The sequence below is a fragment of the Amborella trichopoda genome, chromosome 3, assembly GCF_054954075.1.
Source record: "Amborella trichopoda isolate Santa Cruz 75 chromosome 3, AtrichopodaSantaCruz75HAP2 v2.0, whole genome shotgun sequence".
Classification (NCBI taxonomy): domain Eukaryota; kingdom Viridiplantae; phylum Streptophyta; class Magnoliopsida; order Amborellales; family Amborellaceae; genus Amborella; species Amborella trichopoda.
The window spans coordinates 12,740,997-12,813,085 of NC_142338.1; the positions used below are offsets into that span (position 1 = coordinate 12,740,997).

Genomic DNA, 72,089 nt, shown 5'->3' on the forward strand with positions numbered 1-72,089 from the left:
TATAGATATATAACAATCTTGAAAATAGACGGTCCAAATAAAATGTTGCAAGATACACTATTTTTCGGACTCAAAATCTTTTATTCTTTTCATATTCATACATCTCGATATTGACATGATCAATCAGAGGGTTTTTCAACATCAAAACAACCTTTTAGGATGGATTTTTTGAGCTCCATCCGGTAGGGTAATTTTAAACGAAGTATTGAGGCGAGGCTGTACTAGTTTCTATGAGGCTCAGGCCTCACATAACCCACATCGTTTTCCAAATTCTCTGTCGAGATATTCGACCGATGGTCCAAAATCCATTTGTGGGATGGATTTTAAAGGACTTTGACAGTGTTGGCTTCGTATCCGTTCTCCCACATCCACAACACACTCAGCAAGCAGCAAGTTCAACTCATGGCTGGTGCTTCATTTTGCCTTGGCTTCTTTCCTTCGCCAACTTCTCACTTTTCTAATCCCACTGCTGCTGCTCCTCTTCCTGCCTTTATCTCCAAACCCATTCCAAAGGCGCTTCAGCGCACCACACTCTGCAACATTAGCACAGAAATGCATGAACGGGGATTGCCCCTGTAATTTGCTCCTTCTCTTTCTCTATCTCGTACTCATGTCTTTTCTTCCTTTCTCTCCGAATTTCTGATCTTTTCTCCCTCTACTGCTTATTTGGACGACAGTATTTGCTCAAAGGAAGGATTGCAGTATCCAAGGAGGCATGCTATGCTCGGCGCCCTCCACTTTTTTTCTGCCCCTTCTTTCTTTCCTTTGGTTGCAGCTGCGGAGGACACTGGTACTCTCTCTCTCCTTCTTGCTGTTGCTTGTTCTGTGTGCTAAAGTTTATGGTTGCAAAAAGTTTGTATTACTTGGATGCTTTTAGGATGATTATATTATAGCAGGGGATTTGGAAGGTTGAACTGGATGGTTGAAGAATTTGAAGTATAGACATCCTGTAGGGTAATTGAAATGTACTACTGATATTGATCCCAAGTGTTTTTCTTGTAAAAAGGAGAGAAAAACAGACTCATCTAAATCTTTTGAGAGTAATTTAATTTTTTAGTGCGAATGGTTCCGCTTAATAATACGAAACTAAACACACATGGACACCTTTCTTCATCGAAGAACATTCCTATAAGAAATTTGCCCCAAAGAAATTCTTCGGCTAACTCTGAATTCAAGTCGATCGTCAACATTTCGGACAAGTGGAAGACTTATTTCTAAGTTATATAGGAACGGCAGAAGCATATCGGCATTCTGTTCAGGTCTAGGGCCATTCTGTTACTTTCTGAATTCATTGTTACTTTTACCCATATTGTTACCCTAAAAACGTTTCTGTCATTTGTGAACATTCCCAGAAGCGTAGTCTAGTTTGTCATCAAGTACTTGTATGTGAGGAGGGCTGTACTTCCTAATTAAATTTAAAAGGACTTCACTTTCTTCAACGATTTCTACGTGTATTAAATGGGATATTAGGTGTGAATGATAGATCTGGATGTTCATGATGTTTCTCCAGAATATGCAATGCTATATCTAACTTCTTTCTTCTTTTTTTCTCAATACATTTCTGCTTTTGTAGTTCTCCCAGTATATTACAGAAATTACACTGACGAGGAAAATAAGTTCAAGTTATCGGTTCCTCAGGGTGAGTTCATTTTGTTGTGGTAAATTAAGTGTCAAATAAGAAACTTTGCATGCTAGGTTGCTAATTTGCTTCCCTTCTCATTCTGATCTTTATTTAATAGCTATTGCCATTCATTGGCCAAGGTTTGTTTTAATGATAGATTACGGCTGCATCATATATGATAACCACTTTTCATATTGCCTTTTGGCTGGGCATTAATATTTCCTGCTCAAAAATCTCTATTGCTAAACAGGGAGGGTGTTGATGGTAGTTTTAGACTGTTTCGGAAGTGAATGAACTCCATTCCATTGGCAAAAGGACTCATTAGAAACTGGAATCCACACTCTGCATTAAATAAAATCTTTCAATGCCAAATATCTTGCATCAGACACTAGTTTCTAGTTTCAGATCATGACTTTATTTGTTACTGCTATTTTTGGACTTATAAGTGGATTTGTTAAGTTAAACTAATGGCATTCATCTACTATTTTTTACTGGTATAAGCAGCTTCTTACATAGATCATTATCCATATTTAGTCCCCACATGCATATCTGGTCCAAATTGAACATTTGTACACACAGGCACACACATGAGACACAGATACACACACGCACACACACGATACACACAAACGCATGCACGTACGGACCCACACATGCATGAGACTGACACATACACATACACACACAGAGACACATTGACACACACACATGAATACACGAGACACGATACACACACACACACTGACACACACACATGAATACACGAGACACGATAGACACACAAACAAACACACGATACATAGACACACACAAACACACGATACATAGACACACACACAAAATGAGATACAGAAACAGATAGACATGCACGCACGTAAGCACGCACACATAGACACACAAACACAGACACACACACGCACACGTGCATACATACACACATACACACACACAGATATATATAAGTTGGGAAGTTAAGTGGGGAAGGGTTCCCCTACCCCTGGTTGAAATGGATCTAAGACGCATTCTTCTAATTTATTGGATTGAATTTGTTGGTTCGTTCTTGAAAAGCATAATAAGTACATCTTCCTAATTAGAACAATGATCTAGTTGTTATTCAATTAATTCACCTCCAAAGTTCCCAATGTGTCTTTATTGCTGCATCATATTCATTAACCGAAGGCTGCTGCATCATACAGATTGGTTAGTGGGGGAAGGAGATCCCAACGGTAGCAGTTTGATAACTGCTTTTTATCCAGAGGAAAAAGCTGATTGTAGTGGTATTCTCAAGATGCCCAGTACCTTCCTCTTGAACAATTTATTCCTTGGATTTGAAATATTATTTTCCGGCTTCTACAGTAAGCATTGTCATTACGAGACTTAGCCCAGATTTTACAAGATTGGAATCTTTTGGCCCTGTTGATGCATTTGCTGAGACTCTGGTGGGTCACTACGTTCTCGTGGTTCCATAGTGAATAAATTCATATTTTTATATGTTGCATACTTAATGCTGGTCATAAGTTACTACATGGCTGTACAGATAGGTGGTTTAGATAGAAGCTGGCAAAGGCCTCCTGGTGTAGCTGCAAAGCTCTTAGATTCTAAAGCCAAAAATGGTATTGTAACTTCTTTTATATTGTAATTCTTACTTTCGTTTCTCATGACTTCATTCACATATCAAAAGTTTACATGACCTTCTGCATGATTGCAATTATCAAAGACAAAGAAAGCAAAAGAAAGCTGGCCATCTATTGTCTCTCTTGTTTAGCCACTCAACTATGCACCAACCTAGGGAAGTTCTTCCTAATTTTCCCTAGTCGTGCAAAAATTGATGCCTCGGGTATACTTACCTTGCTGAAGCAAAATGAGAATGTAAGGGAATCTTTCCAAAACTCAGTAAAATCCCCCCAAGTTCTGGCCAAGTAATCTCAACCAGAAAAAAACACCTTTGTAAATATAATCTTGTGTTGTATTGAGTTCTTAAGAAAGAATTTTTTATTTTTTTTAAGTTAATCAATGCAATATATGATTTTCCAATACCTTCCAATCAAAGAGCAGAATTTTCCAAAAACCAGAACCAGTGGTAACGGTTGTATCTCCTGAGATTCAGTGACCCAATTGTGAAGGGGAGGATTGAGATCGGGTGTATTTCGTCCGTGTCAAGCAATAATGAATTAGCTCTGGGATGCTGAACATCAAAAAGCACTTAAATAGGCTGTAAGATCAACCCCATGTGAACTATGCAAGTGCTTTTGGACAATCATTTGGGAAATCCCTGTGTATTGGTAAAAGATCATTTGTCCGCAAATATTGCCATCTAAAAGGAATGACCAGTGAGAAATTTTAATTCATGCCATCGTTGAATGATACATCCTTAAATAGAGAACAGATCTCAGTCAACTTTCACAACCTTTGTAGGTATTTTGAAATTAAATCAAACAATGTGGGTGCAATGTTAAATAGTTCATCTCATAGAGGGTATTTTTATAATTTTCCCTTTTCGGGGGGGTGTTGTTAAAGTTTGCTTGATCAGCAAGGGTGTTTCTTGTCTCACAGTGTAACTGGAAGGTTAACCATCAAGCCTATCGATCCTCTAGCTGACCCATCTTCTCCAGTTGATCACACTTTTGTAATACGTCCTAAAGAAGTTGGACTTTGTCAACTTCTTGTTGATCATCTCAGGTGTCCTACTATCACCAGGTTGGACATCATGTATGCTTCAGTTTACGTGAGCCAATTCATGTTAACTTCACATGTGGAGGCTGTGACACGCATCCTGCTATATCTCAGGTCAACTTTTAATCAACACAGCTTATGGCTAAAGGAATGTCTGATGCCAACTAGGTTCGGTGTCCAATTGATTGTTGAGCCACTACAGGTTATTGCACATTCTTCGATAGTAATCTGATCACTTGGAAGAGCAAGAAGCAAAATGTGATTGTTAGCTCAAGTGCAGAGGCCATCCTGTGAGCTTATTTTGCTTCATGCGCTACTTTGTGACATGGTTGTGGAATTGAGGTATCCTAAAACTATATAATTCAGTAATGCTAGAGCCATCCATGATTCCAGCATCTAGTTTTTCCGACAGAACCAAAAATGTCGAAGTGGATTATCATTTCACTTGTGAGAAGGTGATTGCCAAAATAATTAGTACACATGAAAATTGAGGACCTGCTGGCTGAGTGCCTTTACAAGGTCAAGACTGTCTTCAAACCATCATTGACAAGTTGTGCATGTGTCGTATCCATGCACCAACTTGAGGAAGAGTGTACGAGTATATCTAGTCATCATGCCTTTGGTGTATTGCTTATCTGTGGTTTTGTTGCTAATCAGAGACCCATGTGTCCTCTTGTAAATGGCCATGCACAATCATATAAATGCAACACATCAGGACATGTGATTTTAGCAATTCATTCCTTTACTGCTCTTTCTCCTTGGCTGTGCAAAAAACCTTAAATCACAATCTAGGGCACAATAGTGATGATCGATGGATACTGATAAAAGTAAAACAGTTCATAGGTTAGTTTCTATCAAGTCTATAACTCCTTGTATCCAGCCCCTGCTTTATCATAGCATGTTCTATACCTAGTGATTATTCATGACATGTATTAATGTTTGTTGTATGTACTTGGAGATAAGGGTCCTTACTTTTCAATAACAATTAACTTTGCAGGCTTGTATTACATTGAATATTCACTGCAAAATCCTGGTGAGAGTTGTAGACACATATTCTCGGTTCTTGGACTGGGATTCAATGGTTGGTATAACAGACTTTACACTGTAACCGGACAGGTACTCCCATACTTATCTAGAAATGTGTTCGATCCCATGTTTGCAAGAACTTGTGTTCAATCGATCCGTGTATGTTTCTTTTTCAGAATAGTTAATTATATTGCGTTAATAAGAAAATGACAGCTTACAAAATGCTGTTGTTTGTACAAATTTGGGAGTGATCCTGCTGGTTACAATGAGAAGGGAGAAGGTGTATCGAGAGTTGGGGGAGAAGAAACGTAGAGAGAGAGAGGGAGGGAGAAGGGATTTACATGTATCTATTCAATGATACTCATACAAAATTGTGAGTGATCTGTCCCCTTCATCTTATAGACATCTCACTCCCCCTCTCTCTTTCTCTCTCTTTAACAAAGTACCCCACCAAGTTTTGTTACAGGGTGCTGTGCAATCGCAGGGTGCTGTGGGACTATAGTTGGGCATTCATAGACTCCAGATGGAGGTCCACAGCTGAGTTCCATACCCCTCCATTCTGCTCACACACACATACAAATGCATGCACAGAGTGGCACAAGAAGTTTTGTTTCAGCGTGGTACACATGGATCAATCACAATTTTGTATAAGATCATTGAAAATATACAGGGGATGTCGGTATTGGAACTCCAGCTGGATTTTCTGAATAGCCATCTGAAGTCCCACTGCACCCTGCTTAGCCCATGAACCTGATTCAGCATTGGCCTCTTTCCAAAAATATTTAAAGGATGCATCTTGTGCAACTGTGATTGTGAATATCTGATCGAAGGTCAATTGCAAGCGCAAGGGTATGGGGATGCTTTTGAGGTGCAAGAGATGGCATTTTGGGAAACCCCCTTGACTAAGAGAGAGGGCCAGATATCAAACAACTTTAGGCCTTCTAGCAAGGCATGTGCCTCAGCCATGTCAGAGTTTGCGGTCCCAATAGGACCTGAGAAAGTGAGTGAAACTGGAGGTACACTATTCCAGAACAGTCCCCTGATCCCTGCCTGGATGGTGTTGCCAAGGGAGCAACCATCGAAGTTCAATTTGACAACTCTTGGCACTCAAGGGGTCTAATGACTTGATCATGGGGTATTCATGAGCTTAAGACTGTAGCATTGCTTTACAATTTGTAGGAAGTCCTCTGTGGAGAAGAACCAAAAAGCTTTATGGTTCCTTGCCCACAATATCACTTTAGCAACAATTTTATTGACCACTTTCTCTATGCAGATGTTTGACCATCAAATATCCGATTGTTGCCTTCCAACCAGATACTCCAAATTGTAGCCAGGACCATGGACCGCCATTGGCATAGGCTCAAAGAACGGAAGAAGGGGAACAAGTAGGCTAAAAATAATTGTTTGATTGATCCAACACCACCTTAGGGCTTTTATTTTCTGTGCTCCACTTGGTATCAGCGCAAGTTTAAGGTTCTACATTTGTCTTGTCCTTGGATATCCCATTTTAAGGGGGTATTTGGGGAGTTTGTATTCATCTGACAAGAAGTAAGACTTTATTCCGTTATCCTCCTTCTCGAAGAGTCATCACTGTGCAGATCGGACCCAGATGAAGTTGGTGTGTCTAGGTCCTTCTGGCAGGGTACTCTAGAAAGGAGTCCCTCCAAGAAATATAGCTTTTTAGTAATCACATTGAGAGCAACACCAGCAAGCTAAAACCACTGACATCTACAAACTGGAAGGCTTGCTTCAAGCCTTCGGTTCAAGTCTATTGACAAATGTAGAAGTCAATGAAGGTGTCTCTGAGGTGTCTTAAAACTCATAGCAATCCTTCTCGATCTCTTTGCTGAAATCTAGAAAGCTAAGGTGGTAGGGCAAATTATGGAAAAGGGCATGAGATTCTGCTATATAGGGAGACTAGAAGTGGTGGTTACCTCCTTGACCAGAGAAAACGTAAGCACTTCTATACTTGTCTGTGTACTCGATAGCAGGCATACCCAGTTTGATGCAGCTCTAAAGGGAGCATTCAAAGCCTCTCTTGCCCAGGGCATGATCTGCTTCTTTATATCCCCTAAGTTCACCATCTCGGTCATAGAACAATACCTAAATCAGGTACTCAAGGTCTAAACCAAAATGCATGCCTTTAACATACTAGAAGGCTCCGTAAACTTCGCATTACTGGGAAAACCACATACTGAGCCATAAACCCCTATACCTAGGATTGTTGTTCAATTTGAGGAGATATGTATGGATGAAGACATTGAGGGGGAAATAATGGTTCCTGAAAGAATTAATCCCTCGTGAGGTTCATATTCCTAATGCATGGACCCTCGAACATTGATCTTCAAAGGCCCTTGAACCTCCTCGAGTGAGCATCGGCCTATTTAGGTTGGGTTAGATCTCCATCGACTTTGGGGAAAGCAGAAAGCGCCTAGTCTCCCCTTAGTTTCCTGAGAAGGCTGTAAAATAAAGCTGGAGCAAGGAAGCAGCTCTATGGATGAAAGAAGACGGAAGTTCTAAACAACTGTGCCATGACAACAACCACTGGAGACACGGGAATCAGCCACTGGGCAGGAAGGGCATGCTGCCTGAGAAGGACGACTGCCAGAATCCCTAAGAAATCATCCAGCATGTCACAATGGTGAGGGAGAGTCATCTATTTGAATGATGGTGGCCTTAATGAATGGAGCAAGCACTGTTGCCTCTTTACCATCTGGATCATCAAACACTCATTCAGTGTGTGTATGTTTCATTGTTATTTAAATACACTCAATTAGGATACAACTTTTAATAAGCTCCCTTGTTCTTTGCAGTTTTATCATGCTAGGTTGTAGTTCTAGCTCTGATACCAAAATTTGTTGGGGGAATGACAGAGAATGGTTGAGAGATTGAAGAGGAAGCTTTACTCAAACAAAAAGTTTCACTATTGCATTCAAACAGTACAAAAGACATGTGTTATGCAGTAATAATATGGACCAAGGGAACAAAGTTCTCTTTTCTGCTCTTTTTTTTTGCAATAACTTCTATTCACCCATTGGGGTTTTTCTACATGCCCACTGTTGGTTCCATTGATGTTTATTTATAGACATTTTACTAAGCAACCACAAATAATTTTTAAAATTAAAAACTGTGTACAATTTTAACTAAAAACTATCCCATTACTGCACCAACCTTATCTCTAATTTTTTCCAACAAAAATGGCTCACCATTATTACAATAGTAAACAAAAGTGGGCTTCTAGAATTACAGTTTAAAAAATTGTGGGCTTCTAAAATTATAGTTTCAAATTTGTGGGCTTCTGGAATTATAGTTTCAAAATTTGTGGCATTACAAATTATATTTTTAACATCTCCTTTTAATTTGTAACTCTCATAGTATTTCTGAATTGAATGAAATTTTCGGTGGAAATCGCTTTGGTGAAGATGTCTGCTAGCTACTCATTTGTGTTGCTGAATTTCGACTCGATTTCTCTTTTTTTTGTCAGCTCTCGGATAAAGTGATGCTGAATTTGTATATGCTTGTTGAACTATAAAAATACTAGATTTCTTGTCATTGCAATTGTAGACATATTGTTGCAGAAAATTGTTGTGGGGGACTTCTACATCTGTTTCAAGTCTAGTCAGATTCTTCTAAGCCAGATTGTTTCACATGTTGCACTTGTTGTTGAAATATATTCGACTTTTGCTGATGATAGAGCAAATGTATTTTGCTTCCTTGATGATCACGATATCACATTTGTCCCTTAGGTAGAAAACATAGTAATAAGTGCTTTTCCGATCATCAATTGAATTCACCCAATCACTATCAGAAAATCCAGTAAGATTAGTATCATTTTCAAAAATTGATATCGTGTTTCTTTGTTCCTTAGATGTATCTCAAAATCTTTTTAGCTGCCGCAAAATATAGTTTACTTGGTTCATTCATGAACCTGGAACAAATATTAATTGCATGCACAATAGCTGGCCTTGTGTTTGTCAAATAAATCGAGCAACCAACCAAGCTTTGATAAATTGTGCATCAACCTTTTTTGCACCATCATATTTTGACAGTTTTTCATTTACTACTAGTGTAGTACTCACTGGCTTACAATTTGACATTCATTCAATTTACTGCCATGGGAGTTACGATGAGAGTTACTAAGAAAAATTCATAAAAACTATGAGAGTTACAAATTAAGGGGGGATCTCAAAAGTATAATTTGTAACTCTCTAGAAGTCCACAATTTTTTGATACTGTAATTTAGAAATCCACAATTTTTGAAATTGTAATTCTAGAAGCCCACAATTCTTGAAACTGTAATTCTAGAAGCCCACTTTTGTTTGCTATTGTAATAAGTGGGCAGCCTGGTGAGTCACTTTTGTTGAAAAAATTAGAGATAAGGCAGGTGCAGTAGTTGGATAGTTTTTGGTCAAAATTGTTGTTCAATTTTTAATTTAAAAAATTATTTGTGGTTGCTTAGTAAAATGCCTATAAATAGGTATCAATGGAACCTATGGTGGGTGTGTAGAAAAACCCAAAGAGTGAGTAGAAGCTATTGTAAAGATGGAGAAGAGAGAGCTTTGTTCCTTTGGTCCATATTATTGTTGTATAACACCTGTCTTCTACACTGTTTGAATACAATATTGAATTTTTTTGTTTGAGTAAATCTTCCTCTTCAATATCTCTACCATTGGGCAGGAAGAACAGTGGAATTTACACACACTAAAATGAACGTTTGATGATCCAGTGGCAGAGAATGGTAGAGATATTGAAGATAAAGCTTTATGCAAACAAAAAAAAATCGTTATTATATTCAAACAGTGTTGAAGAAGATAGGTGTTATACTGCAATAATTTGGACCAATAGAACAAAAAACTCTTCTTTTTTATAATGGCTTTTACTCTCCCGTTGGGGTTTTTCTACACACCTACTGTTGGTTCCATTGATGCCTACTTATAAGCATTTTACTCACCAACCACAAGTAATTTTTTCAATTAAAAATTGCACACCAATTTTGACAAAAAATTATTCAATTATTGCACCTACCTTCTCTAATTTTTTCAACAAAAAATAGCTTAGCGACCCTTGACCGCTCGCCTATTACAATGGTAAACAAAAGTGAACTTCTAGTAGTACAGTTTCAAAAATTGTGGGCTTCTAGAGAGTTACAAATTATATTTTTAACAGTCCGGTCAGTGTGAAACATTCCTAGTCTGAGTTTCTTGGCTTTCATACTTTATAGCATAATATGTCTTGGAGATAAATGATTATCATAGTTGTCATATTGCTTCTCAAGTCAAAAGCTTTTCTAGTGAAACTCTTGCTTTGTTTTTGCATTTTTTATTGCCATTGACTACTTTCCAAGGATAGAATGCAATTGCTGAGCAAGAATCTATTCTTAAATATCTTATATTTGTTTTGCAGTTTTTAGAGGAAGACTCAAATAAATACAAATCCAACATTCAGATGGTAAAACATGCATTCTATTTCTTTTTGGATCTTTTAAGCACTTCTTTAGCATTATTTTCTACCTAAAAGCAAATAAAATTTTGAATTCATGGAATTAGTGCCATTTAAGCAAATATATAGGCCATTCACTAATTAGTGTCAGTGTTCCCCAGGCTATTTCTTCTTTCAGGTTAATCTGAGAATGTTGTGGGAATTTTGAAGTGTAACACCAGGTCTAATGCCTTAAACGCGAACCTGTGTTATGAAAGAATTGATCGTGAAGGATATAGCATGAGTAAGGCCTTTAAGCTTGAAGATCTTTGGTATGAGAGAATTCATCATGATAAAGTTTCCTATAGTATTCTGTTTTCTGTTTCAGCAGTTTTTTTTCCCTCGATTATTGCAGAGTCGTTACCAGAGCAATATCCAAGCTGCCGCAGTCATTGACTGAAAACCAGCATGAGAATTGCTGAAACCCATTCTTTTGCACCTTGCCATGAGGGATGAATCCCAATGTTGCTGTTTTTTTTGTAATTGAAAGTCATATTCAATGTTATGGTACATATCTTGTTGAAAATTGTACGGTATATATTATTTTCATGGTTTCTTTGACTTTCTGGTGATTTCACAGGTAAAAGATTGTATTGGTTGCAAATTAAAACAAAGCAATACGTCTGTACTTTTTACCCTCCAGAAGCATTCCTCGTGCACTGCTTTGTTCTATAACTCACTCGGAGCTTGTCTCTTTCTTCCTGTAATTTATCCCACTGAGTGAAGTTGATGCTACTATTTGACTCTATAAAAGGGACAGAACCTGTGAAGCGAACTTATAGACATTAATATGCAAAGTCTCTCTGTTTCAAAAAGATGGAATTTGTTTGTTTAAAAATAGAAATATACCTTACACAATTTGCTCTAAACTCACTATATTTAGGGCACTTGCCCTGCATTCTCTTTAAATATATGGTTTCTCTTTTATTATTGTAACTTGTTCAACCCTTTTACTGCCGGCTTAATATATGTAGTATAAATAACACGAGGGACTCGTTCCCACCATGACAATTATGGAAACTTGCTCACCTGATAACGAATTTTATAAGTATACGAAAAAATAACGTACCCCAACATTTTGATTTTATATCTGAGAGCTTGGGGCTGTTTACGACTTGTGTATGAAATGCAATGGTGCATTGTATATAATTTGATTTTTTGAAGCTTAGTTTCGCTTCATATCAACCATAGTCAAAAAAGTTGGCAAGTCAACTCCGAACCGCTTGAGTCATTCGGCACTGGTAGCAACCGGTAACATTTAGACTCAGTTTTTAGGGCTTTCTGTTTATTTTTTATTTCATTAAAATGGTGTTTTTAACTCCTTTTTATCCAATTTTTCACACACTAATCTAGTCCTTGCGTCCTTCCATTTTTACAAACAAAATTTGGGATAAAAACTAATTTTAGTGCAAGATTTTATAATAAAATAATTCACCCTTTCGAAGCTCAAACCCCAATATGCCTCTCTATCAATCTCTCCTTCGATTCTCCACTGAAATTTCTGAAATTTATTTTAAAATAATCCTTTTAGATCCCTCTAACAAATATACATCATGATTTGTTGGATCAAAACCCTTTTCGAAAGGATTTACATTTGAAATTTTGTGTTTTCCCCCCAAAAATAAACAATCTCTAATTTGTCCCTCATTATTACACCAAATTAGTTCAAAATTCATCCCAAAATATTCCTATAGCATTGCTCTACAAAAGATCTTGTCAAATGATTTTTTGAATCAAAACCAAAAATGTCAAAGTTAGATTTTTGGCTTTGGCTATTTTTTGGCCATTTTCCCATCATTCTCATTCCTACTTGCCCCTTTTTTTCCATCATTATCATTCCTACTTGCCCCTTTTTTATTCTAATTTATTATTTCGATTTTGATTTTGATTTACCCATATAATATGAAATAGGTGTTTTAATTTTTGTGTATTTTTTGAACCTTTTTCTCTATATATTTTTTAAAAAATATTGGCCAAGTCTACCGGGCCAATTCGCCACACCGACTTGGTTCCCAAGCCTGGTTTTTAAACACTGATATCAACAATTATCCTTCTTAGAAAAGGCCTTCTAGTTTGAACTGTTTGCGAGAAGCGCATGTCAATATACAGTCAGAAACAACTCCATAGAAGTAAAATAGAACAAGGCCCATGGTGTTTTCCATTTTATAAGGAGGCCTTTCAAGAGTAATGGAATGCGATGGTACAGGTTGAGGATGTTAACGACTGTGACGCCAACTGCTACAACCAAATGAAATCAGGCTCAGCATTCATATATGCTTACCCAACGGTTCAAATCGAGTCAAAAATTATTTTAATTCCAAAAACCTTGCCTAAATCAACTCGACATATTCAATGGGCGATTCTATAATTGAAGCTCAGAACTTGTCTATAATTGAAGCTCAGAACTTGTCCAACTTTTCCGTGAACTTTTATGTATATCAATGTGACAAACGGATTCTTTTTTCCAATCTAATAGCATACGACTTAGTTTAGGACCCGGATCTAATTCCCATGATAGACATTTTGTTTCTTTTACATTCGGATGTTTTCAGAGTTAACTGAAACAAGCCGGACATTGAGTTCGAGTTTTTTAATGCCGGTTCAAATGAACAATCACTAGGCAATGCTAACCAGATAAACAACTAGGACAGGCTGTGTATGTTTTGAATCAAAAGGTACATGCCCGCTCTCACTAATTTAGATGGTCATAAATACAGTGGAAACATACATTTCTCAAATAGCAAATGGCACCAGATGTTACATACAAGGTCCTCGAGCAAAGGCGGTCACAAAATATGCCTTGGAAATTAACAGTCCTTTCACTACAGCACACAAAAAAAGCTCAAATCTCCAGGAAATTGTATTGCAGGACCATCATGCACGTGTAAACATTAAAATCCATCTCTCTACCATAGCAGAAGAGGAGACACAAGTAGCAGTAGACACAATTTCTTCAAAGGGACAAACAATAAATGTGCTGATGATGGAGAAGGAGAGGGGGCCAAAGACCCAACTGGAGTAACGACCTCTTTGGAGCATGTATAATTGCAGCGGCTTGGGGCAACAACCCTGTAAACACCATTAGCAGCCAGAAGGTAGAGGTCCTTACTATTGTCCTCCCCAAATGAGAAAATGTAGTTCAAAGCAGGAAGAGTGCTCGCCGGCACGTAAGTGCACGGGATGGGAGAATCACTCGCACAATTGAAGGGGATCAAGGCGCTATTGAAATTTCCACTATCTGTTGGATTTTCAAGACCAGCCCACAAAGCACCCGCGTATAGATCAGCATACAGATACCTGACGAACTCCCAACTTCACAAAATCAGTATCTTTTAAACACTGGCTACATTAGTACAGTTTCCTTTAGCTAAAAACCTTGGAAGTTCAGCCCAATGCATTGTGAGGCAAATGTTGTTAGTTCACTTACCTTCCATTCATGCAAGGGTCCGAAGTGGACCTGTAAAAGTAGCCACCAATGATTGAAGCAGATCCTTCATGAATGTTTACAGCGGAGTGATTATAACCCATTACTGGGAAGATAGCGTTTATGGACCTTGTACTAGTGTTCCCTCCAGGAGACCAAATGGGAGTAAAAAGACCGTAGCCCTCATAAACACGCCACCCATAGTTCCCCCCTTTGGTTATTAAATCAACCTCTTCATAGAATTCCTGCAAAACAAAGCTTAACTCTTGTCACCTGAAACCCACAAGAAGCCCATTTCTCATATGCAAAAAGATGGGCAATTAAGGAAAATCGGATGAAATGGAGGGTTAACAAATGTATGTTGAGAACAATTTGAATAATGATAGGAATGTATCCATTGTAAGTTCCAGAAACCATGGCACAGAGATGTGGGAAACATGTAGCTGTGCCTGTACAGCATGTCCGAATGGAAGTTTAGAGAGGTTATACTGTGACTATAGAAATGGTTCAGTCAGCTATAAAGCAAGTTATGTTAACATGGGTCCCTCTGCTGGAAATGATTGTGGAAATTGCTAACATGAATTGACGTTTGAAGAACGTATAGATAGTCTGCTTTGATAGTAAGAAAAGATTAAGAGATATAAGTATCAAATACATTAGATGCACAACTATGGATCTAGACATCAACATGGACATCAGGAATAGCTATATAACTCGGCATTTCATTAAATCCATGATACAAATACAGAATTGAGTATCCTATCCTACTATTGTTTTAATGACATAAATTGTAGAGTGTTCAGAATGTAGTAAAAAGATCTATCCGGCATCATAAGATAGGATCACAAATATATTAATCCTGATCTTTTCAAAAACTTACATTATTTATTTTAAAGGAAAGTATACAATGAGACCATTTATCTTTGGTACAAGGTGGTCACAATTCATGTTGACCATTGGATGTGAAATTTGATGGCTGCATCTATTTCATTGACCAAACTCAACCTTCAAAAGAAATTTCTCGAACTTTATGACACACCCAAGCTATCGAATTTCACATCAGATGGTTGTAAGTAATTGTGACCTCCTTGTATCAAAAGTAAATGGTCTCATTGCATAATATCCCTATTTTAAAACACATGCCATAAATCAATAAAATTTTCCTCTTGCCATATCATAGTCTTAGATAGAGTGCACTAGCATGCATGATTTTACATCTTAATTATAAGACCCAGAATCCATCCATAGTTGCTAGATCTCCCAACCTTGCTGGTAATCCCGCTCTAGAGTCTCTCTTCAGTGCCCCGGGAAAGGGATCTTCAACGTATATCGATCTTCAAATTTTGGCATCTCGACCCCCTGTTAGGAATCTCGATCCCCACTTTGTAGGCCAAGATAACAACCAAATGGATATTTTCTTTCTCTTTTAATAAAATTGCATTGCTTGCTGACTATAATTAAGGAGATCCCTATTTCAAAGAGTGTATACAGTCTAGGACTATAAAATACTCTTTATGGTTGGGAGTAAGATGTCCAAAGGTCGGGGTCGAGATCCCTAACATTTGTATTGTACAGACGATGCTCCCAACCCTAGAGATCTTCTAGTCTTTCATGATTCCTCAATCCCAATCCTGATCTTGATCAAGATTCTAATTAGGATCCCAATCCCAATCCTGCCCCCAGTCCCAACAACTACGGATCCATCAACCCATATAATCTATTTCCTTATTTTAGCTATAGATTTTACTAATGGTGCATTGGTCTAATAAGGGTGAGGATAGGTAAAGGCGGTGGTTGCATTAGATAAGGCAGCCAACGTAAAACTTTGCCACATTTTATCATGCAAGGTGATCCCAAATCATTGGGATAAAGCTTGGATGATGACGAATGGTGCATGTGTTGCATGATGCGCTTGCTAAAGATTTGACAATAAATATTTTATGGAATATTTAATTAAAAATTAATATATTATTTTTTCTTTCATTTTTACATCTGGTATTTTTTTAGCTATTTAACTTTCTAACTTTTTTTTTCTTTCTTTTTTTATTTTTGAGCTCTCCTTTTATGAATAAGCTGAATACCATCACAGAAGTTCAAAATTTTGTAATTTGTATGTTTGGTGAGCATAATTAGCATATAAAAGATATTTCTAAAATTTTATTAAGTATTCTTCTTTCGTTCGCTCCTATTTTTTATCCATGATAGAATATTTTCTTAAATCATAACCTGGATAAAAACGTGAAAGAGATTTTAAGGAGAATGGACACAATATTTGTTTTTGAAAATTTATAATTGGATAGATTTTTTAATAAAGATATTTTACGGATGAGAGTTTAGAGACAGAAGAAAAGAGGGAGAGACTCATTTGGATGGAAAAATAAGAGTCTTGAGAAATCCAAAAGTTACACTCCTATTAACTCTCCCTTCATATAGATATATATATATATATGCATGTGTAGAGAGAGAGAGAGAGAGAGAGAGAAGCATCCCAAAGAGTGTCAATGTGAGCAGTGCTTAATGCTGGCATATTACACACAAATATCCTAGTATTTTAAACAATAAATGATTCATAAGTAGATAAAAGACAGATTATTCAGGACGAGAGAAAGAGAGAGAGATAGAGAGAGAGAGAGAGAGAGAGAGAGAAACTCCAGTCTGAATTTGCTGAGCAGGGAAATTGAAAGGTGTGGCTATGTGGAACTCAAGGTATTAAATTTAGAAATTTCTTTATATTTTTATTTTAAATACCTGAATGCTGGAAAATAAAAACAATGCCATAAATACAAACTAGGATTTTTATTTTACTGCCAAGAGAAATAGAAACTATCAAGGAACTTTAAAATAATTTTTATATCAATTTTTAACACAATATAAGTTCTTGAAAATTACAAAAAAATAGAAAACTGAAAATAAATAAAAACTAATGGGAAGACTTAATGAAAGATGCTTGGAGTTACCCAACCAGGACTTGGTACACCCCACACCCGATTCCCTGACCAATGCGCACTTTCTCCTCCTTAAGGTGTTGCTGGATATTCTTAGATAGGGAAGCTTTGTAGGCTATCCTTGTTTGATATCTCTTTAAGTTAAGCTTCTTTCTTCTTCCTTTGAAAAGCACAACAAACCCTAGTTTAGGGTTTCTCCAAGAAAAATAGGTCACCTCTATTTTTTTCTTTCAAGATAAAAAAAATAGAGAGAGAATAGGGAAGCTTTGTAGGCTATCCTTCTTTGATATCTCTCTAACTTAAGCTTCTTTCTTCTTCTTTTGAAAAATACAGCAAACCCTAGTTTAGGGTTTCTCTAAGAAAAAAAGGTTGCCTCTATTTTTTTATTTCAAGACAAAAATAAATAAAGGAGAGAGAGAATGTGGTGTGAAGGTGGCATGAAAGAGAGAAAGAGAGGTCCCCCAAATGGTGCGTGAGGGAGAGAGATCTCTCTAAATTGGTGCGTGAGGGGAGAGAGATCTTTTGGAGAGAGAAAACATCTACTGACTTTTTTTTAAATAGGTTTGTTTTCAAATAGGTTCAAACCCCTTTTTAAATAGAAGAAAATCTAGACTAAATAGAATTCCTACCTTATCTAATTTTCACCAAAACCATACTTAGGAAATAAAATCTGTAGCGTGAGAGATTAATCAGAGCCATACTTAGGAAATGAAATCTATGGGGCGAGAGATTAATCAGAGCCATACTTAGAAAATGAAATATGTGGGGTGAGAGATTAATCAGAGCCATACTTAGAAAATGAAATATGTGGGGTGAGAGATTAATCAGAGCCATCCATCTCAAAAATCAGCCATCATGATTTTAAGTGCCAAGAATAGGAATATATCTCCCAATCTACCCCTATTTAAAATCAAACCAATATTTGGGAAACCATATGTCGATTTCAAACTTAGCAAATTTAAATTTGAAACAAATCAAATTGAATGGGTATACCTAATCCACTAAAAGTGGCGTGCCTCCATATTTGGGCGTGCCACCCTTTCCCAAAAAAAGGCGTGGGGGTATGGTGCCACAAAAGGTATCACCAAAAAAAAAATTGGATGAAAAAATTGGATAAAAAATACAGATCGGCAAAAATACTTCATGTAAAGCTATCGCCAATATATCGGACTAACCTCAAAAAATCGGAGTAAAAAAATCGGATAAATACATATAAAAAAATACACCATATCAAAGCTACTTAAATACATATAAAAAAAAATACACCATATAGGAGAAGCTAGATCAAGCCAAAATATTGCGGGGTTTGATAGCAATTCCCCCTTCTCTCTAGAAATTTTTGGATGTACTAATTTTTGGATCAAACCTCTGTGAAAAATCAAACCATTTTTTTAAAGAGAGAGACGATTAACACTACTAAGATGTTGAGCTTTCTTGCACTTTGGTGCATCTCCGCCGTTGCCGTAGAAGCTCATCTCTGGTTCACCCATGAAGCAATTAAGAATGTATACATCCTTTGAGATTAATCACTTCAAGACCCAAATCTGGAAGGGAAAAGAGATCCAAATCTCAACCAGAGGAAACCACCTTTGAATCTCCCCCCTTTCTTTCAACCCCCTCTCTCTCAAACTCATCACCATTACCAAACCCATGGCTCTCTCCTTTCCCTAAAATTGCTCAAACTTCTCGCGAAATATCACTGGGGAACCAGCTGGAAAACCAGAGGCGAAGGCTGAGCTTTCAGTCGAGAGGAGGCGAACGTGAGATAGTGGAAGTCGAAGGCGGTCATATAGTGAGAGCCATAGGTCGGAAAGATGGGCACAGCAAGGTCTGTACAGTGTGTTGGCCGAGAGATAGGTGTGTCCGCCTCGCTGCTCATACAGCTATTCAGTTCTATGATGTTCAAGATCGACTTGGTTATGATAGGCCGAGTAAAGCAATGGATTGGTTCATTAACAAGGCAAAACCAGCCATTGATGAGCTCAAAAAGAGGACCCATGGCCAAAGCTCGAGCCATGGAAATGCCCCGTCCTTTTGGGGAGATTGATTTGGGTGGTGCACCTCATAAGAGGTTTGTTTCATTGTTGAATGCAAATTCGAAGCACTATAATAGTAAACCAGCGCAAGACTCAGAGCCACCATTAAAACGACTTCAAAGCTCCATCAAACCAAACTCAAACCATTTTTTCAAAGAGATTTGATAGAGTTCTTTGCAAAGGGGGGGAGGAAGTGCCCAGATTTGAGCAAGGCCTTTTCATAAAGGTTTGATAGCAGTTCCCCCTAGAAATTTTCTCAAAAGTTTTTTTGGACCCGTTTTATTCGTTTTCCAAAAAATCGCGTTTTTAAAGGTATTATGAAAAATACATGTTTTTTGGACGAACTTCTCAAAAAAAACGGCTTTTAAAACATTTTAAAAAAAGGCATCGATTTTTTGAAAAATTCGGCGAATAATCGCCGAATTGCTAACTATGGGCATGACACCCCCTTCAGCAATAAAATAAGGTGTGGCAAAGATTACTCTACAAAAATAGGGTGTGGTCCCTAGGGTGCACGGAGTACCACATGTGGGGCTGAATCCTTGTTCTCACATGTGTAAAATTTTCAGAAATACCCTTTTATGAAAATTTAAGGTAGAAGCAATATTTTAAAATGCAGAAAAATATTAAAAAATTGAAAGAAACATTTACAATACAAAAATAAAATATACAAGAAGTGGACTAGTACCAATGGGTCAAAATAAGTGATGGCGCTCCACTTGCCCCAGAAACCATGATCCACAAATGTTCTCTTAGCTAACCCAACAAAGACACATGACCCACAGTCTCTTGACAGGGGCTCATGATTGACTCGTCAAAGTTGGATAATAAAACAGTGAGACTATGATTTTGGAATATGGATTACAGTTCCCCCCTTTAAGAGCAAGTCTAGTACTTGTCACTATAGTGCAAAAAGGAGTTCTCTCAATGCACATGTACACGTGTCATTGTAAAAAAGGTTGCTTCCCATGTAGCCGTCATATGTACATATTATGCAGAAGTTTGTTGAACATTTGGTCATTGCTCTCATAAGCCTACAACCGCACACAGGAGACCACACAGTTCTCCTGGCCTACAAACATGATCTCTAGGCATCTCTCCGACCTCGAAAAGAGATGACCCATTGCAAACCCTTTTCAGTTGTACCATATGCCCAAGGCCAAGGGTTTTAATCATGACCAAGGCCATAAACTGCCCAACCCTTGGTCAGTCACCACATACACTCATACTGAAAGTGCATATTCCACTATACATCATTTTTACAAGCTCTCTAAGCCTTTAAAGGCCACAAAACCCAACATCTCCTACTTTGCCTTTGAAGGCCATACAATCAATCTCTCTCAATTTATCTCAAGTCCACCATATGTACACGTTTGACAAAAACTTTTGCCACCAATCCTTTTATCAAAGGATCCGCTAACATGGTTTCAATCGGGAAATATGCAATCTGAATCTCTCCTGCTCAAATCCCATTGCAAATGTGGTAGTAACCTCAGCGTTTTTGACACGCATAATAGCTACCTGGTTGTTGCAGAAGATTCTAACGTACGACCACTTCACTGGATCAAATTTGAGTTGATTCAGGAACTTCTTTAACTAGACTGCTTCTTTTAGCCGCGAAACAACTTGCCACATACTTTGACTTCATAGTCAAGAATGCAACTATATCCTATTTCTTTGAGCACCAAGAAACAACTCCACCTGCAAGCGTGAAGATATATCCGGATGTGGACTTCACTCTCATATGGATCGCCCTGATAGTCCGCATCTGAATATCCTTGTATCTGTACGTCCGAGCCTCCTCCATAAGTCGGTGCGTAATTAACGATTCCCTTCAAATGTCGCAGTACTCATTTGATGGCTTTCCAGTGCTTCATGCCTGGATTATTCTGAAACCTGCTAATCGTAACTCATGGCAGAAGATAAAACTGGTCTTATCCCTGACAAACCATACATTAGTGACCCAGTTGCACTTCTGTACGGAATTTTCTGCATGACTTCTCAAAGGTCCATACCAAAAATTATGTGACAAGAAAACTTTTGTCTCCAATCGAAGTACTGACAACATGTCATCCACATATAAAGAGAGAAAAAACCACTTCACTCCCATTGATCTCTCCATGCTTGTAGGGTTTATGTGCCCTAATCTCATGTGCCATATACATACAACATAGTTATCATCATAACTCGAGACTTAAGAAATGGAAGCAACTGAAAATAAACCTTCTACAAGATGACCATTCATGACTAATCATCTCCATATCTCACCTCCACCTTGTTATCGGTAAAAATGGTGGAGTAACCTGCCTTAGCCAATTTAGCGACCGAAACCAAACTCTTCCTCATCTCAGGAGCATAAAGAGTTTAATTTAAGGATCATGCTTTGGTCATTCTCAAGTTGAAGGATGAAATCTCCAATACCTAGAATTTCAGTCTTTTGATTCCCACCCATATAGATATACTAATCCCTTGGGGCAACAGGGTGGAAATTTCTATATCCATCCTTGGTGTTTAGGACATGGGCAATGGATCCTGAATCAAACACCAGGACGCTACTTTAGGTTCAGCTAGCATAGTCTCTAGGACTACACGAGCATGCTCCCTATCGCCCTTGGGATTCGCATACTTGGGTGCTTTGCAATACTTAGCGATGTGCCCGAATTTCTTGCAATTATAACACTGGGTATTCTTAAAATCTTTCTTTTTCTTTGGCCAATTATTTCCCTCTTGATCCTCATTCATGTTGTTCTTATTCTTTCCTTTGCCTTTCTTCTTCTTGAATGAACCAAATTTGGGTTTAAGGTTTACCACATTTACAGAGTCATTCAAGGCTGAAGAATCACGAGAAAATCTCCTTTCTTCCTCGGCTTTGAGTTTGGTGATGATCTCGTCCAACTTCAGCATGCTCTCCCTTGTCGTAAGGCCTGAAATAAAGTTTTCCCATGAGCTTGTCATAGAATTAAGCAACTGGCAGCTCTGCATATTTTCATCTGCCTTGACTTGTGCCGCCTCGAGTTCACGAACTAAGCCTCTGAACTGTTGTACATGCTCGGTTAACTTGCCTCCTTCCTTCATGTTCAAATCTGAATACTGTTTCATAGTCATCGTCTTTCTTGTGAGGGAAGGTGAGGCATAATTAGTCTCAAGTCGTTCAAGAATCTCCTTTGTAGTCTTTAGGTGTTCATACTCAAGAGCATGAAAGTCATCGATGACCATAAGTAGCACATGTTTTACTAGAGTGTTTTGCGCTCCCACTGAGCATGAGCATCTCTTACAGCTTGCCTCTCGTAAGTATTAGCTCTTGGGACAGGTGGGGTTGCTTCAGTAAGCATTAGGCTAAGTTCTTCTCCAAAGAGCACATAGCCTATTTTTCTTTTCCAACTAAGATTTTCCCATCAAATTTTTCAGTCTTAATAAATTCAGCCAAGAAACCTTTTGAAGTCATGTTTCTTGGATCAAGAAATAATAATAATAAATAAATAAAACTAAACTATGGTAGTAAAATATAGAAGCTCTGATACCAATGAAAGATGTGGCTATGTGGAACTCAACGTATTAAATTAAAAAATTTCTTTATAATTTTATTCCAAATGCTTGAATTCCAATTACATGTGCTAAAATATATTGCTGGAAAATAAAAACAATGCCCGAAATATAACCTAAGATCTTTATTTTACTGCCAAGAGAAATAGAAACTATACAAGAACTTTAAAATAGCTTTTATATCAATTTTTAATACAATATAAGTTCCTGAAAAATTACAGAAAAATAGAAAATAAAATTAAAAATAAATAAAAACTAATGGGACGACTTTTTGAAAGATGCCTGAAGTTACCCAACCAGGACTTGATACACCCCACACCCGATTCCCTTACCAATGGCATACTTTTCCTCCTTAAGGTGTTGCTGGAAAGTCTTAGATATGAAAGTTTTGTAGGCTATCCTTCTTTCTCTAAGGTTTAAAAAAGCTAAAAAATAACTTATGGTTTATACAAACCCTATAGGAACAAAATAGGGCTGATATCAGGGTTGATATCTCTCAATCTTAGCAAATTTAAATTTGAAACAAATCAAATTGAATGGGGCTATTCCACTAAAAGTGGAAAAATTGGTGTGCCCCCTGTTACATTTCCAGGTTTTCTAGGTGTCATTTTCATTCAATAAAGTGCTGTGCTGGACACGTGCAGTGAGATGCATGTAGGTGGCACTGTTTGCATGTAATTAGGAGTCATGGAAGATCAATTCTAGTGGGGTCTTCAAGTAAGGACTGGGTAGTTTCTGTAACAGGTCACACTCCTAATATGTAGGGGTTGTGGGACTGGGTAGTTTCTGTAACAGGTCACACCCCTAATATGTAGCGGTTGTGGGTTAGAAAATGTAGTAGTAGATAGACGGTTATGGCAAGGGTTATAAATATTGCATTGTATGGGAAGTAAAGGCATGAATGAAAAAACTGTTTGTGCATTGCACTACCGAAGGTTGGTTTCTCTCGAAGAAACTACTGTTTTATCTCTCTCTTGTATCTCTATCCTTGGTGAATTGCTCTCTTCAAAATAGGTAGAACCAGGAACAAAGGGGTGTCTCAAGAGCTGAGATATCTAGCCCGAGATAATATTGTGGATCCGTTGGACTTTCCCCAACATCAAACACGATCAGTGAGCCGAGCCCATAACAATTTGGTATCAAAGCCGGGCATGGCAGATCAACGCCTAGATCGTTTGGAGTCCGAGATGGGGAGTTTGAAGGCAGATCAGGAGCGAGGCTTCAAGGAGGTGATGGAGTCCATGCAGCTGATGTTCGCTGCGATCAATACTTGACTCAATCAAGGGAAGAACGGCCAAGATAATGGTGAATCTTCCAACAGTCAACCGCCACCAGTGTATACAGGGCAGACACATACAGGACCACTTCAAAATGGTAGTATACTTCAAAATGGTACCGCGAATGGTTAAAATGGACTTTCCCAAGTTCAATGGGGAAGAGGACCCCATCAGTTGGGTATGTAGAGCCGACCAGTTCTTTGAATTCTATCAAACACCGAAAAAGGATCGTATCCCTCTTGCCTCATTCAACTTAAAAGGTAATGCGCAACTATGGTACCAGTTAACAAAGGAAGAGCTCGGGATTGCCACTTGGGAGGATTTCAAAAGTAGCCACCACGTGCGATACGGTCCAACCCAATTTCAAGATTTCTTTGGCAATCTCACAAAATTGCAGCAAACAGGGTTGGTACGAGATTATCAAACTCAGTTTGAACGTTTGTTGATACACGTAGGTCGATTGATGCCAGTGTAGCAGGTTGGATGTTTTATAAGTGGGCTCAAGGATAAGATTAAAGCAAACGTGCAAGCTTGCCAACCAGCGATCTTGACTGCAGCAATAGGTCTTGCCCGCCTTTATGAACATCGCAATCTATATACCAAGAAGGAAGCACCTAGCGAGCCAAGGAAAGCCGCCCCCAACCCGCCCAGCTCGAGTGGGTCCTTCATGCCAATTAAAAGGTTATCTCCAGCAGAACTCAGCGAGCGACGAGCAAAAGGACTATGCTTCAATTGCAATGAGAAATTTGGCCCTGGCCATCATTGCAAGAAGCTATTCCTCATCGAAAGGAGCTGGCCAAACGATGGAGAGGACGAACACGCTGAAACAGAGATAGACACGGCTGATGAAGTACCTGAAATCTCCATCAACGCCATCTCTGGGGCAAAAACTCCTCAGACAATGCGTGTTCAAGGAAGGTTGGGCCAACAGAGGGTAACATTTCTGATTGACTCTGGTAGTACACATAATTTTTTGAATAGTATTATTGCACAAAAAATGGGCCCAACTCCTAGCAGTGAAGGAAAGTTGGAAGTAGCTGTTGCCAATGGGGAAAAGCTATCTAGTCCAGGTCGCTGCAAGGCTGTTTGCATGGTGCTGCAAGGAGTCCCTCTTGTGGTGGATCTCTATTTGCTACCGTTGGAAGGTTGTCACGCCGTTCTTGGTGCACAATTCTCCAAGCTACAGATGGCATTTATTTTGAGAGGGAAGGAAGTCATTTTACAAGGCTTGAAACTAGTCGAAAATAGGGTGGTAGAGACGGACGAGATCAGCAGAGATATGAAGAAGAGGAAAGAAGGATTACTATTGCAAATATATTCTCTTTCCATGAAGGGCATGCAAGGTAATTCTGCACCAGAATTTTCTCCTCAATTTTCCAATAATCAACGTGACAAAATGTTGCACTCGTTTGAGGATGTCTTCAAGGAACCACAAGGGCTCCCACTTAAGAGAACACATGACCACCAGATTCCCATGAAAGAGGGAAGTAGTCCCTTCTTCGAGCAGCCCAACAGGTACCCTTATTATCAAAAAATAGAGATTGAAAAGATGGTGGCCGAATTATTGAAATCTGGGATGGTCAAGCCTAGCAGCAGTCCCTATTCTTCATCTGTGTTGCTAGTGAACAAATATGATGGTTCGTGGAGAATGTGCATCAACTATAGGGCTCTAAATCAGCAAACAGTGAAAGATAAATTTCCTATACCATTGACGAACTGCTAGATGAATTACACAGGGCCTCTTTCTTCACTAACCTTGATCTACCGTCGAGATATCACTAAATCCGCATGCAGCCTGAGGACATTGAGAAGACTGCATTCCGTACCCATCATGGTCACTATGAATTTCTGGTAATGCCCTTTGGGCTGACAAACGCTCCCTCCACTTTTCAATTCCTGATGAACACCATTTTCAAAAATTACCTACATAAATTCATGTTGGTATTTTTTGACGATATTTTGATTTATAGCAAAAATTGGGAAGAAAATAATTGGAGCATGTTAATATTGCACTATCTGTTCTACGGACTAACCAGTTATTTGTAAAAAAAGAAAAGTGTAATTTTGGGCAGAGGGAAGTGAAATATTTAGGGCATTTCATCAGCCAAGAAGGGGTGGCAGTGGACCTAGAAAAAATTGCAGCCATGATCACCTGGCCCAAGCCCACGACATTGAAGGCTCTGCGTGGATTTCTGGGGTTAACATGATGCTACAGTAAATTTATCCAAAATTACGATAAGATTGCCGCCCCATTAACCAACATGCTGAAAAAAGATGGTTTCAAGTGGAACCCACAGTCTGAAGCATCTCTGGAGCAATTAAAAAAAGCAATGACGTTGGCACCAGTACTCGCTCTACCTAATTTTTCAAAAAAATTCATCGTTGAGTGCAACGCTTCTGGAGCTGGAATTGGAGGGGTGTTGATGCAAGAGAAGCGGCCAATAGCATTTTTTAGCCAGGCACTACAAGGAAAAAACTTGTTTTTATCTACTTATGAAAAAGAAATGATAGCTTTGGTTCTTGCAATGCAGAAATGGCGACAATATCTACTTGGGCAACAGTTTATTGTAAGGACCAATCACCAGAGTCTAAAATATCTGTGGGAGCAAAGAATTACTACACCAGCACAACAAAGGTGGTTGATGAAACTCATGGGCTTTGATTCCATCATTGAGTACAAAAAGGGGAAGGAAAACTTAGTGGCTGATGCGTTGTCCCAAATGGAAGAAAAGGGTGAGAATCATGCTCTATCTAGGCCAGTTCCATGCTGGCTCAAGCCCATTAAGGAAGAAGTTAAAAAAAATCCCAAGCTACAGGAAATAGTGACTCGTGTGTAGCAAGGAGAGGCGTTAGATCCATGGCACTACAAAGAAGGAGTTCTATTCTTTAAAAATAGAATTTTCTTGCTGGCTAAATCTTCTCTAATCCCTACAATCATCGAGGAGTTACACTCCAGCACACATGAGGGGTTCCACAAGACACTCCAGCGCAATAAATCAGTTTTTTATTGGAGTGGAATGAGCAGAAATGTTCGGGATCATATTAGGCAATGTGACACATGCCAGCACCACAAATGGGAAAACACTTCACCGGCAGGTCTCCTCCAATCGCTCCTTATTCCCCTACAGGTATGGACAGATTTGTCCATGGATGGCCTTCCAAACTCAAACGGAAAACTACTATTTTTGTGGTAGTAGATCGCCTATCTAAAGCCGCCCATTTCATTCCAATCTCCCATCCCTATACATGAACATCAGTGGCCCAGATCTTTTTTAACCACATTTTTAAATTATATGGGATGCCTAAGTCCATTGTTTGTGATAGGGACCCGGTGTTTACTAGTGCCTTTTGGAAAGAATTATTTCGCTTGCAAGGCATGGTCTTCAATTTCTCATAAGCCTATCACCCCCAAACCAACAGTCAGACGGAGGTGGTAAACCACACAGTCAAGATGTATCTTAGGTGTTTCTCGAGTGACAAGCCCAAGGAGTGGGCCCGTTGGATTGCATGGGCTGAATACTGCTACAATACTAGCGTGCACACAGCAACAAAGAAGACTCCCTATGAGGTGGTCTATGGTCGTGCCCCGCCCACATTACTATTTTATATCCCTGGCACAACTCAAGTGGAGTCAATTGATCGGGAACTCCAAGATCGGGATCGAGTTCTCAAGCGCGAGCAGTTGCAATTATCCCAGAACCGGATGAAGAAGGCCTACGATGTTCACCACACTAAGAAACGCTTCAATATTGGGGATTTAGTGTATCTTCGCCTTCAGCCCTATCGCCAAGTTTCTGCCGCCCATCGGAAAAACCTCAACCTATCACCACGGTACTATGGGCCGTTTGAGGTGATTCAAAGCATAGGTCAAGTGGCGTACAAACTCCAGTTGCCAAGCGGTTCAAAAATCCACCCTGTATTCCATGTGTCTTGCCTTAAGGAGAAGATCGGAACAATGACTTTAGTTCAAGAAGATTTACCCATTGTTCAGGAAGAAGGGGACCACATGGTATCTCAACCGCAGGCCATTCTGGATCGACGAGTTGGGAAGCATCAAGAGGAGGTTCTGGTGCACTGAAAGGGACTTGCACCTTCTGAGGCCACGTGGTAAAATTTGAAAGCGCTGAAGCTAATATTTCCTAAAAATACCCTTGAGGACAAGGGTGATTTTTAGAGGGTAGGAATGTTACGTCTCCAAGTTTTCTAAGTGTTATTTTCATTCAATAAAGTGTTGTGCTGGACACGTGCAGTGAGATGCATGTAGGTGGCACTGTTTGCATGTAATTAGGAGTCATGGACGATCAATTCTAGTGGGATCTTCATGTAGGGACTGGGTAGTTTCTGTAACAGGTCACACTCCTAATATGTAGGGGTTGTGGGACTGGGTAGTTTCTGTAACAGGTCACACTCCTAATATGTAGGGGTTGTGGGACTGGGTAGTTTCTGTAACAGGTTACACTCCTAATATGTAGGGGTTGTGGGGTAGAAAATGGAGTAGTAGATAGACGGTTATGGCAAGGGTTAGAGTAGTAGATAGACGGTTATGGCAAGGGTTATAAATATTGCATTGTATGGGAAGTAAAGGCATGAATGAAAAAATTGTTGTGCATTGCACTACCGGAGGTTGGTTTCCCTCGAGTTTTATCTCTCTCTTGTATCTCTATCCTTGGTGAATTGCTCTCTTCAAAATAGGTAGAACCAGGAACAAAGGGGTGTCTCGAGAGCTGAGATATCTAGCCTGAGATAATATTGTGGATCCGTTGGACTTTCCCCAGCATCAAACACGATCTGTGAGCCGAGCTCATAACACCCCCCTTTTTTTTTCCATAAAAAAATCTTGGCCCCCCATTGTAAGAATATGTGGCGTGACACCCCTTGTAAGAATATGTGGCGTGATACCCCCTTCAGCAATAAAATAGGATGTGCGAATATTATTGTACAAAAATAGGGTGCGGTCCCTAGGGTACACGGAGTGCCACATGTGGAGCTGGATCCTTGGTCCCACATGTGTTATTTTTTAAGTAATGAAATTTTCAAAAATACCCTTTTATGAAAATTTACAGTAGAAGCAATATTTTAAAATGCAGAAAATATTTAAAAATCAAAAGAAACATTTATAATACAAATATAAAATATACTAGGAGTGGATTGGTACTAATGAGTCAAAAGAAGCGACACTATGGGCACTCCACTCGCCTCAGAACCCATGATCCACAAATGTTCTCTTACCCAACCCAACAAAGTCCTATGACCCACAGTCTCTTTACAGGGGCTCATGATTGAACTATCAAAGTTGGATATTAAAACAGTGGGACTATGATCCTGGAATGTGGATTACAGTTTCGCCTTTTAAGAGCAAGTCTAGCACTTATCACTACAATACAAAAGGGGTTCTCTCAATGCACATGTACACGTGTCCCTGTAAAAAGGGTTGCTTCCCATGCAACAGTCATAGTACATGTTGTGTGGAAGTTTGTTGAGGATTTGGCCCTTGCTCTCACAAGCTTCTAACCGCACACAAGAGACCACACAATTCTTCTAGCCTTCAAACATAATCTTTGGGCATCTCTTCGACCTCAACAAGGGATGACCCATTGCAAACCCTTTTCGGTTATGCCACATGCCTAGGGCCAAGGGTTTTAATCATGACCAGGGCCATAAACCGCTTAACCCTTGGTTAGTGACCACACACGCTCCCACTGAAAGTACATATTCCACTATACATTAGTTTTACAAGCTCTTTAGGCCTTTAAAGGCCGCAAAACCGAACAGAACTAAATTCAATTTTTCAACTGAGACCCTATAGCTTTCTCAATAAAAGCTTCTATTGAACCTGAGAGTTTTTCTCTTTGGCAGTTCAGTAGTAGGATTTGAACTTGTAACCCAAGCCCTAATCCTAATCTTAAGAGTATTGAACCCTAAGGAAGTTTTCTCAAGTAATTAGGGGTTTGGTTCCCTATATCATTTTTCAGCTGATCACAATCTGATCCAAGCCTCAAAGAATATGGATACTGGAAAACACAAGCAAATTTCACGTGAAATTAGCTTGTTTTTTGCTTTGTCTTTGAAGCACCAAAGGCAGGCTATTTGTAAGAAAAGGGCATACTTTGCTTCCTATCCCATATAACAGCAAGTCACAAGCAATAGTGACAAATAGAAGAACCCAGAAAGTAGTTAGTTCTAGAATAACTGGAAGTACCTCATCATTATCAACTCATATTCTTCAATGTAACCTTTCTCTACCAGGTAAGCCTCATATCCAGTAATGATCCATCTGATAGAGTATTGAACTTGTAGTCAGATTTACACCTAACTGTAGCTTTCCAGGAGTGGGTACTAGATCCCCGTTATGATCGATTTGAAGAAGTATGTAACCAATGTAAAGTATGGTTGAAGAATTTTTATTGACTCTACAGAGTTTATTGGAACCATCTTGTGAAAATGAATAAAAATATCTTAAACTTATAACACTTTTCTCTTGAAATACACCCATGCCAGTCAGAAGAATTGTCAATTAGAGTCAAAATATTACAAGATAACATATCATGAAGGATATATGACCACAAATCAGCGTAGGATACTGAAAGATGAAATGCTACTCTCACTGGAGATCATAAAAGGATTTGCCAGTTGCTCGAATTTACAATGAAGTGATAAACATCATTCAACCATTCATCTTGATCCACGTTAGAGCAAGCATGTATTTATGTAGTGTTTATATATTGGATTTTTTTTTTTTTTTTTTGGAAACTGTTTACTATTATATAATGGATAGTTTTAAGAGGACAACTTTCCTTGTTCCCTTATACATGTAAGAACAGAAACATTTTGGTCACTCAATACCACACTAGTCTACATTCAATCTGTGGAATCATAACAGCACACTAAATCACTCCATGTTTGGACAAGATAAACGGTGATCTGACCCTATGAAAAAACCCACATGACACTGCATCTACAAGTATGATGTCTAAGTAATGTGAATATAAACATGGATGCTGAAATGAAGGATATGAGCCTGCATTTCACGATTATACAGATGAACTTACAAGCAAACATTGCACATAACATAGATATATAACAATGTAATCCTCGATACCTTTTGCCATACTTAGTATACAACACTAGCATATAAAATATCAGGACAGTACATGAAACAATATAATATAATCTGAAGCAGAAGGACCCAATACCATGTAGTCCAGAAATGAAAACTTCAGACAAAGGAAAATGTCCCAGTATTATAATTGAACAAATCTCCAATAGTATGTATAAAGAAAAACGAGGTAACATTTTGTGAGGATATATCCAAAATATTATGTGCTTAAAAATGCTATCCAAGGGAAATTTTCACTATTTCACCCAAGTCCATAAATAATTCCAAATGTCAATAGAAGCCGCATCCAAAACCTTGAGCTAAGAATGTTACCTTTAAGTGATTAAAATGGAGACATTTGAGAATAGTGAAAACAATAATGAGAATCTCGATGATGATTATGACATGCCATCAGCAAGCAACATATGATAAAATCGTAAACATAAGTAATGATTCTGATAGTAAAAACACATAGCCAAATGACAAACTTTGGACCTGCCCAACATCCGCACAGACAAAGTAAGACGGTCGTTCCAAATCAAAACTGCACCGCCAAGGATTTCTCAAGCCCAATGCCCAAATTTCAGGTTGCGATTTATTATCTTGAGAAAATGGATTATCTTTCGGAATAGAATAGTTTCCCCAAAGCCGTAGGTCATCTATTTCTGTAGCACCTGGAGAAAAACCACAAAAATGGGTCCCACTGCATCAATGGTGCAAAAAGAATATTTATTCAAAGCAGTTGACAAAAGAGTGTACTGTTTGGCAATTCAATTATTTCAAGCTTCATGGAATGCTTTTTTTCTTTTAGAATTACAGCTTCATTGCACGCAATAAGGACGAAACGCGATATAAATAAGTGGCATCATATTAAATGTTATACATTTGCCATTTATTATAAAATTCAACTACATTAGAAAAGGGAACTGAGGAAGATTTTTGTAGCAAGAAATGTTGAAGATACATAAACCTGTGAGCCATTTATAGCTGATATCGAAGCACTATCAATTTAATATCAACATTCTAATTCACAGAGAAAAATATTTGTGTCTTCCTATATTTGGACCCCATATGGTCACACCAAATAAAAACAGGTCCTGTCAATGCTCTACCATTAATATTCTTTTTTTTTTGGGATGGGGGGGAAATAAGATTGACTGTATATTAACATACCCCCATGCCCCATGCTGGCAACCCAGAGGCTGAGTGCTGAGATGGCATGGGCAGCAGAGAGGGAGAATGGGAGAGAGGCACGTGACAAACCACATCCTTTACCATTAATATTCACATGGCAAAAACAATTAAACAAGTCGAAAGAGGGTTTGATCTCAATTGGAACGGTTCTTGAGCCATTCAATCTTACTTATGATTTATCATATTTATTTTTTGGCTTCATCTGGATTTGACCCTGATTAGGTTATACTCAGGGAAAGAATCATGCAAGACCAAAATTGAGGCCACATCAGTGAGCCAACTGCTGCCTCCTCTACCACTGCTAACCAGTTTATGATTGACCTTATAGAAGTATACAAAAGAATTATGAAGTACTGAGGAAACAAGTACCGTGGACAGAATTGTCAACTGTATTCTGTAAGAACTGTCCTTCTTGCATCATTCAAGAGGTTATATTTGTCCAATTTGAGTTGTTCAAGGACATAAACATCATTGCGTAATACATGCATACCTTGGCTGTGACATTGTTGCCCAGCTGTCTAGCTATTATAGCATTAGATATTTCACTTTATATAACCCCAAAGGGCTACATTATTCAATGATGAGAATCACTATTCTCATAAGCCTCTGGTTTGATTCATAGATCCCTACTTTGATATGTATCAAAGATCTAAAGAGATCATCATCATTATCTGAGCCTTATCCCAACTATTTGGCTGGGCTACTCAGATCATGTCCTGCAATTCCGCTCTATCAAGGGTCATACCCTCAGTCAGGCCATAAGTCACCAATCTCTTCTCACTACTTCCATTCATGTCCATTTGGGCCTTCCCCTTTCCCCTTTAGAGCATTCCACTTGAACCAAAAGATCCCTCCTAACCGGTGTTATTCTAGGTCAACATTGCAAGTGGCTAGGGCACCTAAATCTATTTTCCTTCATCTTATCTCTTATTGAAGCTATCCCTAGGTTCCCTCAGGTGTCTTAATTTCGAATTTATCGTTTCTTGTATTGTACTCATCCATCTCAATATCTGATCTTAGCCATACTCATTCTATGAATATGTTGTTTCTTGACTGCCCAAATTATTGTCCCATAAAGCATGGCTAGTCCTACAGCTACCCTAAAGAACTTCCCCATCACTTTCATTAGTATGCGACGATCACATGAGACTCGAGAAGCACATCGCCAATTTATCCACCCAACTCTAATTCTATGCACGACATATTCCTTAATCTCTCCATTCTCATGGATTATAGATCCAATATATACAAAATATTCTCTTTTAGGTACTTCTTGGCCATCAATCTTCACTAATTCCTCGTTTTTTACTCGTATTACTAAAAAACTTGCAGTCCATATATTCTACCCTAGTCCGGCTAATTTTAAAACCTTTAGATTCTAGAGCATTCCTCTAAAATTCCAACCTTGCGTTGACACCATCTCTAGTCTCATCAATTAAAGCTATGTCATCTACAAATAACATATATCACGGGACCTCATCCTATAGATGCCTAATTACCTTGTCCATAACCAAAGCAAAAAGATATGCGCTCAACGCTGACCTCTGATGCAGGCCTACTGTCACTAAAGACTCACTTGTCTCTCCATTGGTTGTCCTTAAACTAGTCAGTGCTGCTCGTATATATCCCTCACTATGTCAATTTATCCGCTACAGACTCCTTTCCTTCCCAACACCCACCAAATTAACTCTTTAGGTACCCTATAGTGTGCTTTCTCCAAATCAATAAAGACCATGTAAAGGTACTTTTGAATTTCTTCAAAAAATAATAAAGACCATGTAGAGGTCTTTTCCCTTATCTCTATGCTTCTCAATCAATTGCCTAAGTAGGAAACTCAATGGTTGACCTCCTTGTATAAAACCAAACTAATTTTCTAATACATTTGTTTCATGTCGTAGTCGTTGCTCAATCACTCTCTCCCACAAATTTATAGTGTAGCTCATAAGTTTGATCTCCCGATAGTTCGTAAGAATTGAAAACTACGGTTTGCATAAGGTATGTAAACTACGCATCTCCATTGTAAGATAGATTTGAGGCAACTGCGAGTTTTTCAAGTTATTGATAGGTCAAGCAGCAACTTTTTGAAAGGAATTGATGATATTCGGACCACAAAGAATCTCTACTTGCTTTCCCAATAGCACAGATTTAACAAAAGAGGAGACCTGAAGTGTTGGCTGTCAATAAACACAGGGGAGGGGCTTTTATTTCTCCATGTGGATGAACTTCCATGTACCAAACATCAGAAACAACATCTGGTGTGGCCTATGGTGTTCCAATCACCCTTCAAGTGTCAGACACCAATGAGGGCAGACGAAGAACAACTGAGCACTTTTCACTTTTGAATTAATATAAAACATAGGCTGTCCCAGAACTGGCCAAATGTCCAAGACTTTTTTCTCAATCAAGCTAAAGCTGGCTCAAAATTGAACTTGGAATGTCTATTCTACCATGTAGATCATATTTTCTAACATGTGAGAAGATGTTGCACAAGCCAAAAGGCTGGTAGGGATTTCTAGATGTGAAACTCACCGTAAAACTCACTAGGATAAGTGGTATTATTGAACCAGACAAAACAGCAAGCAAAGAATCACACATTGAGCCACACCTATCTAGTTTTATCATTGTTTAAAACAAATTGAATGAAATTTAGTGCTCATAACTAAGCATAAATGGATGCATGAAAGAAAGGAACAAATGAATACAGAATAATTCCTTGAAAATAGCTACTTTGTTCTCGTGACTCACTTGGCATCTTATCCACGTCAAGTCGCATGATTTTTCCAAGTAATGACATCTTATTTTGAGCAAAATTGAAAGGATCACCTCTGTTACCACCATCACCCATCATAAAATATAAATATCCATCTTCAGGCCCAAAAAGAATCTGACCTCCATGATGAGACGTGTAAGGAAGACCCATTGTAAATATTCTTCTCATCTCAGATGGATTGGCAGTTGTTGCCTGGAAAAAAAAAAAGGTCACACTGGAGACATGTGAATCAGATCAGGTTCCAAGTCCCACAAATTGAGCAGCAATATCTGAGAGGAAAGAAGTACCTGGGAAGGTGTGGTTGAAGTCCCATTAGCAGTATATTCTACAATTACACTGTGATACTGGCATGGGGCAGAACCGCCATCAGAACCCAGCTTTGTAGGATCACAGTTGACATCAGAATTACAGGAACACCTACCAACACAGCCCGACCACTGAGTCTTATCACAATTAAATGACACAAAGAAACGACCATTGTTCACAAAATTGGGATGAAATGCAAGGCCCATAAGTCCAAACTGTGCATCAAAGTGAAGTATATCACTTATATCTAAAAAGGGGCTAGAAACATCAAGTTCCAATGTGCTGCCAGATCTCACTTTTGGTACTGTAGCCAGCCATATCTTCCCATCTTGGCTAGACACAAAAACTCGGTTAGAACCATCAGGATGAGCAACCATATTCAGGTAACTACCATTGCCGATTTTCTCGACGCAAAGACCTTGAGGAGGTGGCTCAGCTTGAGTCATATTAAGTGAAATCTGACCACCTTCAAAACAGACATGTCCATCACTTGAAGCACCACCAAATGCGTTGCAAAAGTCCTTTTCTGATTGCCAGAAATCAGTGATCTTAGAAGGAGTAGAATTAACTGTAGCTCGAGGGCCTTGCAATGAAGGTGCAAATGGTGAATTCCACACAGATATATTCTCACATGTCCTCCATAGCTTTGAACAATAGTTTTGAGCTGCCTCATTTGACTGGGATGAGTTCATTAAGACAGTTGAGTTGCACAGAACAGGTATTGGTCGTGCCCCTGATTTGATATCAAATAACTCTGCAGAGAACTGATCGCATTTCTGCAAGAGACGAAATAGCTGCTGTAAGAGCACAAAGAATCTTCAGCAAAAGATATGTGAAATCCATGGTGATACCACCTTCGAAACTGAGAGGCAAAGTTTAATATAAAGAACCTAGCATTGGATTAACATTTGTATCACCACAATTACAATTGGAAAATTGATTCCATTAAGAAACAAACTGATGTGCGTATGCATGGATTCATTGGTGTGTATCTGTGTATTATTGATAAGAGGTGTACTTCTCAGTAAGTCATTAAGCTCATGATAAAGATCAATGGTTGTGTCAAATGGAGATGTTTAGAGTAATCAAGTCAATATTTTCTGGGCCACTTTTATAGGGAAAGAATCCTATAACATCTTGAAAATAGATAATCCACCATTTTCAGATTTCTCACCATCCAATCAATGGATGTGATGGTGGAGAAAGAGTCAGACCACCATTGTGTTCATGTAATGTTTCGTGTGTCCCAATCTCTCAATCCCCATCCAACAATTGGTCATACAGTGATTAGCCATCATCACTATGGATTTTATATGGCCATAAGGACTATATGATAGTTTTTCCATGACTCTAAAGTGAACTCCATATTCAAGTTATGTCACATTTATCAGAAAACAAAGATATTCAACGTCATCATTGATTTTATATCTGCAAGTTGAAGTTTGTCCAAAGTCGGTTAGGCCCGTCTCTCAAGTTCTCACCAATTCTGCATGGCATGTAGAGGCAGTTCCAGGGCCTTCATTAGAAGCATTAGAATCAAAATACTCAGTGTATCTCGCAACTAAGAGCTCTTCACACTCACAAAGACCATACAGCTTCATTTTTAACATAACCAGTGGAAATTGGCATAAAGGATTCATATTGCAACACATAGCCAGAAAATCAGTATACTAAGGGGCATCACCTGATTCAGGTGCTCTGATCCACATCACTTGAAACCTCAATATGCACAATGGTTCAAATAATTTACTACGGAGAGATATAGAGAGAGGGAGAGAGAGTGAGAGAGAGAGGAACTAAGCAAAAAAAAAAGGGGAATTGAGGAGGCTAACCGCGCAGAGAATTTGTTTGAGGAGGGAAGCACAGCTGGGGTCAGAGACATTCATGCTTTCAAATTGCTTCTGCAAATCAGAGTCATGCTTCGTGTTGCAGCATATGGTGCCATTGTAAGGGCAGAAGGAGAGTGAAGCCTTTGAAGTAAGGGGAGCCCCTGCACACATTAAAAAAAAAAAAAGCCACAAAGCTCACTCTCTTTCTTGCATTAATGAAAATGAAGAACCATAAAGATACTAAATCCAATTGAAGCTCCCAGAGAAATCAAGAACCACATGAAATGAAGAACCATAAAGATACTAAATCCAATTGAAGCTCCCAGAGAAATCAGAAGGTAAAAAAAAGAACCCCACACAAAAGAGAAAAAAAAAAGGGGGGGGCAAAGAATAAGAAATGGAACATGTATGAGCAGAGAAATAAGAACTCACTGGAATCAGTACACAATGGCAAAGCAGAAGAAACTCTGACCAAAAGGAGGATGAGGAAGCCGATGAACAGAGTGTCAGCCATGGTTATGCGAACCCCCATTCTCCAGTTCTTCCACGCCACCTCACCTGCACAACCCATTTTCACAGTCTGTATCATAACTCCACAACATGTATATGGGTCGACTGAATACATTAATGGATGGCAGTCAACAAAAGAATAGAGAAACACGCGAATACATTATTATAATTCAGTCCAGTTTGACTAGGCAGTGTAGTGAGAGAAAGACATAAGAGTGGTAATGCACTTGCCTTGGTCGCACTCTGCGTTTCCAAGACAAAGTCATAGTAAGTATTAGCCTGCAGCAACTTTTACTGTTTCTGGTTATCGTCTCCATTGTAGATAGAGAAAGAGAGAGAGTAGGGAGATGAGCGAAGGAGGAAAATGGGTAACGTTTTAAGGTGAGAGCGTTGACGAAGAGGTCAGAAATAAAAAATAAAAATTAAAAGTTCAGAGAGTGATAAGCATGGGTGACGTTGATGTGTAGCACATCTCAAAGAAAAAGAAGCCTGTAGTTGTTGGCATTTAGTAAGAGAGATAATTTTTTTTTTTTTTAATATAAAGGTCGCTTGCTTCCATCTGACTTCTCGTGAGAAGATGGGACGAAAAGTGATCTTCCATGCTCTATTTTGTCGTGAAAGGGTCCCTGCACCATGTAGAACCATGGATGCACCTCAATTTTAATGTTAAAAAGCCCTGCGATTGATCGTCTTGACGTCAAGATATACGAGGAAAAATACAAAGATTTGAGTCCCATAAATAGCCATTTTGTAACATATATTTTAGATCGTCCATTTTCAATATTTTTATATTTATATGATTTTAATTATTTTTAAATTTTAAAATTTTATAAAAATAGATTTTGAGATAATCTTAAAAACATTTCAAGTAAAAATTATATATTATGATAAAATTTGAAAGTGTACCTTATATGGATTGTTTAAGGTTGCAACCTAATAGAAACCACACCCCTTTTTCAAAGGATATATGAAAAGTAAATAAAGTCTCACCTTAAATTCTAGCATAGAAAGCACTTTTGGCCACGGAAATTTCTATGATGGTTCTAAAATCAATTTTCAATATTGACAATAAAATTCGAAACTCAAACAATCGTATATATCTTGTGGATCTTTGAACACTTATTTTTAGGGTGAAATGAATGGTCACAGTACTTGAATTGCAATTTTCCATGAGTCATTAGATGAGGCTTTACTTATTTTGATATAGCCCTATCAAACTATTTTCCTTTTTCTTTTTTTTTGGGTAGTTTATTGGGGTGTCCCCTAACTCAAGACATTATATTGTTGCAACCCACCACCCTGACTACCTAGTGTTGAGCCTATTCCTAAAAGATTTTGATTTATCAAACGGTCAAGTGGCTATCTCATTAGCCGTTGGATTGATGAAAGCAACCCTCTGAGGCTGAAGGAGACATGTGGGACCCAACGTCAAATCCGCACTCTGGCCACATGGCATCATGTCATTTTCTAGATTGTTGTGTTTCTTTGTTGTGTTACTGAAAACGGATGTACAACTAACAAAATAGATCTTGTTCAAGTAAGGTGTGCCCAAACTTTATCATATGATAATAAAAATTAATTATAGGTGTTGTATACTATGAGATCATTTATCTTAGTTACAAGGAGATCACAAGTACTCGTAGCTATTAGAAGACTTAAGGTGTGTCACTGAGCTTGGGAATTTTTTATGTTTTTATATATTTTGAGTCTAATTAATGGCACTATTACAAGCTCCAAAATTGAAACCTCATGGACAAAAGTGATTGTGATCTCTTTGTACCACGAATAAAAAGTCTATTGTATACTTTTTATTAAAAAGAGTTCTCCTAACTTGCTCTTTAAGGACGAAAATGTATACCTGCTCCATTAATAACAGTATAACAGCCCCCCAAATTGAAACCTGATGCGACAAAAGTAATTGTGACTTCCAGAATACAAGGCTTCTTTTTTTTTTATATATATATATATATATATAATGAGTTCTCATAGCTTGCTCTTTAAGGACGAAAATGTATAGTTGCTCCATTGGATGAAATATCAAGTGAAGGGAAGTTTCTTTAAGCACTTGGACCTAATATCCAAAAATTGGATGATTTCTAGCCAATCTGAGAATGTCTTTTTTCTAGGCAAATGCATATGATTATTTTTCTTTTGGGTTAGCCCTTTATTTTATTTTTTTGCTATGTTCGTGAGGCATTTGAGGAACTTGTGATTGATTGACCACCAAATTGAGGAGGTTATCGGCTTTCAGCCCCCAAATTTGAAGTCCTAAAAATTATTTGTAGAGTGGGTTTAATGGGGACTATTTTTGGAGAAAGCATCGAGCATATAATTATCGGGTTATGTTAGGGTGCTCATAAATATTTTATTAAGGTACTCAATATTTTTGGACACTTGATACCCTTATCTATATGTAGTAACTTTTTTATCCAAGGGAATTTTAGATAATCAATTAAGACAAAGTAGAAAATTGTAATAGAAAGATAAGCATTTATTAACGATATAGGACGTTATCCACATGGAGCAATAATTGCTTCTTAAACACTAGTCAAATACCAATGGTTTTTAATAGAAATATTTAGCCTAATCACGATAAAATGCCCTTATTCAAAAAAAAAATTTTTAATATAAAACAAAGAGCAATGAGTATCCATAAATGTTGAGTATATTAAAATACTCATATATATATATATATATATATGGAAAAGTCTTCTCAACTCTTATAGGCGAAAATGAACAGTGATTTTGCTTATGCTGATCGCCATCCAAAGTTCATCGCACGGTAACGATTGTCCGATAGTTATTCAATTTTTATTTATTTTTCTATAAATCGGAATGATCTGAAATTTGGAGTGTATGTACATCTTAGTGAGGCACACCTAATAAAAATATGAAAAAAATATTTTGTAAAATATAATTTGATCAAAATACCTCCATAAATTTTCAAGGGTATTTTGATCAATTTATATTTTACAAATTATTTTTCTATACTTTTATTAGGTTCGCCTATTTTTTATGAACACACGCTGCAAATTTCAGATCATTCCGATTTGTAAAAAAAAAAATGAAAAATTGAAACACTACCGGATAACTGTGATCATACGATGAATTTTGGACGGTGATGAGCATAAGTAAAATCATGGTTCATTTTCGCCTATAGGTGTTGCGTAGTGTTTTCATATATATATATATATATATATATATATATAAAACCAATAATCATTTTGAGAAAATGAAAAGGAAAAAGAAGGAATTGGGATTAAGGTAAAAATAACCTGAATGAGTTTTTGCAATAGAAGGGTGTTTGAGGTTTGATTTTCGGTTAAAAAAACCATCCGCGTGCGCACTTCACCTCTTGAGAAGGGCAATAGAAGAATGAATATGATGTAGACAAGTGGAACAGTGCACATCACCTTTTCAATGGTTGAGGTTTTATAAGGCGGTATGTAACAGCCAATAATTGATTTTATATTTTTTATTTAAATAAAATATTTATATGAGTACTAGGGTGTAGATGTATAATAGCTAAAAAAATACCAAAATACCCCTCAATTTATTTTTATCAATGTTTTTGTTCAAAATAATTTATCATTATTATTTTTTATTCTACATACGAAAGTGAGGCTAGAACCCAAATTTTAAATTAATATCATTTTTAAACTAAAATAAAAGACAAAACAAAATTTATTTTTAGCCCTTATATGAGGATGGCAGTTTTTAAGTATCCACGGCATGAGGACGCATCATCAAACCATAAAAGAACATTATGCTTATCTACAAATTGAATAAAATAAATATTATTTCTAATTAAAAATGGCGGCTGAAAGTCTCTTATTTGCTTCTTTCCATACCTCCTTGAATAGCCAAGCATAGGTACTTTAAATACATGTTCACGCATCTTAAAGATTGAAACATGGGGAAAGGGTTTTGGAGTTGCCACAGTAGCACCTTTACACTCTGGTTATCACGTTGTGGTTTTTATTCTCACTAACACTATTTCATTAACCCGTTAAAAAAAAACGAATTTTTAAACTATTTGTGTGTTTCCATTTTTACACATATCACTTTACTAACACTTTCAAAAAGCTACCTACTAAACTATTTGAAAAAACAAGTAGAGGCGTCTCTCTTCTCTACTAAATTATCCAAAAAAGAAATACGGGTGACTGAATCTTTGGAGATTACTAGAGAGAGAACATAGCTTTTAGAGATAGAGAAGGTGTTTAGTCATGAGGGGATTTTAGAAAGGAGTGCGTATACTATGTTCCTGCAAGAGCAAACGGTACACTTACTCCTCAAGAACATGAGATAGAGAAGGTGTTTAGTCAAGTGAAGAGATTTTCGAAAGGAGATGTATACTATGTTCCCGTAAGAGCAAACAATACACTTACTCCCTCAAGAACATGAAATCTTTTTGCTTTAGAGAGAGAGTGTGTGCAAGTGCGAGACTATAGAGAGCGAGGTGTTTACTAAATGAGATTTTAGAGATACCTTAATAAGAGAGAGAAAGAGAAATGAGATTTTAGAGAGGGAAAAAATTTATATAAGGTGTCAACCTTATACTGTACTAATAAGGTACACCTAAAAAACCCACTAGAGAAGGTTGTTCCATGTTGGAAAACCTTCAAATTGATTATCTGGAATTCAAGATTCATAGACATGAAAACATGAGAATTTTTAGTCCTAAAAATAATTCATCTTCTAATACATTATCTGGACCATCCATTTTCAAGATTATCTACTTAATCGTTACCATTTATGGAACTTTAAATTTCATAATTGGGGGCAACAATAGATTTTCACATCATTGTAAGGTTTTGCAATACTGAAACTGTATTTTTGGCATAGTTTTGAGGTATACCTTACTTCAATAGTATAAGGTTGACACCTTATACATACTTCACCCTTTAGCGAGATCGAGAGTGAAGTTGATAAAGGTATTTGAATAGCCTTGCTTTAAAATTGCTATTTTAGAACAGGAGCATGTTTTTCAACTCCAAAAGTGACTTGGAGGGGGTATAGCTTTTTTAAATATGTTAAACCCAACTATATGCTGTAAATTTGTAATAAAAAAACCATTTCACAACTTTTTTTTAGAAAACCCTTTACTTACTTGAAAAGAATTTGTGCCCCATAGAAGCACTAGTTCTCTCGGAAAAACCCTAGGTAGGAGTATTCCTATTAGCTTAAAATTTAGAGCTCACCAACCCTAAAAAAACAAATATATCACACCTCAATCCCCACGCAAAAAGTGCTCGAAGACGATCAAGATTACATAATTTTCCCAGGTTAGATGAAGGTGCTTAGGAACTTAATTATATTTTCTTAAAATTATTTATTTATAATTTTAAAGTAGATCACAAAACTAAAGGAAAAGTTTATATAAGGTTGCAACCTTAAAATGTAGAATTAAAGGTGCACATAAACAATCCATCATAAAAGGTTGTTTTGGATATTGGAAAACACTCTAATTGATCATCTCGATGTCGAGATGTATGAACATGAGGAAAAAAAAAAAGGGGATTTCAGGCCCGTGAAATAGTATATCCAGCAACACATTATTTAGACTGTCCATTTTCAATATTTTTATGTATTTATAGATCTAATTGATTTAAACCTTTTTTAAAGTTTAAACTTTTTATAATTAGAAATAAAAATAGATTCTCAAGCCATTCTTATTTAAAAGAGTACTCCAAAATTACATTTATGATGAAATTTAGAGGTGCGCCTTAATTGGATTGTTTAAGGTTGCAACCTTATGCAAACCGTACCCTCATTTAAAAGAGTACTCCAAAGTAGGGCTCGGGCCCGACAGAGCAAGTGCACATTTTGCTCCCGCTATAGGCCGTTATAAGCACAAATGCTCCATAAAACCCGGTCCCTATAAATGGAACCCACTCATCCTTCTTTTTCAAAACCAACCACCACCTACTACCTCCTTTAGGCACAAAAGGGCAAAAAAATATAAAAGTAGGCTTTTCACCACTAGTCCCAGCGCAGATGTAACTTTGCACCAGAAATATTAAAAGGCAAAACCCATTAGAGTGATGGTCTCCATAGTAAACTCCTACTAGTTTAAATTCAAAAAGAAGATAAAAAAGAAGAAAAAAAATCAAGGTATAATGCTTATAACTATGGAAGGGGCTGGGTCATTTTGACCTAGAAAGCAGGATGGTACTTTTCATAATCTCAATGAAAACTTGTCAACATTCAGAAAAAAAATAAAAATAAATAGAGAGGATGCGAGTGGTTGGTTCTAAGGAGGGTGATTGGGTAAACCAAGTGGGTACATGGTCTACTTAGCCTTCCTTGTTAGGTTAGGGCTGTAATTTGGTCTTGCAGGGCCATACTTAGCAAGTCTACTTGGAATATGACTTTTTTAATAAAAAAAAATTCTAATTTTTTTTAATATTTATTAAGAACTTTGAACTTTCAAAAAAAGTCTTCAAAAAGCTGAGTATTTGTAATAGAACCAATACAAATTCGTTTATTTTTTTCCAAAGAAGTTTTTAAAAAGGGTGGGGTTTGTATAAGGTCCCAACCTTAAACAATCAAAGCAATGGGCACATCAAAACTTCGTCATAAGATGTAATTTTGGTGCCGAAAACTTTTAGGATGGCCCAAGAATTTATTTTCATCTCTAATTATAAAATTTTGAACTCCAAAAATGGTTCTAATCAAGACGTATAAAAATCTTAAAATGTATGGTGCAAATAATGTGTTGCAAGATATATTATTTTTGGGACTTGATATCTTTGTTTTTTTTTTTTTCTATATCCATACATCTCGATATCAAGATGATCAAATAGATGGTTTTTTAATGTCAAAAATAGTCTTTTCCGACGGATTTTTGAGGTGCAACTTAATTCTATAATATAAGGTGTCAACTTTATATAAATTTTTTCTTTTGAAAAGCTTCTTCCCTATAACTCTATTGATTTCATATATTTATTATGGTTTTAAGATAATAATATTAAAATTAGATTAAATCAAGAATTTTGATTTAACCAAAAATTTCATCAAACATTTCACCAGTATGCCCCCTTAAGAAATTATATTAAAAAAAGACACAAGCAAGGTATAGCTATAAAAAAAAAAAAAATCTCAAAACAAAATTATATTTCAATGCATTCCCCAAAAAAGTAATATCTTAAAACAACTTCATATCTCAAAACAATCTCTTCCTGCATGCTCCTAACAAATCGATCATATGTTTTGTCTCATGAAAACAGAGTAACCATTGTTGTTATATTTAATGAAAATTTAGATAAAAGTTTATCAAGATTATCCTAAATGATACTAGGTAAGGACATAAAATAAATTTTAAATGAATTTAACATATCTATACAATTACTGTCAATCGTAGTTTTATTTTGTGTTATCATTATATATCCAATTTTTCACTCTGTTTTTTAGCTAAATCCCAAATATTCATCGTCCTTTAACTTACCTAATTTTTGGCGATTTGTATTTTTTGCCACAAACTTTCTAAAACAAAACCAATTTATTTATTGCCCAACGTACTAACGATAATCAGGCCCCACTTGGCCTAGCCTGACCTGCTTAGGCATGGACTCGGACCCAACCCAACCCTTCGGTTCCAAAAGTTGGACCCAAACTCATATATGCTAACCAGACCCAATTACTAATGCTAAGTGTTGTGGATTTTGAGCTTATTATATGTTAAATATGTATATTTTGTTTGATTGCATATGAAAATATATTTATATATTAAAAAAAGGCCATATGATGAATTTCACAAAACTGCATTATTATTATTATTATTATTATTATTATTATTATTATTATTATTATTATTAATATTATTATTAATATTATTATTAATATTATTATTAATATTATTATTATTATTCTTATTATTATTGTTATTATTATCATTATCATTGTTATCATCATTATTATCATCATTAGTAGTTGTTTTTAACTTGCTTTAGTTTGATTGCCATTTTCCCTATTTGCTTTTGCTTAGTGGTGCGTACCAAACAGAAATGTTGGGTTCATGTGGCATTTAAAGGCCTTATGAGTGCTTGTAAAATGAAATGATAGAGTGGAACATGAACTCAATGGGAGTGTGGTCCCTCGTGGGCCATACTAAGCAAACGATGTTTAAAGATATCGGACTGTGCTTGATGATCTAGGCCAGTTGATTGGGAAAAACCTATGTTACCTGAGCATAAAGAACAAACTGAGAAGGGTTCTAATGGGTTGGCCTTTGATAAGGTCGGAGAATATGCCCGGATGAGTGAGCCGAGGGACTGTGTGACCCTTGTGTGTGATGATGGCCTACAGAGATGGGGGTCAAAGCCTCATCCATGTACCATCACACGACATACATATCGCTAGATCGTTCGAGAAAGCTAGAAATCCACCTTTTAGGGTGAAGCGTATGCATGTGCGAGAGATACCCCTATGCACCATTGGAGCTATGGTCGCATCAGGTCTAGGTGACCTTGACTCGTCTCTAGGGGAGGACCTAAAATCTACAGACTGGGATTGTGATCCCTTGGCTCATCAGCCGGACTTTGGTGACCCGCTAATGAGCCCCTGCTTAGACTGTGGGTCATGAGAAACATTGAGTCGGTCTGATAAAACAAATGTAGTATGTAGTCCACAATTGAAGGTGGAGTGCCCCATGATTGTTGATTTCTAAACCATATGGATTATTTTCCCATCAAATTAATTTAATTGTGTTTGTTTTATGATGAAAATTGTTTTAAGATTATTATTTGAATTTTTATGAATCGCTGGATATTTTGTTTATAATTTTTGGATTTATAAAATTAAAGATATTGATGTTACAATTGTTTAAATATTCAAATAATATTTTAAAATCCTTTTATTAATTTTAAATATATAAAAATATCATGGGGGCCAATTGTGCACATGGGCTCGCCATGTTTTTAGAAGGTGGGGCCCGTGAGTTCCTCCCTTGGGTGGCACGCCCCATCCGTATTGTCTTTCCTATTTTTTGGTGATATGATATGTGCCCATATGGTTGGAATATATTGACTAAATATTGACTTGATATATCTTTGAAAGATTTTGTGGAAAGATTGAGTAGACTTATGTTATTTTATGGTATGCACAATATTTTTATTAGATTTAATTTATTTAATTTCTATTGATGAGAAAATGGTTTAGAAAAAAGAGATAATAGTTCATGCACCTTCCATAATGTTGATGGCCCGTCTATGGAATGGATGACTCAGATCTCTCACCCCACAAGTCACCCTTGATCGACGACCTATGTTCAATCTCATAATAAGAGACAAGTCAAAGTAAACCCTAAGAAATCCTAATCTTATTTAAAACCTATCTCTATCAAAAAATCTCTACACATTATCTTTATATCTCTCTCTCTTAAGAAAGTTTATCTCTCTCTCCCACATGGTGAAAGAGCCTAAGTGTTTATGTTATAGAGTTCTTCTCTCCTATCTCTCAAATATATATTTATGGCTAAGGGTTTTAGGGTCTAGCAAAAAGAGAATCCATCTCTCTCAATCTAAGTTGCTAAGAGAATTCACCTAGGGTTTTTGAGTTTGTGATCAAAGGGGTTCATGTTATATTGGTGTGGCTTGACCGAAATTTGCTTTTCTTGTTTGAGATTGAAGCTAGACCATTGATCCCACACCATCGAATGGTGGTGACTCGGAGTGAGGTTTAATAAGCCCGATTGAGGTAATCTCCGTCACTCTTCCTTTTGTTTATTGCAATCTTATCTTTTATTCTCAAGCATAGTGCATAGTTGTTTCGATGGCATCAAGTTGTTAAGATCTTTGTTTTATTGTTATGCTAATTTTATTTTGAAATTTATCTTATTATAATAAAGACCGCATGTAAGTGATCTTTTGCCAAAAGAAAGGGGCGAAGAAAAAAAAAATGTATTCTTCGATAAAAGATCACATAGGTATTTCTTTCATTGGTATCAGAGCTATTGATACTTGATACCATTAGTTATCTTTTCTCTTTATTAAGTTGAGATCAAACTTGGGAATGAGATATAAAAAAGCTAATGGCCTTTGTGGTAAAAAAAATACACCCGCGGTTAAGAATTATTGAAATACTCCAACACCGAAAAGGCGCTCTACAGAATGAGTATTCTGGGCTATTTTGGAGTAGTGATATGAATAAGATAATGAGGTATTTTTCTATTATATACTTCAGTGATATTTTGTGTCTTGAAGAGTAGGATTCACTTGATAATTTCAATGGGAGATCCTAAGGGAATTGAGAGTTATGGAATCATTAATGAAGGGTGTCAGTTCTGACTTTGTTAAATTCAGGAACTGTCCATTGAGTTCCGTAAGTTTTTCCACTAATCATATGATTTTATTTCTTATTGAAATTTTACTGTAACTCACAAAATTGAGCCTACTTTCAAGCAAAATGAAGTTTCATCAAGAAATTCCTTGTGGTTTGAAAGATATGATCAATTTATTAAAGGGTGCGTAAGTGCTGTTTTCCTCAACGAAACTATTTCTATGACTTAGAAGTCATGATTTTATTTGTATACTTAACAAAATGTTTATGGTCCACACTAAATTTTTAGACTTCCATTCTAAGTCTATTCTTTAATAAAATTTATTTGAAAGAGAAACATCTATGGGAAGAGAGGAATAAAAATTTTGGATTGAAGAGAGGTCATGCTGAATTTTCTACAATTTGGTATGTTATTCATTGAGGCATGAATAACTATATTTATCAAGCCTACTTAACAAAATCATATGAAGCTTGTGGAAATATATGTGTCTAATTTCAAACAAAGTTGGTTTGAAATGGAAACTCCATGAGAATAAAGAGAAAAGACAATTTTATTGGATAATGTTCATCTTGGAATTCTGCAGTATGATTTATTTTGTGACATGAATGTTACTTTTTTTTTTCCTCTAAAGAAAAGTATTATTTGGGATTCAAACTATGATGTTGTGATTTTATTTTGAGTCTAGTTTTCAACACTAAAGATTTTATAAAGAAATTCTTTGAGAATTGAGAGAAACAATTTTTTTATTGTGAGGTGCTCAATTTGATTTTCTGTTATGAAAATTGCATTGTGACCTAAATGTCATTGAAACGAAGACTCACTATATGGTATGATTTAGGAATGGAACTGAGCGTTATTTTATATTTTTGAGTCTATTTCAATACTCAAAAGGATTCGAAGATAAACTTTTTATGAGTTGACAGATATTATCTTTTTATCATGGGATGCTCATGTTCTATGCTGTAGTAAATTTAAAAGATGTGACATGTTAAGACACATCCTTAAATTCCCAATTATGGAGACCTTTAAGACTCATTTTAAAAGGCTTTATAGTGTGCCATGAGTATGGTTTATTATAGTATAACTTCATAGAGATGTAATGCAGAGTTAGCATCTATGTGAGAAATATTCGATTTGGAAATAACAGAAAGAAGAAGAAATACAATACCTATAAAAGCATCTTGGTTTCTTCGAAATGAAGGGATATATAGAGAGACTTGATAGTAACATAGAAATGCTAAAGATTAGTAAGAGAATCGAAATTGCAATATTTGAAACAATGGGATGAAAAAGATATTTTCTTCACAGTGTAAAATAAGAGAATCCAAGTGCCGAAGAGATTGACACTTTGTGACATGTGAAACCAATGACCAATATATTTTTCATCAGTTGCGTGCACTTTCAAGATCACAAAAGCTTGTCAAACAAGTAAAAGCGATGAATCAAGAAAGCCCAGGTACCACACTACATGGTTTTGAGGTATGAAATCTATCACATATTATAGGGAAATGTCATATAGGGAAAGAGAATTCAATAACTTTGTTTAATATGCTTTGGTTATATTTTGGCTAATTGTTTTATGAATATGTATGGAGTGTATGAACATAAAATGATAAGCGCTAACAAATTTGAAAAGTGCCGATTTTGAATACCTTGTGTTTTTGTGCCTCCTTGTGCTTGAGTATGAACTACCTAAGGTAGTGAGACACATGGAGATGTGATTTGATCAAGGGCTTTAAGCCCTACGGATGAAACACGAGAGATGGGTGTGGCTCATTCAAATATGTAAGCACAAAGGAAGTGTTTTGATGGAACTTGGTCTTGGTGACCATCATCTCAATAATGTCTATAATATGATGTGTTGCATGTAATGATGATCTCTTGATAAATTCTCTATAATTGCCAAAAATGAAGTATTTTGTCAAGGCTTTAATAGACATTATTTAGTTGTGTTTTATTTTGGATAAAATTATAAGATGGTATATATGATTTGTTTTTATGGCCATGAACTTGACTTGGTAGGAAATTAAAGGTGAATGCGGTAAAATGATTTATGAAGACTAAGCATGTATTTTATAATTAAATTGGATGATTTGAGAAAAGCCTAAGTCTATGAATATGGTTTTGAGAAAACCATATAGTCTTGCAAGGTCCATTAAGTTTTTATGAAAATCATTTTAAACTGTCATACTATTATATAACTATTGCTTGTGAATGCATATATATATATACCAAGTCAATTTTTTTTATTGAAAAGAAAAACATTATGTCTTGAAGATATTTATAAAAGTGAGAGAAAAACTATCATGCACTTTTTTTTTTTTTAAATACCTATATGCCTTGACCCATATTTCAAGTTATTTAGAATCCTCGATTACCTAAGACTTTGAACCATAGGGAATGTTATAGGAATGCCACCATGCTGGGCTTCCCTGATACATATTGTATTGATTAGATAACTTAGTTTGTATGAATTTACTATCAAAATGTCTAGTGTGGTTGAACCTTTGAGGTTCATGAAGGTTTTTGCATATTGTGAAACCAACGGGTATTGAATTATATATTGTATGAGACTTGATATGCTACCTCATGATCTATGCATAAGAATGTTGAGAATGTATGTTGTATGTACAATAATTGAGTGGGAGTTGCTATAGTCCCATGTTTTTTTAGCTGCTTGGATATTCAGATATACATGTGCAAGCTATCTCACAGATCCAGATGCTGCAAAGTCTACATTTGGATATGTGTTCATGCTTGGAGGGGGTGCAGTTTCTTGGAAATTAAAGAAACAAAATGTGACGAAATTTTCCACCATGAAGGCAGAGTACGTGGCGTGCTGTTTGGTGATCGAGGAGGCTGTATGGATTAAGAAATTTCTTAATCGACTTAACTTTCACCTCGTGCGTTGTGAAGCAGTAAGAATTTTCTGCGATAGCACTGGTGATGATATGCATATCAAAGGAGCCATGATTCCATAAGAACTACAAGCATATAAAACTATGTTTTATCACCTGAAGAATGAGGTGAGATTGAGAAAGATCGAGATTCAGATAAACTAAATATTCCATTGGGAGCACCTGTTAGTATTTGACATGCCAAGTGGAACAACAGACTATAATATTGTTCACCCATGGAACCCAAATATTTGGTGTTGATTGTATGGTTACAAAAGGGAGCGGGTTATTTGAATACCTCTTTTGAGCCAATGTACATACGACCCCATGTGATAAGGGTACGTGATGGTCTTTTGCGACAATAGGTTCATGATTCACGATGTGCTACGACCATTTTTGGGATGAGATCCGAGCAGCAAAGAGAAAAATGTGTTGCCTCTATAAAAGATTGATGGCGAAAATCATGATTAATGTATAGAAAAAATAAGTAAAAATGCTTGAGAGGGATTGTAATAGGGAGAGAGAGATGAGAATGAGAGAAAGTGATAATGTAAGGCCTTCAAAGGCCAAGTGGGAGATGTTGGGTTCATGTGGCCTTTAAAGGCCTTATGAGTGCTTGTAAAATGAAATGATAGAGTGGAACATGAACTCAGTGGGAGTGTGAGTGTGGTCCCTCGTGGGCTATACTAAGCGAACAATGTTTACAGATACCGGACTGTGCTTGATGATCTAGGCCAGTCGGTTGGAAAAAACCCATGCTATCTGGGCATAAAGAACAAACCGAGAAGGGTTCTAATGTGTTAGCCCTTGATGAGGTCGGAGAATATGCCAGATGAGTGAGCCGAGGGACTGTGTGACCCTTATGTGTGATGGTGGCCTACAAAGGCGGGGGCCAAAGCCTCATCTATGTACCGTCACACGGCATGCATATCGATAGACTGTTCAGGACAGCAAAAAATTCACCTTTTAGGGTGAAACGTATGCATGTGCGAGAGATACCCCTATGTACCATGGGAGCCATAGTCGCATCAGGTCTAGGTGACATTGACTCGTCTCTAGAGGAGGACTTGAAATCCACAGACTGGGAGTGCGATCCCTTAGCTCATCGACCGGACTTTGGTGATCTGTTAATGAGCCCCTGCTTGGACTGTGGGTGATTAAAAACACTGGGTCGATCTGATAAAACAAGTGTGGTCTGTACTCCACAGTTGAAGGTGGAGTGCCCAATGATTGTTGATTCCTAAACCATATGGATCATTTTCCCATCAAATTAATTTAACTGTGTTTGTTTTATGATGAAAATTATTTTAAGATTATTATTTGAATTTTTATGAACCCCTGGATATTTTATTTATAATTTTTGGATTTATAAAATTAAATATATTAATTTAAAATTGTTTAAATATTCAAATAATATTCTAAAATCCTTTTATTAATTTAAAAAATATATAAAAATATCATGGGGGCCCATTGTGCACATGGGCCGCCATATTTTTAGAAGGTGGGGCCCATGAGTGCCTCCCTTGGGTGAAACGCCCCACCCTTATTCTTTTTCCTATTTTTGGGTGATATGGCACGTGGCCATATGGTTGGAAGATATTGACTAAATATTGACTTGATATATCTTTGAAAGATTTTGTAGAAAGATTGAGTAAACTTGTGCTATTTTATGGTATGCACAATATTTTGATTAGATTTAATTTATTTAATTTCTATTGATGAGAAAATGGTTTAGGAAAGGGGGATAATTGTTCATGCACATTCCATAATGTTGATGGCCCATCTATGTAATGGATGGCTCAGATCTCTCACCCCACAAGTTACCCTTGATTGACAGTCTATGTTCAATATCATAAGAAGAAGCAAGTAAAAAAAAAACCCTAAGAAACCCTAATCTTATTCAAAGCCTATAAAAAGGGATTGTCTCTACCAAAAAATCTCTACACCTTATCTTTTTATCTCTCTCTTAAGAAAGTGTATCTCTCTCATGTTTGATCTCTCTCTCCCATATTGTGAAAGAACCTAAGGGTTTAGGTTATGGAATTCTTCTCTCCTATATCTCAAATATGGATTTATGGCTAAGGGTTTTAGGGTTTAGCAAAAAGAGAATCTATCTCTCTCAAACTAGGTTGCTAAGAGAATTCACCTAAGGTTTGAGTTTGTGATCAAAGGGGTTTATGTTTCAGTGGTGTGGCTTGGCCGAAATTTGCTTTCTCGGTTCGAGATTGAAGCTAGACCGTTGATCCCGCGCAATCGGATAATGGTGACTTAGTATGGGGTGTAAAAAGCCCTGTTGACATGTAAGTGATCTTTTGCCAAAAGAAAGGGGTGAAGAAAAGAAAAAAAAAATGTATTCTCCGGTAAAAGATCACATAGGTCTTTCTTTCAAGAAACACACTAAAATCATCCCATCTAGTTAACACAGACTCAAACAACAACAATTAACGATCAATTTTTTTTGCAGGTGCAACGATACTAGTACTAATACAACAGATCCCACAAGAAATTCGAAGTTAAAGGCTGCTTGGGTAAGATAGTACTAGGATGAGTGATCTTCTGAGAAGTCCTTGTGCTAAACATAGTTATGGGTAGGGGCCCATCAACCTCATTGGTTTACCCAAAAAAAACAACCAGATAACAAAAACCAGGTTTTCTCCTCCCTATTCTTGTCAGAATTGGAGATTTGCATGATGATTTAAGTCAAACTAAAATATAAGAGAAACAAATAATAAATCAAAAGTATTGATTGAAAATAAGAGAAACTTAAGGGCCAAGCCTCAATAACAACTTCTACTTTAACTATAGAAATATAAAGTGTGAAATATTAAGATTTCTTTTACTCCTCTCTAACTCCTATTTATGGACCAAAAACCCTAATCTTAACTGAAGCACCACGTGAACAACTTTAAAATCCCAAAATACCCTTCACAATGAACAAATAACTTAAAAGACCTTACACATTGTGCTTGGGTGGTTTCCATAAGGTTGCAACCTTAAACAATCCAATTAAGACATACCTTCAAATTTTATCATAACATATAACTTTGGTAAAATAAAATTCTTAGGATTATTTCAAAATCTATTTCATATCTAGTTATAAAATTTTAAAATCCAAAAATGGTTAAAATCTAGTAGATCTATAAACATATGAAAATCTTGAAAATGGACGGTCTAGATAATGTATTTGCAAGATGCACTATTTTTGGGACTCGATTTTTTTTTTTTTTTTCATATGCATACATCTCGGTGTAGTGATGATCAATTCGAGAGGTTTTCAACATTAAAACATCATTTTCGACGGATTTTTGAGGTACATCTGTAATTCTACATTTTAAGGTTGCAACCTTATATAAACTTTTCCAAAAAAAGAAGAACTGAAAAGATCGTAATCCTTAATAAAGGAAATAACCACACCTTCAACAAAGACCAATACTACCCTTAAGCTCATAGTTGCAACTTTGACCTTAGAATTCATGGTTTTAGAGACATGCCCAAATTGGTAGGCATGATTTAAATGTCTGTTGGATGTGTTTTTGGAGCCGTAGTAGAAGAGAAAATACACTTGGAAGATCCACAAGACAAGGCAAGAAATAATCTCAAAAGATAAGACCTATGCAATTGTCAAGCCCACATGTGCTTGACAAGCGATGGGTCATGATACAAGGCCATCAGACACAATTTCATAATATATCTACAAAATTGTAACAATCCTAAAATTTCAAAAAAAAAAAAAAAAGAAAAAAGAGAAAAGATGCTTTTAAATAGGTGATGGTCTGATTGAGTATGATGGTCCTTGGGGACCATCACTATTTTCAAAACTTTTTACTTGGTTTAAACTTTTGCTGCTGCTTTTGTTTGCAGCCTTTGCAGTTGCTGCTTGCTGCTGGCCACGTCCTTTAGCGGACGTGGTTTTCGTATGTTAAAAGCAGACGCTTAACGCGACACCTCAGGTATGAGGTAGAGCGTAATAAAATATTATAATAATATGTTATAAGAATTTAAATAGGGGAGGTGAGCACTCCCACCCTAGAAAATTTTGAGATCTCTCTCTCTCTGGTCGAAACACAGTGAACTCCTCTCTCGAACCGAATTTTTTATCGGAAGCTCCCTCTCAAACATTTGTGGGTAAGTGACATCGTCTTTCTGAAAAATAGTCTATTTTTAATAAATAGTGATATTTCCGTCTAGAATCTTTATTTTATCAGTTTTGCGTGTAAGTGACCTCATTGTCTCGAAAAATAATCCATTCTTTTTAAAAATAAAATGAAATAATTATTTCTGCTTATTATCATGAATTTTAGGCGCGATAAATTTTATGCGCACGTGACCTCATTATCTTGAAAAAATAATCTTTTTGATAAAAATTGTGATATTTTATCTATGTTAGAAATTTTGAATGCTGTAAATTAGAAAAATAAATTTATTTATTTTTCTTGTTTATTGTTTAAAAATTTACATTTTTGCAATTGATTATAATATTGTTGTGAAATGTTTATTTGTGGATTGATATCCCATAAATTGTGATAATTTCGTATTCTTGAATTTTTATAAGAGTTTTTCTATACATACTAAATTGGCAATTATGCTAGAATGCCTTTACAAACTGCTACCTTTCTAAATTTGAGCTCAAAATATTTGATTGGTTATTTTTGAAATATTATAGAGAGTGACTGTTATTAATGGTTTAAGTGAAATTCATATTAATGGTTTCAGCGATATGTTGAGTACATGATATTGCTGCTTTCAAATGTTTAAAGAGATTTAGAAATAATTTAAGTATGCAATTGGACTCATCCGGTACGTCGGTGAGGTATAAGTGGACCTATCTGGGATGCCGGTAGGGATTAAGTGGACTCATCCGGTATGCCGGTGAGGTATAAGTGGACCTGCAGGGATTAAGTGGACCTATCTGGGACGCCGATAGGGATTAAGTGGACCCATCAGGACGCTGATGGGGTATATAGGTGACCTACTTGGGACGCCAGTAGGGTATTTTGTGAAATCCTTTGAATTATGTACTGCCGTTAAAAGTGTTATAAGCATTTCAATTACTCGGATTATACTTAATTGTGCATTTATTGAAAGTGAAACTGTTGATGCATTTCTGTTAATAAATCTCATTTTGGAAAATATTGATATCTTTCAATCATGATTATTTTTCGGATTATGATGATCACTTACTGAGTAGCCAAACTCATCAAACTATGGTAAACATTTTTCAGGATAACTGCGGATTCATTTTGAGTGCTAGTCAAGATCAACCTTGGAAGATACTGTTGTTGTGCTAGCTTTCTTTATTTACTTTGTAAGACCTCGCCACTGTAAATTTGTCCTATCAATAGATATATATATGTTTTGTCCGCCACATCTCAGGAATAATAGTATTGTAAATTATTGGGGTGTGACAAAAATACACAATAATGAGGTGTAACAAAGTTAGAATACGCCCTACAAGGCCTTGATATGCCTTGAAAGCCCTAATAACCGGTCAATACATACATCTTGATGACTGAACCTTCATAAAATACTATCAAAACAATCTTGATATGAGATCAAACTTTGGGGTTTATATTCGTATGGCCCCTATGTGCCTCTTCATGTGATATTGGAGGAGTTTGAGTACTATTTAATGTCTTTAGATCCATTGTTCATCAAAGAGGGGTTTGAAGGCTGAACCTTGTGTAGGTTCATCAAATAATATTAGAATAGGGTAAAACTTTGCAGATATTCATAAAAAAAGCTTTATAATAATTTCATCCAAGAAACATACAAATTAGCTATCATTGAATATGTCGTCCAAATCCATTGGTCATGAGAATACCACCAGTCCCCTCATGATATTCAGGGATTGATCCAAAACTTTTGGGACATCATATGAGAGGTATAATAACCATATTCCTAAAGTTTTAGATCACTTGAAGGTAATTTTGACCCCTTGTCTATACCCCATATCCATCATCTATCAGACACATATATTGAATAGCCAAGATGACCTCTAGTCAATAAAATTGAGATATCTCCTAATCTCAATTATTAGATTGGCACAAGGATTTTTACTATGGGAATTGGATTAATGGATTCTTGATTCAATTCCCCGTTAATCATGGGAAGTAGTATCCAAAGAATCTTCCATGTGAAATCAGTTGAAGCTGTAACATAAGTCATAAAATTGTTCAGCAACTTGACTGCCCAATTAAAATATCTCCTAAGATATTGAGAGTTTTGATACCAAAATTTGTGGAGATGTACATCATGAGCCCCTCTGCAAGATCATCAACTTCATAGGATCTATAAAATCCTTGAGATGGAAGTGGTTGAGCCTGCAATAGTTAGATTTGCTATTAAAATCTGCATTAGAAATAGGTTGTATTTGATGGGCCATTTCTCCTTCGTTATTGATTTATTTGAGGTGAGATTTGGACCATTGGGTCGTATTTAAGCTTTCTTTCACCATGCAAATTTTTATGTGAAAAGGATTTACCATTAGAAAGCTGTATCAGTTGGACCCATATATAGCAGAACTATACACTGGTTTGAACAATGAAGGATGCATATAATTGTTTTTCCTTGATTTTCTCTTATTGAATCGAGGGTAAATCCGGCTTGTTTCAAGTTTAAATTCAAATTTAAGGCGTTTTAGACGCAAATGGAATCCAAGCTTATCATTGTAACTTCTTAAAAGTATTTTGGATTTAAATTAAAAAAGAAAGGTTACATCATCCAACCAGTCTATAAGAGTACTTGTTCCATCCATCAAATTTTTGATAAGCACAACAATTCTCCATGCTTATCATCCATAGAATTCTATAAATACCCCACTAATATAGTGGAGAGGGGAACTGACCTTGGACTACATGAAAATATATTGTGGAAAGACATAAGAGAGAGTAACAAACACAATGTGATACATTCTTCTTGCGCATAAAAGGAGGGAAATGTGATAAAACCTTTCACTATAGATATAGGAGAGTTTAGCACCTGATTTCCTATACTCACTTGGAGCATTAGATCAAGGAGTAGAGAGAAGGCAACACACCTATATATGGATATGTATTCATGCCTTAGATACTTCTTCGTGCTGATATTCTTTTTCTTTTTGTATATTTTGTTTCTTTAAATTTGTATGTACTTCAAGAAGACCCGAATCAAAGGTGTTCGAGTCTATATATTGAGTTGATGTAAAATATAACGAGGATTAAAAGTCCTTGGAACTCCTCAGAACCCCAGATTTAGGTAAAAAAACCCTTTCTTTCTACAATATAAAATTTAAGGGCGAATTTATCCCTCTACATGCCAGTATATTTGGTTCCTTAAATATTTTGGGGTGAATATATTTTCTCTGAAAAAGTGGAAAGGAAGAGATTCGAGGATATCATGCCTAGTCATAGTTACACATTATGGATTGCCCAAACATCTCTATACATGAACCAGCATGTGGTCGAACAAAAGGGCGACCAAGCAGTGCAAGAAAGAAACCAACATGGGAGGAGAAGACAAGCAAGAGGAAGTATTCTATTTGCAAAAATGTTGGGCATGATATGCGTACGTGTCCAACTTATACGGTTCAACGGTAAAATCAGTATTATTCTTTACAGATGCTCAGTTCAATTATTATTCTTTAATATTGTATTGTGAATTTTAAATAATGCGCCAACCAGTAGTTTATAACTTGTGAAAGTTTGAATGGAAATGCTCACAATGGAGCGTAAAGCTGAGAAACAACATTTAGATTGCTCTATATCTATGATTCCCTTTTTGAATGTACATCAATAATTCATTTGTACTTATTATGTATTAAATGTACTAGGGTATAATGGCATGAGTTTTTTGTTAAATGCTTAGTTCTTTCCATTTATAGATGAAAATTTTGACCACCTTAATCGATTTAAAATTATTATTTTTATTTTCAATTGGTTATCAAGCTAATGTGCTTCCTAAATTTTCTATAAATATATTAGTTTGGATGGCAACACTAGAAGTCAATGCAATGACCATATCTTTAAGAATGAAAGTATAGTTGGCTGGTGCCAAAAGTCTGACGTTCTCCTCTACGAGCTCCACATCTCAGAGAACTTTTGTGAAATGAGCATTGAAGTGGCAAAGTCATTGTCTAGTGAATGGAGCTTTGAAGTAGAAGTTTGTTTAGTTTTGACATGTTGCAAATTTATGCTTAATTTATTAGTAAGTTTTGTGATAACTGATTCTATTGGTTGTGGTGATAAATGTGGCAGTAATTTGGCATGGTAAAATGGGGTTTTCCTCCGATGCAAATTAGTCTTTGCACATTCCAATTTAGCATTTGTTTTTATAATGGTGCTTATATAGCTTCACATGAAAGTGTAGATGGTGGTTCACTCATTTGAAAAATGCATACTCGTAAAATAAAACTTAAAGCAAAAGAATTGCCATGTCTTGTAATTCCACATCCTAAAGCTTTCAAAATTATAGAAACTAATGCATCTGAAATTGGTTTTGGAGGTATTCTAAAACAAAAAATGCTTAATTCAAAAAATGAACAATTAATAAGATTTATGTCTAAAAAGTGGAATGATACTCAAAAACATTATTCTACAAATAAAAAAGAAATCCTCTATATTGTTTGTTGTGTTTTAAAATTCAAATATGATATTTTTAATCAAAAGTTCTTAATCAGAATAGACTGCAAAAGCAGCCAAATATGTTATTGAAAAATATGTTAAAATCTTAGTCTCAAAACAGATATTTGCAAGATGGCAGGCCATTGTAGCCACCTTCGATTTTGATATCCAACATATTGCCCGAAATACTAATTCTCTACCTAATTTTTTAACACGAGAATTCCTACAGGGCATCCAAGGGAAAAGAATAGACGAAAATTCCAAGCGAGACCTCAAGGCAGGTCAACCTTAAAGAAAATAGTCCTAGTACCTCTGAAGACTTAATACAGTCTACTGAAAATTCAGAATATTGGACAAAATCATATCTCCCTAGATAATATTCACCTTCATCTCAATCCAGATGAAATCGCAAAAATTTATCTATTCAATCATATGCATCCAAGAGATGAGTTCAAACCACAACTCTTTTATGAAACGATCCTAAAGGAAACATGATTAGTGTAAATCATCCGGAAATACAAGGACATGTCATTGTTGCTTATTCTAAATTTAGAATAAAGAAAGTTCTGGCCTACAAGGACTGGGGATTTGATCCCCTTAAACCTCGATATTTTAAACAAAGCTACTCTAAAATAAAAAATTACAATTATTACGATTATATTGAAGTATTAGAAAATACTCTATTACCTCAAAATAAGCAGAATACCTATACTTGGTTTATCATGTTCAGGCTTAATGAAGCCCTTCAAGAAATTCCTTCATGGTTTAAAAAATGGATGTTATACTGGGGTCCTGTCCCAGATATTTATACTCAACCGTTACAATATTCCTTGTCTAAATTCCAAGCAACCAATAGAAATTGGTCGAAACTTAAAATATTAATCCGTTTTACTACCTTATATGAAATCCCATGAATACTCAGGTGGACCTATTCCATTACCAAAGATGATGAAAATTGGGACTATATTCCCCATCTGGAAAGAAATGTACAAATAAATGGTGGGACAACTTTGATACCAAAGACTTGATCCCTAAAACCATCAAAATTGTTAAGATCAAGGTTAATACACCTAGACTTGGTCAACCGACTGGAACGGCCTCATACTTAAGGCTCCTACAATCCGAAAATCCTAAATTATCAAAAGAAGAGCTTAAAAAAAAGTTACTATCTATGTTTGACGATGAGGAAGATTTCATGTCAATAAGCGAATACGATAGAGGCCAAAATGAAGACGATAGTGTTGGAATTTTGCCACCTCTCAATTAATGGGCCGGGACTACTCCACCAGACTCCAGGACACAAGGCGAACCAAAATACTATTAAAGTAAAAACTTTTTATTCTACAGCTCAGATCTTGCAGACAAAAATAAAAGGGACAACAGTTACTATTCCTAAACTTTCTACATGGCAAGGATCACCGACACTACTGACAACCACTATCCTTCACCTTTCCACATGAAAGATTATGGATGGACCGACATTCCCAGATAAAAAAAACTAGACTAAAAGAAATTTGAAGTCCGAAGCTATAAAAGGAGGATCTCCCCCTCTTGAAGAGGCACCTCTCCTTGGAGTTCAATTTGTCTTCTCTCCTCAATCTATCTTCTTTCCCTTTCTCTAAGATTGTAAAAAGGTTTTAAGTATGTTTAGTGTTAGGAAGATTGGTGTGCTGGTGTGTTTTGCTAGGAAGATTGGTGTGGTTTGCTAGTGTGGTTTCTATCTAATGTAAGTATTTTGCTTCCATATTGTAATTTGTATTAATCTTAGTTTGAATTAATATCACTGTCTTTGCTTTAATCCTTTATCATTTAATATTTTTTCTATTCCGCTTAACGTACTCTAAAATTGGTATCAGAGCCGTATTATTGATTCTATCCGTATAAACAGCTTTTATATCAGCACTCTTTCCAAGTCCTGATAAAATATTGTTCATTACAGTCGTAATAGTAATAAGCCACCATAAGTCGCCAAAGTCGTGAACAGTGCCGCAGACAAGCCATTAATTCATTGACTCGGTTGACTCGAGTTTGTAATTACATTATTGACTCGATGGCAGGACTATTTAGACTCGGCTTTCAGAGGTCTGATGTTGAAGCTAGTTCATCTGGTAGATCAGTAATGAATTCTGAAGAAATTATTTTCGTCAATATCGAAAAAGATTTAAACAATTGGAATATCGCTAAGGTCTCTACTTTCGAAATATATAGTAAGGAACTTTTGAATTTAAAAGTGATTATGCAATCAAAACTGGAGAAGAAACCATCCGTCTTAAATACTGAGACTATCATAAATTTATTAACCAAAGTTCGTATTAAAGAATTTAGGAAAAAAAAATATAATTATCTTCATATTGGTCTTGTTCAAGTTGGTATTAGACCTTTAACCAGGGTTGGGCTTCAATCTGTTATCCTCTTGTGCTTAAGAGATAGTAGACATAAACAATTTATGGACTCCTTATTAGGAGCTATTGAATCTAGTCGCTGCGAGGGACCAGTTTATTTCAACTGCTTCCCAGGTTTCTCTGTTTCTTTGACTGACCCTCATATTTTGAAAGTCCTTACTCTTAACCTTTTAACTAATGGGTTTGACATGGATGTTGGGTCACAAAACATTGATGTTACCTATAGGGTATGCTATAAAGCCATGACCATTATTTGTCCTAATGTTAAGAGGATTGACTCTAAGGGTCAGACTACTTTTTTCCAAACTAATGTTGAAAAGTCTAATCTGATTACTCCTAGAACTATTTCATGGGATCAAGTATATCTACCTGAGAAATGGACTTTACCCTGTGCTGACCATCCTAAGCAGGTACAAAATCAAGAAATCAGCCAAATAACCTAGTACGTTGAAGGGAAGGTAGAAATTCAATTCTCTAACTTTCCTAAATTAGAATAGGATCCCTAGGCAGCCTCCAAGAATGTTCTATAGTTCTGAATCATCTAGGATGGCTGAACCTCCTAACATTTCTTTTTCCTCTGTATCAGAGACAGAAACTAAAAAAGAAAAATAATAATAATGATGTGGTTATAGAAGGACTTGATCAGGTTAAAAATCAACAGATTGTTCAACCTATCTATAAGGTAGAAAACCCTTCTAAACAGAATACTAAAGATTCAGATGCTTCTCAAGGACCAACTTTCTCTGACATGGGATACAGTTCCAATATTCCTGAAGGGTCTCTTAACATGCTTGAAATTGAAAAGTTCAAAATCGACTATAAAATTTTGAGACAAGATTTTTACTCTAAAGAAAATAGAGAAATAAGAGAATGGTTTCTTAAACATAGTAAACCCCTTAAAAAAATTTTTGATGACGAATATATCATGACAATGATAAAGAACAAAATTAATATAAGGTTCTTTACCTGGTTGAAATATTATATGGACTCAAAAAATAAAAAAATTTCTTGATAACTTGTATACTCCTAAAATTGGGAATCCTGCAACTATTTATGTCCTTACAGAAATATATAAAACTTACAAAACTTCAAATGGAGATCAAGAAGTATCCATCCTCCTGAAGCAGCTGTAGATTTACCCAAATTTAGGGTTGTTCCTTATAAACAGACTTATACCCCTAAAGAAGACGGAATGTTGCAAAGGCCCGTAAATTTAGAAAGCCTGAATCATCTAATTGAACAAAATAATTATACTAACCTATTTCTACAGAGTATAGGCCAACAAACCACAGTGATAGAAGAAAGCCTAAATAATAAACTCTCTACTTTAATACAAATCCAACCTCTTGATGAAAAGGAGAAACTTAAACCCGTCCTGTTTAAACCTGATATTCCTTTTTCTAATAAAACTTTTAAACTTGGACCAACCCTCAAAGAGGAGAATGAATTGTTTGATGAATTGGTTAATAGGCTTGCTACTCTTAAAATAAGTGATGACAAAAATAAAGATAAAGATCCAGCTGCAAACATGCTTGAAGATATTAGTAATGAAGAAATCCTTAAACTTAAGGAAATGTTTAGGAACCTTGATCAACTTGACTAGATTAATAAGATAAACTATGGAACAAAGACTAGAGCAACTACTACCTCAAAAATGTATTATCCCAAGCCTTTTCCTTTCCATCTTCAATATGAAGAAGATATATTTTCAAATGTTGTCCAATATGATGGAAGGTCTATAGTTGATTGAAATATTGATGCTCTCTCAGAATATCAGAAAATGAATTTAATCAAGCATATGATCATGTATGCTCAAGCATCCGCTAACCATGGAAACAAAGACCTCGACATTACTAGATCTATAATCAATGGGTTTACAAGGCAACTAAAATGATGGTGGGACTTCTAAGGGATGATGAGAGATATAATGTCCTGAGGCAAATAAACAGACTCTTACTACCGTCTATAACCAGGGTATTAAACAAGAAATAGCTTCTTAGGGTGATGACTGTGTCAACGCACTAATTTATATTATTGCCCTACACTTCATAGGAGATACCTCCGACTGGAATGAAAGAACCATAGAACTTTTAAAAAACCTCAAATGTCCTGACATTTCTCATTATAGATGGTACAAAGATATTTTTCATACTCAGTTACTTACCAGAAATGATGCCAGAGATATACATTGGAAGTTTCAATTCTTAAATGGACTCCCAGCTCTATTCAGAAAAAAGGTTAAAACCAAGCTCAAAAATGCTAATGGAGGAAAAGAAATCCCCTATGAGAATTGTACTCTAAGCCAGTTTGATAATGAAATTTGCGCCATCAGTTTAGAACTTTGTACTGACCTCAAGCTTAAGAGATAGCTTGAAAAACAAAAGATCACTGGCAAAAGAGAAATGAGAGACTTTTGTGAACAATTTGGTTATTATCCCTTTCCTAAAAAAACTCACTCCAAAAAATATAAGAGCGACTCTAAAAAAGGTGATTATAAGAAAAACAAAAAATATTATAGAAAACAAAAAAGAAAAATGTTCAAATCAAATAAGGAAGATTCTGAACCCAAAAATAGGAAACCAAGAGGAAAAATACCCATTTGTAAAAAATGTGGCCGTTATGGACATTTTGCAAATAGGTGTACGACGAAACAAAAAATTAATGAAATTTCTGATGAAGGGCTCAAAAGACATTTAGAGCAAATACTCCTAATAGGAGATTCTTCTGATGAAGAATTATCTATTTATGAGATAGACTCAGAAGATGAGGTTTTAGATATCAACACTGAAACTTCTAATACTAGTGAGGCTGAAGAGAACTGTAAATGTGATCATTACAGAGCCCTATTAGAAATGCAAGGCCTTAGCCTCAATGTACTTTCTGAAGAACAAAATTTGGTTTTAGATATTATTGATAAAATTATTGACCCCCTCTTGTTAAATATTGTGTTAAGGAAAAGACTGAAAGTCAAGTCTTTAAACCTACTTATGATCTTAAACAAACAATTGATAGGGTCAATAAAAAACAAGTAATCTTTGAAAACGAGGCTACTATTTCTGAGCTAAGGTTTGAAATAAGAATTTTAAAAGAAGAATTACAAGCTCTTAACAACATAATTACTATACTTGAAACTTCTTGTTTAGAAAACCTACAATCACCTAAGAGTTTAATAAATGAATTCGAGAATACACAAAATCAAGATGAGGCTATTCACACAGTAGAGAAAATTGATCTTAAACAACTAAATTACATTAATATGATAAATAAAGTTATTACCCAAAAATTGCATACCAAGGTTACAATAGTTGTTTCCAAATAATACAGTTTTTAGCTATAGCCCTTATTGATCCAGGTGTTGATCTCAATTGTATTAATGAAGGGCTTGTTCCGTCAAGATTCTTCGATAAGACCACCCAAGTCTTAAATATTGCTAATGGTAAAAGACTTTTAATTAACTATAAGCTTTTCGAAACGACAGTTTGCAATAACGGAGCTTGTTTCCTGATGCCATTTATTATGGTAAAAGGTCTAGCTTAGGAAATAATTTTAGGAACTCCTTTTTTGAGTCTTCTTTACCCCATAAGATCTTTAGACTCCTCAGGGATTGAATCTGAGATCCAAGGTCATAAAGTCAAGTTTGAATTTATTGATAAACCAAAATTAAAGGAAATCAATCAAGTTAATGGTTGAAATGATGTGTTAGTTTATTCTGATTCAATAGAACAACATTGGAAACATCTCACAATCTTTTTGCAGGCAATTAAAAGTACATGACTAGTCTTATCTGGAAAAAAAATCCAATTATTCTAAACAAAAATTCGATTTTTAGGATACAATATCCATAACCATTCTTTCATTCCCATAGATGGGGCAATAAGTCTTGCACAACATTTTCCTGCATTCCAATTTAGCATTTGTTTTTATAATGGTGCTCATATAGCTTCACATGAAAGTGTAAATGGTGGTTCACTCCTTTTAAAAATGCGTGATTCACGATTGCACACTGTGATAGCATGAAGATCATCTATCGATAAGCAGAAGAATGAACGGTGTAAACTTCTTGTTCCATTCTCAACACAGTTCAGTATCAATAGTAAAATTGACAACCAATTTATCACTAACAAATAAGAGCTTGTCAATTGCCGTTTTCTAGAAAGGTTTGAAAAACGAATTCGAAATTTTAAAATCTAAAGAGTAAAAAAAATTTGGATTTTAATATCCGAAATTTTCCTGTAATTTGTGGCATCAAAATTGGTTTGACCCATATTTTAGATTCCTGAAATTCGAAAAAAAAAGAAGAGGATTTTAATATCCAAAATTTCCTGGTATTTGGGGCATCAACATTTATTTGAGCCATATCTCGGCTTTTGAACATCCCAAAAATAAAAATATTCAGATTTTGAATATCCAAAAATTTCCTGAAAATCTGTAAAATCAATAGTTGTTTATAAACAAATTCGGAATTTAGAAATCTGAAAAACAAAAACTTTGCAGACATTGAATATCCAAAATTATCTTGAAATCTGTAACATAATTTTTGTTAAAAACAAATTCGGATTTCCAAAATCTGAAAAGTATACATTTCATATATTTAATATCTGAAATTGTCCTAAAGTCCCTAAAATAATATTTGTTTAAAACAAATTCAGATTTTCAAAATCCAAAAAGTAGATATTTCGGATTTTGACTATCCGATATTTTCCTAAAAATCAACTCCTTTATAAATAAATACTTATATCTGAAAAGTTCCTAAAAACTATAAAATCAAAAGTTGTTTAAAAACAAATTCAGATTTTGAAAATCCGAAAGAAATTTTATTGGATATTCGTTATACTAAAATTTCTTGAAATCTATAAAATCTTATTCTTAAGAACAAATCCAGAGTTTGAAATTCCAAAATAACAAACAATTTCAGATTTTCAATATCTGAAATTTTCCTAAAATCTGTAAAATCAAAAGTTGTTTAAAAAATAATTCGAATTTCACAAATCCGAAAAGCTTTTCGGAATGTGAATATCCAAAAATATCATGAAATATGTTGATCATAAAAAAAAAAAAAAATTTAAATTTAAATTAAAAAATAATAATATAAAATCAGATTGTGAATTTCCAAAAAGAAATTGTTATTAATTTTCGAATTTTGGAACAAAACTTTTATGGGATCAAAATTTTCATGTAATTTAAATTTCTAACAAAACACAAATTTCATATCTTAGAAATTTATTTTCTAAACCACAAATGTATGTCATGAGATAAAAAATTACATTAAATCTCCAATAAAAGTTGCGCACTAGTGAGATAAAATTTACACAATCCTTAGCACAAAAAATTGTAATTTGTGCCCCAATAAGTCAAGATTATATTAGCATTCAATAGATATCAGTCTAAATCTAGAGTGAATCATAGTACCAAAACTTTATATGTACTAATAAATCAAGATTACATTAGCATTCAATCAATCTAAGTTTAGACTGAATAGTAGTACAATTTTCACTAAACAAAGTAAAATTATTGTAGCTTCCAATAGATCTTATGACCATCACAATGAAATAAATAAAATTTATTAGTCTTTAGTTAATGCTTATATTATAAATATTATCTATTGGTAAGATGGGAAGATAAGATTTTTCCCTGTATTTAGATGACTGCATTAAGTCTTCACTTGTATTTGGACTGTTTTATTTGTAAGCGGTTTGTCTTGAGGTTTCACCACTGGATTTTATTTGGGTTTTTCCCCTGGATTCCCTGCAAAAACTCTCGTGTTAAGAAATCTGGTAAAGAATTTGTATTACCTGAGATATGTTCAACATTGAAGTCAAATATTGCTAGGATAGCTTGCCATTTGGCAAATATTTGTTTTGAGCAAGTATTTTAACATCTTTTTCTATTACATCTTTGTTGCCTTACAGTCTGTTCTAATGAGAAATTTTTTATTAAGAATATCATCTTCAAATTTTAAGACACAGTAAACAATAGATAGAATTTTCTTTTTTCTTGTGGAATAATTCTTTTGGACATTATTCTATTTTTTAGACATAAATCTAACTAATTGTTCTTTTGTTGAATTTGACATTTTTTGTTTTAGAATTTCACCAAATCCTATTTCAGAAGCGTTAATCTCTATTATTTTGAAAGCCTCAGGATGAGAGATTGCGAGACATGGTAATTCTTTAGCTTTTTATCTTGATTTTTCGAACTGCTTGGATATGTTCTTCTCCCCATTTTGGTAAATTCTTTTTTAGCCGATAATAAAGAATTGCACAGTCTTTTGCTAGGTTTTTATAAAAATCAGCAATATAATTAAGACTTCCATGGAACCTTTGAAGTTGTGTTTTATCTTTAATTTCATTAGGAAAATGTTGAGCAAAGCTCATTGCCCTATCAATGGGAATAATTGATTGGTTATGGATATTATGTCCTAAAAATCTGATTTTGGCTTGAAATAAATGGATCTTTTTCCCGGACAGAGCCAACCCTGCATTTTTTACTGCCTGCAAAAAGATTGTCAGATGTTTCCAGTGCTGATCTATAGAATGAGAGAAAACTAAAACATCGTCAATATAGACAATCATAAATTGAGTATAAGGCATAAAAATATCATTCATAACATGTTGAAATTCAGAGGGAGCATTTTTTAATTCGAATGGGATCATATTTCATTCATAATGACCGAATGGTACAATGAATGTTGTTTTATATCTATCTTTTTATGAGATCTGTATTTGCCAAAAGCCTGATTTCATATCAAATTTAGAGAATATTTAAGCTTCAAAAAGTCCATTAAGCAAATCCCTTTTGTTAGGGATTGGGTATCTTATTCATCTTAAGGCTTTGTTCAAAAGCTTATAATTGATGACAAGTCTGGGTACTCCTCTTTCCTTTTCTGAACTTTTTTCCACATAAAATACTGGGTAAATCCAGGGAGAATATGAGTTTCGGATTAATTTTTTATCAAGGAGGTCTGGTATTTCTTTTTTACAGATTTCCAAGAGTCTACTATTCATTTGAATTGGTCGAGATTTTGTAGGAATAAATTTTTCATTGAAATCAGGTTCATAATGTAATTTAACAATATGTTTTTTTCTTTCCCAAAAAGCATTTGGAATATCAGCACAAATTTCCTTTTCAAGTTTATTTCTAAACAGCATGATTTTCTCTTGGATAGCAGGGCTATTAATCTTTTCATTTATTTGTTTGCTTATGATCTCTTAAGCGTATTGAGTAAAGATTATTTATTCTTTCTTAAAATCATAACTTGATTTATTTCTTTTAGTTTTGGTTTATCGATGAATTCAAACTTGACTTTATGGGCCTAGATCTCAGATTCTATTCCTAAAGATCTAAAGATTTTATAGGATAAAGAGGACTCAAGAAAGGGGTTCTTAAAATTATATCTTGAGTAAGACCTTTTACCATAATGAATGGCATTAGAAAGCAAGCTCTGTTATTACAAATAACAGCTTTAGAAAGTTTATAATTGATTAAAAGCCTTTTACCATTGGCAAATATTTAAGACTTGGGTAGTCTTATCAAAGAATCTTGACGAGTCAGGTCCCTCATTGATGCAATTAAGATCAGCACCTGAATCAATAAGAGCTATGGCAGAAAAACTGTATTATTTGGATACAACAATTGTGACTTTGGTATGCCATTTTTTAATAATAAATTTATTTACCATGTTAATGTAATTTAGTTGGTTAAGATCAATTTTCTCAATTGTGTTAACAGTCTCTTATTTGTCCTGATTCTGTATATTATCAAATTCATTTATTAAGTTCTCAGGTGATTGTGGATTACCGAGAGTTTCTAGTACAATTACTCTATTATTAAGAGCTTGTAATTATTCTTTTAAGTTTCTTATTTCAAACCTTAGTTCGGAAATAATGGTCTCACTCTCAGAGAACACTTGTTTTTTATTAATTCTATCAGTTATTTGTTTGAGGTCATAAGCGGGTTTAAAGACTTGACTTTCAGTCTTTTCTTTAGCAAGGTATTTAACAAGAGCATCCATTTTTTCAAGTGGGTCAATAATTTTATCAATTATATCTAGAGCCAAATTTTATTCCTCAGTAAGCATATTGAGACTAAGACCTTGCATATTTAGCAAGGCTCTATAATGATCACACTTACAGTCCTCTTCAGTCTCACTAGTATCAGAAGTTTCAGTGTTGATGTCCAAAACTTCATCTTCTTAGTCTGTCTCATAAATAGATAAGTCCTCATCAGAGGAATCTCCTATAAGGAGGATTTGCTCTAATTGTCTTCTTAGTCCTTCATCAAAATTTCATTAAATTTTTGTTTTGTCCTATATCTATTTGCATAATGCTCGTAACGACCACACGTTTTACCAATAGGTATTTTTCTTTTTGGTTTCTTATTCTTAGGTTCAGGATCTTCCTTACCTGAATTGAATGTTTTTCTTTTTTGTTTTCTATGATATTTTCTATTTTTCTTATACTCACCTCTTTTAGAGTCATTTTTTTATTTTTTGGAGTGAGTCTTTTCAGGAAAGGGATAATAACCAAATTGTTCACAAAAGTATCTCATTTCTCTTTTACCAGTGATCCTTTGTTTTTCAAGTTGTCTCTTAAGCTTGAGGTCAATACAAAGTTCTAAACCGGTAGTACAAATCTCATCATCAAGTTGGCCTAGAGAATAGTTATCATAGGGGTTTTCTTTTCCTCCATTAGCATTTTTGAGCTTGGTTCTAACTTGTTCTCTAAATAGATCTGGGAGTCCATTCAAGAATTGAGACTTCCAATGTATATCTCTAGCATAGTTTCTGGTAAGTAATTGGGTATGAAAAACATCTTTGTACCATCTGTAATGAGAAAGGTCAGGACATTTAAGATTCTCCAAAAGTTCTCTGGTTCTTTCATTCCAGACAGAGGTATCTCCTATAAAGTGTAGGGCAATAGTATAGATTAGTGTATTAACACAATCATCGTCCTGAGAAGGTATTTCTTGTTTGACATCTTGATTATAGACGGTAGTAAAGGTATATTTTTTAACATTCAGAACTGTATTCCTCTCATCATCCCTTAAGTAGAAGTCCCACCATCTTTTTAGTTGCCCCGTAAATCCATTGATTATGGATCTAGCAATGTCGGGGTCCCTATTTCCATGGTTAGCGGATGCTTGAGCATACATAATCATATGCTTGATTAAATTCATCTTTTGATATTCTGACAAAGCATCTATGTTCCATTAAACTATAGATCTTCCGTCATATTGGATAGCATTTGAGAATATACCCTCTTCATATTGAAGATGGACAGTAGAAGGCCTAGGGTAATACATTTTTTATGTAGCAATAGGCCTAGTTTTTGTTCTATAATTTATCCTATTAATCTAGGGGTTTCTAAAAATATCCTCGAGTTTAAGGATTTCTTCATTAGTAATATCTTCAAGCATGTTTGCAACTGGACTTTTATCTTCATTTTTGCTACTTTTTTTATCACTTATTTTAAGAGTAGCAAGTCTGTTAACCAATTCATCAAAGAATTCATTCTCCTCTTTGAGGGTTGGTCCAAGTTTAAAAGTTTTATTGGAAAGAGGAATAACAGGTTTGAATAGGATGGGTTTAAGTTTCTCTTTTTCCTCAAGAGGTTGGATTTGTGTTGAAGTAGATACCCTATTATGTAGGCCTTCTTCTATTCTTGTAGTTTGTTGACCTATACTTTGTAATAATAGATTAGTATAATTATTTTGTTCAATCAAATGATTAAAACTCTCTAAATTTGCGGGTCTTTGTAACACCCCATCATCTTTAGGGGTATAGGTTTGCTTATAAGGAACAACCCTAAATTGAGGTAAATCAACGGTTGCTTCAAGAAGATGATACTTTCTTGATCTCCATTTGAAGTCCTGTAAGTTTTATATATCTTTGTAAGGATGACAATAGTTTCAGGATTCCTAATTTTAGGAGTATACAAGTTATCAAGAAATTTTTTACCTTTTGAGTCCATATAATATTTCAACCAGGTAAAGAACCTTATATTAATTTTGTTTTTTATCATAGTCTTGATATATTCGTCATCAAGGAATTTTTTAAGGGGTTTGCTATGTTTAAGAAACCATTCTTTTTTCTTTTTTTTTCTTCAGAGTAAAAATCTTGCTTTAAGAGTTTGTAGTTGGTTTCGAATTTTTCAACTTCAAGCATATTAACAGACACTTCAGGGAT

At 35.7% G+C, this 72,089-nt stretch overlaps 2 protein-coding genes across 9 annotated transcripts; one reads left to right on the forward strand and one right to left on the reverse strand.

Annotated features, from left to right (window-relative positions):
* The first annotated feature begins 281 nt into the window (after positions 1-281).
* LOC18432577 (Photosystem II reaction center PsbP family protein) lies at positions 282-11,440 on the forward strand. Of its 4 annotated transcripts, none has more exons than XM_011624471.3 (10): positions 282-575; positions 678-790; positions 1,574-1,639; positions 2,818-2,898; positions 2,978-3,060; positions 3,159-3,234; positions 5,292-5,410; positions 10,724-10,768; positions 10,921-11,042; positions 11,154-11,440. In XM_011624471.3, exons 1-9 carry the CDS (start codon positions 403-405, stop codon positions 10,945-10,947), a joined length of 783 nt encoding a protein of 260 aa, XP_011622773.1. In that variant the 5' UTR covers positions 282-402; the 3' UTR covers positions 10,948-11,042; positions 11,154-11,440. The 4 variants fall into 4 exon arrangements, with proteins under 4 accessions (XP_011622773.1, XP_020521937.1, XP_088719614.1 ...); XM_020666278.2 differs by having other exon boundaries at positions 300-575; positions 5,292-5,693; XM_088863488.1 differs by having other exon boundaries at positions 300-575; positions 11,379-11,440.
* A 2,019-nt stretch (positions 11,441-13,459) lies between these two features.
* On the reverse strand, positions 13,460-38,018 carry LOC18432572 (HIPL1 protein). Of its 5 annotated transcripts, none has more exons than XM_088863490.1 (8): positions 37,960-38,018; positions 37,651-37,776; positions 37,222-37,379; positions 35,371-36,165; positions 35,203-35,275; positions 31,615-31,793; positions 14,226-14,467; positions 13,460-14,095 (listed from the first exon to the last, which is right to left on the reverse strand). In XM_088863490.1, the coding sequence occupies exons 2-8, from the start codon at positions 37,748-37,750 to the stop codon at positions 13,705-13,707; spliced, it is 1,938 nt and encodes a 645-aa protein (XP_088719616.1). In that variant the 5' UTR covers positions 37,751-37,776; positions 37,960-38,018; the 3' UTR covers positions 13,460-13,704. The 5 variants fall into 5 exon arrangements, with proteins under 5 accessions (XP_088719616.1, XP_020521909.1, XP_020521911.1 ...); XM_020666250.2 differs by having other exon boundaries at positions 35,059-35,275; XM_020666252.2 differs by having other exon boundaries at positions 35,059-35,275; positions 37,888-38,018.
* Between the last annotated feature and the right edge of the window lie 34,071 nt (positions 38,019-72,089).

What these genes read in the sequence shown, in the direction of transcription:
- LOC18432577 (XM_020666278.2), top strand. Translation starts at nt 403, where the DNA reads ATGGCTGGTGCTTCATTTTGCCTTGGCTTCTTTCCTTCGCCAACTTCT. An exon ending in TGCAGCTGCGGAGGACACTG is followed by an intron (nt 791 to 1,573) that starts GTACTCTCTCTC and finishes CTGCTTTTGTAG; the next exon opens with TTCTCCCAGTATATTACAGA. An exon ending in ATGCATTTGCTGAGACTCTG is followed by an intron (nt 3,061 to 3,158) that starts GTGGGTCACTAC and finishes ATGGCTGTACAG; the next exon opens with ATAGGTGGTTTAGATAGAAG.
- LOC18432572 (XM_006842678.4), bottom strand. Translation starts at nt 37,843, where the DNA reads ATGTATTCAGTCGACCCATATACATGTTGTGGAGTTATGATACAGACT. An exon ending in GCCATTGTGTACTGATTCCA is followed by an intron (nt 37,380 to 37,650) that starts GTGAGTTCTTAT and finishes TAATGTGTGCAG; the next exon opens with GGGCTCCCCTTACTTCAAAG. An exon ending in GACCCTTGCATGAATGGAAG is followed by an intron (nt 14,096 to 14,225) that starts GTAAGTGAACTA and finishes GGAGTTCGTCAG; the next exon opens with GTATCTGTATGCTGATCTAT.